This window comes from Protopterus annectens, chromosome 6.part0 (assembly GCF_019279795.1).
Source record: "Protopterus annectens isolate FY-2018-M chromosome 6.part0, PAN1.0, whole genome shotgun sequence".
Taxonomy (NCBI): Eukaryota; Metazoa; Chordata; order Ceratodontiformes; family Protopteridae; genus Protopterus; species Protopterus annectens.
This window is the reverse complement of record NC_056737.1, coordinates 359137380-359209468: the sequence shown is the minus strand read 5'-3', so window position 1 is coordinate 359209468 and position 72089 is coordinate 359137380.

Here is a 72089-nt window from a genome sequence, read left to right as displayed (position 1 = left end):
ATAGTTAGAAGGGATTCTTAGATGTTTCGACACTCTTGGTGATGCCTGCAGAGAAGACTCAGTGCCAAGCCAGTCAGTGGGATGTTGGCGACTTCACATTGCTGTGGGCATGTCATGCAGTAGTGGCACTGTGCTTCTGTGCATGGAACACAGATATGAAATACGGAATTGCATTCCTTTATTTTAAAGTACGTTGTAGGTCATTGTTGCTATTGTACACAAGATGTTGCTGCTCAACTGTGTTATTTTGGCAAGCGCATTTGTGCTACAGGGATAATGGGGGCATATGTTCAGGGTTTTGTATACCTGGTCTACAGTTGCTGTCTTATAAGTATCAGGCTGAAATACATACATACAATACATACATAGCATACATATTCAAACAAGTTTAACTCTTAGAGTTTGCCAGGATGGTTTATTTACACACCTACTGCATACATGCATAATTCTTGGTATAGAGTACAATGTGCTGCTACTCTATACTGCTGGAATACATTTATGAATTGCATAAATTGTCAATTAGTTCAGGAGGCTTTCCTTCTCACTTCAAGTGTTTAATCTTAATCTTTGTTCCTAAGAAACCTCATACCAAGTAGTGTATGGATTTCAGACCAATAGCCAACCTTTGCCCATTTACAAAAATGTTTGAAAAAAATTATCTATAACCAAGTCCTAGGCTAGATTAACAAATACACACTTCTATGTGATGCCCAGCATGGCTTGTATAATTCCTTTAGTGCTGTGACTAACCTATGCACAGCCACAAACCAAATCTTCAAAGATATGGATGAATCTAGTTTAACAGGTAGTTTATTCACATACATGAAAACAGCATTTGAAACTGTAAGCCGTAATCTTATCCTTAATAAGGTAAGCAGACTCAGCTGTGGAAACCAAACAATACTATGGTTCAAAACTTACCTTCAAGCCAAGAACATTCAAGGTGTACTCAAAAAATATTTTTTTCAAACCAAGGCTCCTACAGCACATCAATTCCCCAAATTTGGTTTTCTAACCATGCTTTTTTCACTTTTTGTCAATGATCTTACTACAGATGTTCCCAGCCAGAATATTATAATGTATGCTGATGACCTATTCATACTTGAAACTAGCAATAAACTTCCAAAGCTACAGCTGAAACTACAAGACAACTTCAGTAAGATTTGCATCTGGACCCAAAACAATAGGCTGCTTATAAACACTTTAAAATATGAGATATTGATATTACAAACACCTGAAATGTTGTAGAAAAAAACAGCACTGTTATCACAGACATAAATGGAAGCAACCTTCCAACTCTGACTGAGCCTTGGCTTCACCCTTGACATCCCACACCCCACTATCCTTTTTGTAATATAAATAAATAATTATATAAAAGCACTCTCTCAGCTAAAATTGTGTTTTTAAGTATCCTGCTTACTGATGACAGTCACCTACAAAGCTATAGCAAGGAACACATTCATTCCAAAAATTGAATATGATCTTCTTTTAGTAACTTTCCGCTAAAACAAAAATACATAAAAAATAAAACAGCAATGAACAGGCTGTAAATCTAAATTATTTGTCAACCAGAGAACCAATCATTGATAGAATGGCTACCAGTTAAAGTGCAGCTCTACTAATCTCCTCCCAGATCATTAAAATTATCAGTTTGGGTGATTGCCCCTCATTAAAACTAAAGTTGCAAATCAGACTCCACATTTATTCACTGAGAGATGTAAATGAGGATATCCTTTCACTACTTTGACACATATTTAAGATGGCTGTGAGAAAAAGAGCATTTGCAGAGCTTGCAACCTGACACCCAGGACCAACTCCCAAGAGAAATCAGACAAGAAGATATTATACACATGTTCAAAAGCAAGCTGAGAGAGTCCCTTCTTAATTAATGTGTTTGTGCTTGCTATACTGAAAAGTGTTAAGTATGCAAAGTAAATAAGTACAGGCACATTGCCACAATACTGATATTGTGTACAACATGTTATTTATTGATCTTGCTACTTTGATATCAAATTCTTTATTGTAAATATTGTGCTGTTTTTACCAGTTATGGTGTTCCTGAATATTTTTTTCTACTGGGAACTGTTATGTAAAGTATTTAACATTATACAACGTAAACCAGATTTTGAATGTCACTGCCAACTTCTGTACGTTTATGAATCCAGTACATTACATGTAAATATGCAGCTGTTTTTATCTGCATTGTAAACATTTGTCTCCTCAAGGTATTTGTTGTAAATCTGCACTGCAGTGCCATTTTTGTATCTGCATTTTAAATAGTTACTTTTTTAACAAGTGTGATATCTCTGAATATTTGATGTAGTAAATTGTTAGCCTTATGTGCCCAGATTGTGGCTGAAAAGGGTCTGGTGACTAGCCCACCTACTGAGCTATCAAACGACAATCAATCAATCAATCAATCAATCAATCAATCAATCAATCAATCAATCAATCCATAAAAAATAGACCTACAGATAGATAGGGCTCAGGTATGTACTTTGTTTCACATGTGCACTTTTGATGTTAAAGTTTATGAATCCTGATAATAGCTCTGTGTCTCAATTCAGTAGCACAGGCATCAAGAGAATCTCACTGCCCTTCATTTCTAGTGAAAAATGAATAACAAATATATAGCACTTTCCTTTTAAGTCACAGTATTGGTTAAATCTGATAATAACACAAAAGACAGATTTCTGCTCTTTAACAAGATTAAATGTATTTAATATCTTTATGGCATAATCCAGAGTGTATCTAAGCAATCCTGTCTTGGTTTGTAGTTTTTTGATCTTTACTGTTAAGGAATTTGAGCTTTTGTGTGACTTTCACAACTTGTACGGTTGACAACGTTACAGTACTTAATTTAATAATTAATTGTATATTGTATATGTGATTTTTTTCATAGAAGTTTATTTAAATTCTCTTTGAGTTCTGTGGAAACTGATTTGAATATTCTTTTCTCTTACAATTCTTTATTAATTTGCAGGTGAATTTGCATTCCCTACATGAGTATGCAATTAATGATTTGCTAAGCACGGGTATCTTGTACGGTATGCTAAATGCTATGCATATTTAAAGGTAACACCTGATAACACTGGTGAACTCTGTCCCCCATGTCAAAAGTTGGATGATTTGCTTACCATTATTAGTAGTAAATCTAGACTTACTGATGACGATTGCACTTGTGCAATTGGCACAGCTTAGAGAACTGTTGTCAACATATATTATTGACTGGACTGATGAGATGAATAGTATTAGGCAAAGAGCAAACAGAACACATTTAGGAAAGGAAGTGTCCATTGTCAGCGAAGATCACTCAAGCCCTCTTGAACAAGATAAAATCGCTGACAACTCTAGAATTCTGGATTCAAGTATTCGGCAATCTGAGGATAAAAAGCACATGGAAGAAAAAATGAAGAACGGAAGAAGTTCACAACAAATAACAAGGCAAAAAAAGAAACTGATAAATATCTGGAAAGCAGAGATACGAAAACAATCCTTTGTTATGTAAACCACACATTACAGTGAATGATAAAATTTTTCTACCAGAAAACTTTCAGTCTACAGAAAAGGCATCATTTTACAAAAGAGAGGGTAGAAAAAAGAGGCAGGGGTAGGTGAAAAGAAAGAAATCAAGACTGAATATGGAAGGATTGAATAAAATTACTGTAAGAAAAAAGACCAGAAAAAGGAAAGTTCGACAACATGGCTCAAGCTGTGGATGTACAAAACTAGCCAGATGATAATGCAAATGTAATAAGTAATGGAAAAAGTGGGGTTAATAAGACTAATGGTGATGGAGATCATTCCTTTGTAAAAAAATTTATAGAGCAAATGTTATTAATTTAAAAGTTGAAGATTATAACGTCAGAAAAGATATTCTTGTAATTTGAGTTTCAATTATTAGAGGAAGTGATGCATTTGCAGAGAAGATAGTGCACATCAAATAGTGTTATGCATATGTGGAGCAAATATAGAAGAAGTTTTAGTCATTGTACTGAGACGAAACCGCTAACTGCATTGGATTAAAAAGTGTGTTTTACGACCTCATTTGCCATTCCTTTTCATTTTATAGAGGATGTGTGAGACAGGCCTTGGAATGCCTTAATGTAATACAGTACAGATCTGTTTTTATTCATGTTGGGACAAATTATCTCATCTTCAAGGACTCTCTGACTGTTAGTAGGGAACTTATGGCACTCTTAGCATAGCTTATACAGATGTTAAGATCAGAGAAGAGAATTTTTGTCAGATATTTTATAATATTTGACAAACACAAGGCAGAATTTTTGCCTGGTTAAAAGTTTAAGTTTACAGACTGCAACATTTGATGCATCTCTGATGGTTGTTAATGCTAGGTGCATTATAATAAAGTTTGCTACTGAAAAATGTGCTATGTTCCCATGAGACTGATGTTGTTATTGTTTGTGAAACATTTAAAGAAAATGAATGGAAACCAGTTCATCAGGGTATACATGTTTTTACTGTAACAGTCGAACAAGAAATCATGGAATGAGTTATGATATGGATTAATGTAGTCATGAGATCTGTGATTATTACATGTTCATTGATAACACCAATACTATAGATTATGCAACTATGACAATAAAGACAACTCTAGAACATAAAACAATTGTTGATGTGTATAGGCTATCAAAGTCAAGTGCTGATGACCTACAGGAATTCATACACTTCTTGCATGAAACAGAGGGGGGAAGAATAATAGTGACTGGAGATTAACATTTACCAGAATCATTCAGGAATAATATTGATTCAGCAACATTGGCAAGGAAATTATTCACCCTATGTTCAGGAACACCAATTGCTTCAGATTGTAAAAAAGCCTACCAGGGAATGACGAGACACTGTGTTCCTACAGAAATTACTGTAACTTCATGTCATGTTTTACCACCATTGATGTGCAGTGATCATGGGGTTATAAAGGAAATATATATAATCCCAGTATTTAGCTTAGCCTTAACAACAGTTTTTAAAGTGATACTTATGCTTTAGAACAATTGACATGCTTCTCTCTCTTCCTTTTTGCTCTTTGAACCAAAAGGTTGCTTCAATTAGCTTTCTGCTTGTTGAGTCATCTAGGCCTTGTCTGCAGTGGTCTACCTAAATTTGAAAATATTTGCTCTCTCAAATTGTAAGCACAATATTTTATATATTTATGTAGAATATTTACTTTATCTGAGAAAGCAACCAGTGACTGCTTTTGTGACCATCAATTTCTCCTAAAAAGCTATTCGTTTCAAATGCCTTTCTTGTTTGGTGGAATAACGCAGACCATGTGAGAGAGAGCATCTGTGTGTGTGTGTGTGTGTGTGTGTGTGTGTGTGTGTGTGTGTGTGTGCGTGCACGTGTGTGTGTGTATACATTTCCTTTCTTATTCCACATCCTGCCCATTTAGGAAGCATTTCTTAAAGTCAGAAAAATCTAGATCTAAGCATGGGAACAGTCTACTGAAAAAAATAAATTAATAAATTAATAAAAATAAAATGTCACTTGGCAGGTCATTGGTTCTACTAAGCAAATTTGTTAAAACAGTGCAACTACCCTCACCAGATGGTGGAGTTAAAGTAACATTACCTCTTTCATTGAGGTATAATGCCTTTCTTAGTGTTCTCCTTTTTTTGCAAACTTCCCATATTTTCCATAATTTTAAAAGGAGAGGAGATGATGCAGTGGTGATATGTCTCAAATGGTCCAGAGACATTTCAGAAGGTTCATGCTTAAGAAAGAAAATCCCATATCCTGGATGTCTGTCTTTTGATACCATGTTGGACATTGGATCCACATTTTGTAGTCTGAAGTCTATCAGTGTTTCTCAGCCCCCACCCCACACACACACACACAGATGAACACATACTTTACAGGGGAATCCCATCGCCTATGGTAGTAAACTTCTTTGGTTGCTCTTTGGTTGCATATATAGTTAAACAATTACAGACTTTTTCTGTAAGTTATTAGAGATCTGATTTTTGGGTATCACACTCAGATGCCAGTTCACTAGTTGTCAGAAGATGTTATGTAAATAGATTAGATTTTTATTTTATTGAAAGATAACCAGCACTGCTTTGACCATGATAGGGGCAGTACACCTAGTTTCAGGCTTGTACTCAATCCATTAATCTCAAAGAAAGTTTACTGAGAAAGAAAAAAAGCATATTGTGATAGTGAGGAGGAAAATTATAAATCATGCTGCTCAGATGAGATGGCTTTTACAGATTATGATGATAGAGGTAAGGACTCATCATATTTAGCACCTCTCCATGGTAATATTATTTACTACAGGAGAACAGATGAAGATACTTGAGTTAAGTAGGTGACTTCCTATTTTGTCTATTCTTAATGCTAGCTGTGGGAGCACAGCTATTTGTATAGGAATCCTGCAGCTGACTTTGCCACAGTAGAATCAGACTCTAACAAGTGGTCACTGCTATACTAAGGGCTCTTCTATCAGTCAAAGAATTCAGGACACTTGACAAACATGCCAGACTAAAATGCAGGCAATTTCAGTGCCAGGGCTATTAATTAAAATGACACACAAACAGTCTGAGTTCCTAAAAAAAATGATGACATCTGTACAAAACTATGACGTGTGCCTTAGGAAAAAGCTGTCTAAGTTGACACAAACATCTGACAAGGTATGATTGTGCATGATAAAAAGTTTAAAAACATCTTTAAAAAACATTCCACTTTAAATAGAATGCAACGTTGCAGAAAGGCGATACATTTAAGCTGTCAAGTGCTGCAATGTACTCATTACCTGGGACTATAAATTTAACCAGGTATTTACCCTCTGTGTTACATATGGTTTGACAATGAATGCTTTAAATTTGGCAACTATTCCTTTAGGTAAAACAGTATTGAATGCTAACCCTAACCCTGTATCTTACCTTAGTAAAACCTTTCTGTAGCACTACCATGATTCAGACAAACTATGTCCTGTGGTACTGCTAGGAGTTTTTCTTTGTTTTATTTTAGTGTGTTTTTAGTGTGAAAAGAACAGAGAAATAGAGATTGTTTTGTAATTTATTTCCTGTCGGTTTGAATGCTTTTTATTGGTATTTTGACTGTTAGCATTTTGATGTTTCTACATTATGAATTGTTGGTAGTTCGGTGTCTACATTTTGATTGTCTGCATTTTTAACTGTAATAATTTCTGATATTTAATTGCATGGTATATTCATGAAGTCCAGTTTTGACCATTTTTGCAATAGCATATGCAAATTGAAACAGTGCAAATAGTTTTAATTGTTTTTTTTTTATTTTTTCATTAACTGAATATCAACAGACAGTTTGTTATAGATGTTTGCAATGTAGCTGGAGAACAAACAATTCACTTAATGCCTATGGCTTCTGACTGCATCAGATTTAAAAGTTCAATAACTAACCCACTGGCCCCTCTTGCTTCTCCTGCAACTATATGTTTTTAGTGATTCTGGACATGATGCATATCTTCATATCTTAACATGCTAGTACTGAAGTCCAGACGTCTAATGATCAGGCAGGAGAACTTCCATTTTCAGTTTGCTGCCTTACCCTTTGGCCTTTTTACTACATCCAATGTTTTTTATAAAATAGCCGAGGCCAGAAATTTCCCACTGACATTACATAGGTAAATACTAGGCTAGCTGCTCTTGCAGGCCATTTTATGCCTAGACAATTGCCCTTTTGCATTAACCTATATTGTTTGGTGTTAGATTGGCCTTACTCATCTCATGGTCAATAATTAGATGTTACCCCCAGTGAGAATAACCGGGATCATACCATAGATAATTTGATGGGACCCATGCTTGGGATAAAGCATTTAGGAGCTGCCTCTGTCCATTAGTATTACAAGGGGCAGTCCTGGGCTAAATTTTCAGTTTCCAAACCATAGATACAGGTTGAGCTTGAATTGGGTCAAGAATCAGCTTTGTTTTATGTCGATGAGAAGCTTAACTCTCATTCTCTTAACACAACAAATGTGGACAAAGCCTGAAAAAATAAAGGGACAAATGACCAAAAATAGGGGCAGATTTCAAATATTGTGCATATAAATTTAGGATGTTGATAGTATAACAAGATTTGTGTTAACATACATTTCCTGCAGAATATGCAGTTTGGAACTCAAATGTATGGCATTATGTAGTGACCTAAATCCTCAGTGAGTTGCAGAAAACTACAAAAAAATATGAAGAACAAACCAAATATATGAGGCAAAAATATGGGCATTCTGTGAAAACCTCGACAGTCGAGAGGTATGATTTAGACTCTTTTCATACAGAACTTATCCAAAGTGCAGGCTATTTAACATTAGTGCTCCTTTATTCTGAATTTTCTAGATAAATAATCATAAGGCTGACTGACTAATGTCTAAAAATAGCCATTACTTTCCTGATCTCTATAGTATTAAATAGGCCCATATCTGAACACTATGTTCCTGCCATTTGGAAACAATCCTATATTATTCCATTACTCAAAAGGGGTACATCAACTGACTTTAACAATTATAGTCCCATAATTATCCTCCCCACACATTCAAAAATTCTTGAAAAGTACACCCACACACGATTCATACAATATCGCAGCTTCAAAAACCTACTTTACGAAACACATTATGATTTCAGACCCCATCACAGTACAAACACTACCCTACTTCATTTTAGTAACATTATAAATTAACTTTGAAATAATGGCAAACTTGTGTCAATTTTAAACAGTATTACATCACCACTTACTCTCTGAATTTGCTTCCATTGGACTTTCATCACAATATTCCCTTACATGGATCCTTAGCTATCTGTCTAAAAGTAAGCAATCAAATGGCACCAGGATTATTTCCTATTTCATCCTGTCACCACTGGAGTCCAACAAGGCTCAATCCTTGGACAACTCCTCTTTAACATCTTTATACATAAACTCCATACTGTCTAATAACATACAAGCATGGTCCAAAATGGCAATGATTAATATGTGTAGCCCCACTTCTCTCCAAACTCTAGGAATTTACTGAAACTTCTTTTACTTCTCTAGAAACCTGGCTGAAAAACTTATGACTTCTGCTTAACCCTAAAAAAGATAATATTCTTCTCTTCAAAACCATATAAAAATAAAAGGCAATCTTTCCTAAGTACATTACCAAGCAAGCTTAAAACAGAAATAGTTGCATACATTAAACTCCTAGGATTTGTCATAGACGAAAGTCTCAAATTTGACTACCATATCGTATAAACCATAAAAAAGACCAGTCAGAAACTGGGCTCCCTCAATAGAACCAGGCAGTACCTTATAGACACAGCAGAGCAAACATTAGCTGCAATGTATTTACTCCCCCAACCCTCCTTTATACATCCTAACTAACCTAAATACCACTCTTCCAAATCTGATGTTTGCCTGAATGATGTTTCTTATTCTCAGCTTTGAGGGAATATTAAAGGATGCTGATGGCTGGTAGGCAGCTAGGAGGAATATGTATATTACACACACACACACACACATATATATATATATATATATATATATATATATATATATATATATATATATATGCGTGTTTGTGTGTGTGTGTGTGTGTGTGTGTGTGTGTGTGTGTGTGTGTGTGTGTGTGTGTGTGTGTGTGTGTGTGTGTATGTGTGTGTCTCCACTATGCTGGAGCTTTTCTTCTCTTCTTGAATCCAAATTATCCTCTTGTTATAATAAAATTGCTAAATTTGCCACTAACTCAACACATAGAACCCACCACTGTCAGACCCAGAGACAACTTAACTGTCTTGAAGTAAACAATGTTACCAACAAACTGGTCCTGAAGAATGCTGAACCAAATGATTGCAGACCTTATTGTATTATCTGACTGATCTTACACGCTTGTAAGATTCTTTTCAAGATTATTAAGTGAAGATTACAACCACACTTGGAACAATACTTTTCATAACAGAAATCGGCATTCCGGAAACAGCAAGGAAGAAGAAACATCATCTGGAAAATGACATGGATCCTTGAGAAAGCAGGAGAATATCAAGAGGAGATCTGCATCTGTTTCATTGAGCAGTCATGGTCGTTGCTGGATTCAGTGAGTAAAAATGTCATTTATACAAATAACAAGCAGTTGAAAAGCACTTTCAGTGAAAAAGAAAAATGTTTTGCCTGCAGTCCTCTGTACATCAGAGATCCATATAATCAAATAACTTATGTATATGTGATCTTTGAAAATGGTTTCTATCAATTTGGGTTCACACTGATGGCATTCCTTCTAACTGCATTAGAAATGTTGGCTGTAAAGGGTTATTTAAACCTCAGACCCTGTACAACCAGTGTTTATTCTTGGGTTTGACATGTTTACCATATTTGACTATTTACTTGTTGGTATGTGATCCACAGCACTATGTGAGCCTTGTGGTTTTGTTATTAGTTTTTTGACTGCACGTTCACATGCCATTTATCCTTGGTTAAGGTTGGCTGCTTCTCTACACAGATTATGGCAAGGCCTTTGATTGTATAAATCATGAAAACCTGTGGGCCTCACCATGAAAAACAGGTGTACCAGATCACATGATAGTTTTCATGCACAAACCTTACAACAAGCAAGAAACAACTGCTCACACTGAACAAGAAGAAAGAGAGTGCCTTAGAACTGGTAAAAAAAAAAAAAAATATATATATATATATATATATATATATATATATATATATAAGGGCTGTTGAATTTACGAGTAGTACAAATCTTCACAAAAACAGATTTGCATAAAGAAAATGAAGGTGTAAGAACCTGAGGAAAAATTATCAACAACCCTTGCTATGCTGATGGTACCACATTAATGGCCAGAAGTGAAAATGATCTGAAATATGCAGATATCAGGACTAAATAGCATAATCTTAAAATGTGTTTCTCCTCAAAATGAAGAACTGGAAAAGTCCGAGAGGGCATGTGTGCATCAGATCTTTTCAACTTACATGCATAGAACTAATTATATCAAAGTATATCTGTATTTTTCATCTGTCTGAGTTTACTGTGTGTGTGTGTGTGTGTGTGTGTGTGTGTGTGTGTGTGTGTGTGTGTGTGAGCATGTGCACATCATACACACATATATGCACACAAACACACTCACATATATCTATATATATATATATATATATATATATATATATATATATATATATATATATATATACATAGAGAGAGCTATATATAGATATATATGCATATATACACAGAGAGATATATAGAAATATATTGATCAATACTGAACTTATATTACAATTCTATAAATCATTCTTAAACCACTGAACTCTTCTAACTGACTAAAGCTAAAAGAAATGCAAAACTATTTTTGCAGGAGGTTCCTGCATCCCTATACCCCAGCATCTCTCAGCTCAAACTACAGTGGATATAAATGCAGTCCACCTATACTCATTGGCACGTACTGTTGTGGAACACTATGATCCTAATCATTAATGCAGTATGCTGCACCCCCACCCCACACAGATACATTTCTAAGTCCACTAACTCCAAGACCAGATGACATTCAGAGTAAGTCCTAATATTCTTATCACCAGTAGTACCTGTTCAGTGAAAGAATATATAAAAGTCATTTTCGCAATGAAATGTGCTCCATTAAATGGAGAAGCTATCAATTAAATTATTCCCTCTTTCCCTGCGTTTATCTGTATGGTTCCACTTCATATCATCGAATTATCATTTCATTGAATTGCAAACCATCGAGACCAAATCGTCGAAAACCCATTTCATCGAAAACTCATTTCATCGAATCTCAAATCATTGGAAACTATGAAGCAACTACAAATAACATCCCAGACACTTTGTACTATGTGTATGCAGGGGGCAAGCCCCCCTGCACCCCCCATGTGGGGGGCTCCGCCCCCCACACCCCCCGTAATTAAATATACCAACTCCAAGGTTGCACTACAGTGGGGAAAAACCCCACTGTAGTGCAACCTTGGAGTTGGTATATTTAATTATGGGGTGGCGAGCCCCACATGGGGTGCAGGGGCTTGCCTGCATACACATAGTACAAAGTGTCTGGGATGTGATTTGTAGTTGCTTCATAGTTTTCAATGATTTGAGATTCGATGAAATGAGTTTTCGATGAAATGGGTTTTCGACGATTTGGTCTCGATGGTTTGCAATTCGATGAAATGATAATTCGATGATATGAAGTGGAACCATATATATATATATATATGTATGTATATATATATATATATATATATATATATATATATATATATATATATATATGTAGGCGTTCGAAAGACATGCGTAAATGGGCGTGCTTTCGTTGAAGGTCGAGCTGGCACCTTGGCATTCGTAAAAATCTACTGCCAATCATTAGCGGACTGGAGTTCCGCTGTGGCGACCCCTAACTGGGAAAAGCCGAAAGACAAACAAACATACACACACACACACACACACACACACACACACACACACACACACACACACACACACACACACACATATATATATATATATATATATATATATATATATATATGCACATATGTGTGTGTGTGTGTGTGTGTGTGTGTGTGTGTGTGTGTGTGGGGGGGGGGCATATAATCTAATACTTAAAATGTTTACCAGCAAAGTAAGCAACACCACTTTCACTGATCAGTGCAGATTAACAATCTAGAAACTGAAAATTCAAACACAGAAGACACACACATACACAACACTAAAACTATCCCCTAAAAAAAAAAAAAAAAAATACAATTATCTTTATTTACCAATGAAAATAAACCTTTGATAAAGTGAGCTACTTCCATGCCCGCAAACATACACACGCACATATTGAATATATCTATCTATATATATATATATATATATATATATATATATATATATAAATATATATATATATATGCATGTATGAGTATATGCGAGAAGCAGGCAGTTGGAATGTTCAGAATATTGAGGATTTGTATTGCTGCACAATTGACTGAAGAGGGATTTGAGTAAAGAATGCTAGCATTACTTAGTGTGAGATCGTGGTGTAGTGGGTATAGGGGACTTTCCCTTTCTCCACTGTTTTTCTTTCTTGGAGATGGTATATAAATTTAGCAGGGTGTGTGGTAGATGTACGAGGGGGGTGGCCTCCTGCAAAAAAACATGTCTTAACTTTCTTTTGTTTCATTCTCAAACAACTGATGTTGAAACATTTCTGTTCAATCATTTGCCATTTGAAAAAGTTGTTTTCAGTTGTGTGTCATACATATATACATATGTAAAGTAAGAAGGGACTTTCATTAAGATGCCGGTTCTGTGAGCCACAACACAACTTGTGATGAAACTCAATGAAACTCAAGCTAGAGAATGAGAACTCTTGGAGGTGGCCATACCCTGCAGGAATCTGAACCATTTTTTTCTGAGGTTCTCTGGTTTACATTTCAGTGGATTCTCTTTACTGATTTACAGTACAATGAAGTTACATCCTTGCAAATAAATACATTCCATATAGGGTTAGATGGATAGGGGCTGACTAATGTTACACTGACAAATTTATTGACCCCCAGTCACTGCATGCAAGCTCAGTGATATTGCTAACTATATGCACAAATCTCTGTTAGACAGCAATTAAACAAAGGCATAATATGAGGACTGCACAGAGGCAACAACAAAAAGCCACAACCAAACCCTAGACTCAGATGCTGTTAGGCAGTAACACAAAGCAGTGAGTATCACATACATTTATTATTATATATTGTTGCACACAGATTCTTCCTCATGAGGTACACATACTAAAGTTGTAACCTAAGTGCTCAGGGATGCTTAGCACCTCATGCTCTCATGAAGGTATTACATTTCAATATTCACCGAGATGCAATAATGTATGCTACAGTTAGGCAGAAGAACAAATACTAGATGGTTCCTCTGGCCTTCTTGGCATTGCTGTAGATGAATTAGTGCTGTTCCAAAATAGCTTTGCTGTGAGGAGTTGTAGCTTCATATGTGACAATGCTGTAGTTAAGGGAGTTCTTTGAGATCACTTCCCATGTGATCATGATGATGCCATCATGGTGTCAGTGGGAAGGTATGCTGTACTTCTCTCCATTTGCAATAAAGAGCTCATACCTAATGTCACATGATGCCAACAAGGCAGTAGCATTAGTGCTGGACATGTTAGGTGCCTCTTTGGCATTATGTTACTATAGATAAGAATGGTCTGAGAACACTAACCACGATGGAGTTCCGTAGTTCAGCATTGGCATCAACCACACCTTTTTCCCCATTTTGTGAATCTGGTTAAGGTGTGACACTAACAGTACCCATCTCCTAGATTTAATGTTTATACCACGACCTTGTTACCCTGCCGTGGAGTTCTCAGCAGTCATATTGCTGTGGGCTAGAATGATGCCAAACTAATACATGTTTCTATCATGGAGCAGAGCAGTTATGGAACAGATTCCCTACCTCTGCATCAGCCTTACTGTATCATTCATTTATCAATGACACCAGACCTTGACATCGTGATATCAAAAGTTAAAACTGTCAGGATGATATGTTTTCCTGTGGCTGGTAATGGTGGCAAATGATGTTAGTTTAGTTTGATGTGTCACTTTTATTCAAGGTATAGTCTGAGAAATCCCATCTACAAGACCAAACTTCCATTTATGGCTATATTAACTTTCCCTAAGGTTTTGTGATCTCAGAGTTAGTTATATTTCTTTAGGGAAGCAGTATTACAGGGAACTTGAGCTAAACATAAATTGATGATGGAAGTCCATTTACTTAAGGGGCATTAAGATTCAGGGCTTGAGTAAAGATAACCTGGTTAGAAATGAGGGCAGGGACTTGTCAGACCTCGCTTGTAAATGAAACTACTGAAAACCAGAATGACTCCAGAGTGCCGCAGCTGTGAAAAGGTGTTCTCCTCTTTTGTCATTGTCACTGCCACTGGACAGAGCAGTACATAATGATTATGGCATAGTGTGACATAGTGAAGCTCTCAGAGAGATGTCCTGTCCATCACTGACATTGCTATGGGTACGAATGAAACCAAAAGTCTGATCAATCCCTGGACTCTGAAACTATTAGGCAGTAATACTCATGATGGCACCATTTAAAATCAGCTTTGTGAATCACTTCTTTTCCTTTAATCTGAGCAGTACGCTGTGCTAATCTGTGTACCCTCCCCATACCTACCATGTAATCTTTGGCATTGCTGAAGGCCAGAATGATGCCAAGCTGTACTGTGAATCTTACAGAATAGTTCAACTGACAGAGAAATATTTTGTCATTCATTGCTGATACTGGTAAAGATTAACTGGTGTTAGAACACTGTATGTTTCCATCACGGAGTAGCATGATTACTACACAAATGCACTATTGCTCTCCATCAGTGGGGCTGCCTATGTTGCAACAATAGAATTGTAATCTAAGAGTACCACGTTTGTATTAATGGTTTTGTATTTGCTATGCAAAATCATTGACCAATGCACTTATTTTTTTTTCACTTCTGAAAACATCACCATAAAACTTTTAACATGAAAGATTGAAAACACATTTGTTGAAAGCATCCGTGATTATTGCCATGTGTTTATTTACAGCAGATCAGTTTTAATTATTAAAACTATATTACAACTGCAGCTGTTTCTCTGTAACACTCAAGGCACACAACGCTTTCAATAAGAAACCCTGGCAAACATCTTAAGTATTTTAAAATGACTGCAACCCCACCCTACTGTAACTTTGCCTTAAAAATAGTTCAGACTGCAGTGACTTGCTGTTTTAATTTTCTTATTTTTACTACCTCCTACTTTGCCATTTTGCTGACCTCTAAAGTTTAACCACTGTCACTGAATGTCATCTACAATGCAAGTAAACAATCATCATTGATGGATGCTTATTTGTATTCACCTTAGACTATTAGCTTCATTCATAAAATTGGCATTGTAGCTTGATGAAGGCTACTGCAGCTCCTCCATGCACAGACTAAACAAAGAATAATGATTCACAAATGGTGCTTTCATGAGTATTTACTGAAGGGTGCTTTACTTAGCACATGCTTCACACACAGAGTAAGGTATTCCCCCAAGCAACCTGGCATACAATTGATATTAGTTTGGAAATATGGATTGTTTGAAAGATCAGCACATGGCCAGGGAAATAATTTTATTACAAAGCACATAAGAATGGATATGTCATCAGCCAAAGATCTGTAATGGCACAGAACAGATACAGCTCAGCAGTGTACTGTGCCATTCTCTGTATGCAGAAAAGTGCTGCTGTCATTCAGGAATTGTGCTCTGCAATGATTCCCTTTTAAGCAGCCAGACTAGTGGATTAAAACAGGCCCTGACTTTGGAGGGGCTTGCTTGAGAGAGTCATAAATTATATAACTGAGCCTGCAGCCTCTTTCAGAGAGTGGTCGAGGAGGAAACTGTGTCTCAGAATTCATGCTCTGCCTCTATTCTATATGTGTGTGTGTGTGTGTGTGTGTGTGTGTGTGTGTGTGTGTGTGTGTGTGTGTGCGTGCGTGTGTTTGTATGTATATATATATATATATATATATATATATATATATATATATATATATATGTATATTCCAACTACATATTTCATTCATGATGGAATAATTATTATTTTCATCCAGAAAGGAGCATGTTTTTTATCAGCCAGTGATTTTTTTTTAACCAGAAATTATTCAGATATCTTCCCCAGCCAATATTAAAAAAAGGCCTATAAAGCACAAAGTCTCTTTTCTAGGATGACCTTGGAGCAGTGATTTGCTTAAAATATTCTCCGTGTTACAATGTAAATAGGAAATGTGATAATCAAACTGAGGAATACAGAATGAAGACCATGAAGCCCATAAACAACACTTAGTCTTAACCTTCTTAAGTGACAAACACGCTAATATTACCAGAATGATGCAGCCTGGAAAATTTCAGGGGCAAGTTATTGTAACTTAAATAAAGACTGAGGAAATTATAAGTTTTAAGAAATAAATTATATTTTGGGCTGTGCAAGTTTTGACATAAGTATTGCTTAGATGAACATTCCATCACCTTGATATATTTTTTTCTGGCTTATTTTCCTTTTCTTAGTCAGTATACTCCTACCTACATAATTCTGACTGTGTTTGTCTATTTTAAAGCAGAGCTAATGATTTTGAAGTCTTTAATGACTGAATTTTAGCTTTGAATTATTCTGTCTGTGAATATTTCCTCTGTAATACTGACTTAAAGTAGACAAATGTAACTAGATGGTTTAAACAGTCCCTGAAAATGCGGCCGATGCACTCACCTCCATCCACAGTGTTTCAGTAATTTGGTTTCCCTAGAAAACAGAATCTTAGTGACCAAGTTCCCCTAAACCCGAAAACCTAAATCTAAAACTCTATAACAGTAATCTTAGACTTAAAATCATAACTCCAAGTGTAAAACATTAACCATATGCTTAAAACCTAACTCTAAAACTATATTCCTATCCCTAACACTAACGGTAAAACTACCATTGACAAGGACTGCATACAAGAATAAGAAGGCATGCACAGTTGAACTTGCCTACGTTGCATTTACTTAATTTACTAACAGAAAGGGCATGCTGATTTTAAGACAGTGTTACTTATTCCCTCATGGTGTATCATGTACATTAGGACAGAGTGAGTCTTGCATTTCTTTCATAAAACTAAAGCTGAATGATAAAAGAAGAAAGAGCAAATCTTGTTAACCAGTCAGTGAGGTAATTATATTTATGTATTTATCAAACACCCATTAAGGTTATAAAACTAAAGCTGAATGATAAAAGATAGAAGAAACAACTAATTGTGTTAGACAGTCAATGAGGTAATTATATTTATGTATTTATCAGACACCCATTAAGGTTATACATTTTTTGTTTTGTAACTCTTGTTCACTGCTAAGGAGTTGTCTCATTATCTTAGTTGGTAAAATATAAACAATGATATTTAAAATAAATCAGTAATTAATTACATATAAATACAATTTTTCCTGTTTTCTGTTTTGCCTCAGAACATTAACCTCCATAAAATATTTTATTTCTCATTATGAGTAAAATAATGTTTTCTGACTCTTGTTCCTTGAGCAAAACTGGCAAAGTTGTTTCTTTAAAATTATTGGTTTGGGATATCCCCGCAGAGAGCCCAGTCACATCTGTTGCTAGAGGGATATAATAAAGAAAATGTGTTTCTTTTATCTCAGTTTTGGAATGTACGTAGCACTGCCACAGGTAAGAAAACACACCCAATATGCAATAGATATACCACAGCATTGTTGGGGGAGAGGGGGTGGAACAGAAACCAGCAATAGGAGAATACAAAGCCTTGAGAACTGATTAAAATCTACATTTCAATACACCCTAAGTTATTCTTTGAAGCTCTGCAATAGTCAATGCTTGTATGTGTACTTTTGCTGCATAGATGCTTCAAGGCATTATTATGCATGCAATAAAAAAGTGTCAGATTAGCTTTCTGTAAATCTGTACTGATGTGACTAAACCTGGTATTTATCTGTCTCTGAAAACAGCACTGGTGAAATCTTATCATTGGTGTTCAGTGGTTCCACCTTGTGTATCTTTGTACTTGTGATGTGTGTTAAGCAAGACTTGAATTAATGATGTGTGGAAGTTGACTACTCAAAAGTGTTTAAATGGTTTCCTCTATCACAATGTCACCATTTTAAATGTATTTCTATCACAATCTTTTTCTCTTAAATATATTTTCTGTAGCCTGCTTTACAATGCTGAAAGACAACCAGCTGCTGATTCAAGTCAATTAGTTGCATTGGCTGATTGCTGCAGCCTGCCAAAATGCAAGCAACCAGACCAAAGTAAAGGGAAATGGATGAAACTATATATATATATATATATATATATATATATATATATATATATTAGAGAGATATAAACATCGTAAAACTCCACTGCCAATCATGAGCGGACAAGGTGATCCGCAGTGGCGACCCCTAACCGGGAAAAGCCGAAAGAAGTAGAAGAAGAAGAAGAAGAAGATAGATATAAACATCCACAGCCAGCTTTGTAGTACTGGTCCATGGCCTGACATTACAGCTAGCAAACATGTCAGCAGCAACAGAACATCCACAACAATGTATGCAGGCAAGCTCACACTGAAAAATATAGGGAATTCAGCAGATTGTGGAGGAAGTTGTCAGTCCAGCATTAAAAAAAAACAAACACCATGCTACTGTCATCTATGTTGTACAGTCCACTGTGTAGACTAGGTAATCAAAGTAGTAAGATGTGGGGTCACTTGCCAGTCCAGCAGTAATGCAAACAGAAATCTACAACCATATGTGGAGTACAGACACCAGTGCACAGAATACAAAGTAGCAGGAAGAAGGTAGACATGCAAGTCCAGTGGCAACAGCAAATGTAATCCATGGGCAGTATAGCAGCACAAGGTCCTGTCAGTAAACTGTTGATGATGAGAAGTGTAGCAGGGCTGGGAGTCAGTCTGATAAGTAAACAAAACATCCATCAAAAATACAGTACTACACACCCCCATTTTATATAGCGTAGTCAAGCATTTGGGTGCAATGCCTGTAGCACAAACAGTGTAATCCACAGACACCTCCACTAACTGGTTTCCACTCAAAGCCCTATACCTAGATGAAGCCATTAACATATTCATTAAAATATATTCATGAATACTTTAAATACTCTTGTCCCTACAAGAAATAAAAGAGTAAAACCTATTCAAACACAATGGCTGATGCATTTAATTGGAATTCTCGTGCAAAACATATCAAAGCATGGAAACAGTAGCACAAAGGTAAGACCTGTCAAACCTTACATCTATACAAAGAATTACAAACAATTGTGTAACCTCACCAAAAAGCAAATTTACCTGGACAAAAAATATTACACAGACCCACAACATAATCACACACACACACACACACACACACACACACACACACACACACACACACACACACACACACACACACACACACAAAAAAAAATCTCACGAAATTCTGGAGTTTAATTAAGGAAATTCTCCAACCTGGTTCTCGTTCCTTATCAAACCCATATCTGGACTTATCTCCTTCAGAAAAAGCGACTAAATTTAGGTCTTTCTTCATCAACATCATAGCCTCTCTCATGTCCAGCTTTCCCCAACCATTTAATCAACCACAAATCTCTACTAGCCCTGACATACCTGCCTTTAATCACCAACCTGTCTTCACATCATATGTTAGAAAACTACTAAAGAAACTAAAACCCTCTTCTCCTTCTGCTGACGATCTCCTGTGGAGTACTTTAAGCTTGTGCACACTCTATTGCATACCCAGCCTCAATTCTCATCAACTGATCTATTCAAGACTGCCATGTCTCTGCCCTTAGGGAAAAAAAATATTATTCCCTTTCATAAAGGAGGTAACTCTTATGAAATTCTTAACTTTAGGCCAATTGCCATCCTGTTCCCCTTTAAGATCCTGGAAAGGTGTATTCATAAGCAGCTCCTTCAGTAGCTCTTTCAAAAAGATCTCCTAACCCCAACACAACATGGTTTCTGTCTAGGCCGTAGCACTACTAAAGTGCTTCTCAACTTTTCTGGCACCATTAATAAAGTTACAGACAAAGGAAAGGTTTCTTTCTTCTGTTTTTCTAGAACTATAAAAAGACTTTGACACAGTGTCAAATGAGAAACATCTTACTCAGATGTCCTCGCTAGGCCTTTCCAGACCAGCACTTCTATGGTTTTCTAACTATAAGAAAGATATCAATCAGTCAAATGCCTCTCTTCTCTCTCTCTCTCTCCTTTTCTTCTTGTTAAAACATTTTCTTCAATAATGTATTTACCTCCTGTCAGCATGTTTGCCTTATTCAGTATGTAGATGACTCAACTCTTATCAGCTCATCTGACAACGCACTATGACTACAATCCATGGCATAAAATACCTTCAACTAATTGAAACTGTGGCTACATCAAAACCTACTTTTAGCCAGTTCCAGAAAGACTAAACTACTATTGTTTCTAAGTCCCATACTAATGTTAAAATAAACTTCTACATAATCTCTCTAAACAATACAGCTAATGGAGTAGTTACCCATACCAAATTACTTGAAGTCACCACAGATGGCAACTTAAAGTTTAATCTTCACATACAAAGCTGTATTAAAAAAAAAAAAAAAAAAACTCATGAAAAGCTAGGTCTCCTATACAGAGCAAAAAAATTGCTTACTTCTAGAAGAATCACCCCAGCTAACTCTTATCTTTTACCAACTTCTCTGTGGCTGACCTGTTTTTACAAACATCCAGATCTTTCTTAAATCACAACTGATTTAATCACTATTAATATGTGCAGCTAAGCTCCAAGACATTACCCCAAAATTGTTCTCCTCTGTAGAAACCTGGCTGAAAGAATCAAATTTCCTACTCAACCCAAAGAAAACTAAGTTAATGTTTTTCATCTCAAAATGTTGCCAAAATCAAAAGCAATCTTTAAGCATAAAGTCAGAAAATAATACTGCCATTGAAACTGTAACTCACAGTGAACTTCTAGGCATTATAAAAGACAGTCTCAAATATGACAATATACTGCACACCATTAAATCTATACACCAGAAACTAGGCTCCATTTATAGGATCAATGGATTCCTTACAGATACTGCAAGAAAAGTTCTAGCCACCACCTTCTTATTTTCATCTCTTATACACTGCTCCTACCCTAACAAACATAAACAATACTCAAAGAAAGAAACTTGCCTCCTGCTGCAATAAAATAGCTGAATTTGCCACCAGTCTCTGTCATAGGACTCACCATTGCCTTAGCCTAAAGCAATTAAGCTGGCTTGAACTGCACAACTCTCTAACATATTCATATCTGACTATAGCACACTGACTCATTCATCATCCAGAAAAATGCCCTGCACTATAAAATTTATTAATTTTCTACTGTCCAACAAGGCACCTCCGTTCTAGTAACAAATTCTTATTACTTACAAGTAAGTCAAATAATGTTGCAGGAGACTTGCTCTATTCACAATACATTGCTAAACTCTGGAGTACTATCCCCATACAAATAAAACTATCCAACAAACGGTTTACCTTTATATCGTCGATCACACTTTGTCGATCGGCAACTTAATTGGCTCATTTAAGTGAAACAAAACCATGAAAAATTTTAAATGTCAAAAATATGTCAAATTTTGACATTTCTGGCCGCGCCACACCTCTACACCAGTGCTACCATGGGTCAAAAAGGGTCAAGGTTTTGTCGTTCACTTATTCGGAATTCAACGTTGGAGACGTTCGCATTTCGGTATCCGTGGAAGCTGTTTCACCCATACTGGGATTGACGATGTAAAGGTAAACCCCAACAAACTCCGTAGTTTTAAACCACTGCTTAAACAACATCTTAACCAATCCTGGCCCTGCACATGCTCATTACAAGGTTAAAACCTTTTCAATGTACAATACTATCTAAATAATCTCCTTAAACATAATATTCTCATCCTCTTACAGAAATGAAAAAACAATTTTTATACATAACTGCTGCCTGTACAATCCATTAAGTTACACGTGCTTTCTCTTTAGTAACTTCCACCTCTGTAAAATCTTAGAATGCATATATATATATATATATATATATATATATATATATATATATATATATATATATATATATATATATATATATATATATATATATATATATATATATATATAGATATAGATATATAAATGTAACTACTGTTTGTGTATAGATATAAATAGAAATGTAACTACTCTGTGTTTGACTGGAACTTAGTGTTATACAATGTAAGCAAACTGAGCTTTTCTGCCTGGGCCTCCGATATTACCCAGTCGGACTTTCCTGGTAAACAAAGACAAATAAATAAATAAACTGATGCAATGCTGTAATAAGGTAGCTAGATTTATAGCTAATCTGCCACATAAAGCTCATCACTGGTGTGTAGTACAGGCTCTCAGCTGGTTAGAATTCCCACATTGAGTAGCCCATACATCACTTCTAACCTATAAAATACTATATAAGTTCAGTACCTGCGCGTCTGTCTCCTCAGTACTTCATCACTATCTCCCAAATCACCCTCTACAGTCTCAAGACAAAATCCTACTTGAAATCTATAAACCAAAAAAAAAAAAAAAAGAATGGGGCAATGTTTATGCTCACGCTGCATAGCCAAACTGTGGCTTCCCAAATTCAGTCAGAGCTATCCATAGCGTCCATGTATTTAAGTCCGATCTCAAAGAATTTCTCACTAACTCATAGCTATGCTCATGCACCTCACCTGTATGATCTACATTAACAAATACTTTGCATTCATACTAACCTCTCATCCTACCATCTATCTGTACGTTTCAATGCCAGCCCTCTTCCCATTGTCTGGGGGGACTTGTATCTTTTTTTTTTTTTTTTTTTTTTTTTTTTATTTTCTAGCATAATCAGCTACACTTGTAATACCTTTTTATATACTCATTGTCATAACCAATTGCCATTTTTTATTACATCACATTTGTCTCCTCATACATGATTGTTTCCAATGTATTCCACTGTCAAATTGTACGTATGTATGCTTTTTTTAATTTCATCTATACTGCTACTTTATTTGATGATATCTAACTCTGGTAGTTTTTCTCCCCTGACCTCTACTGAAAATGGGTATTTATTACCCGCTTGGACTTTCCCAGTAAATAAATATCAATAAATAAATAAAGTACCATCCAGTGGGCGCACACAGGCAAGCATCATGGCACAACAAGACAGAAAGAAAACAAGGCTTAGGGCAACAGCAGGGATGTAGGTATAGTACAGGCACTTACATCATTAGGAGGTGAGCAATGGCACGTACATAGATATGGGTACCCGTCTTATTTTTCTTGTCCTGCACCTTTCCCAAGGACTCCTGACAAATACCCCACATGTGGCACTTGAGAGAGGGGAAAGACCACAAATGACTGATTGCTTGAAGGCATCCTCTTTGCTCTATTTGTGACACACAACCCAGATGTGCTCACACAACCCCACTGTCAGCAACCTACTTACAGCCAGAGAGAATGGTGTCACCACTCTACACTATTCAGCATCTACAGTACTAATGCCATGGAGAGCTCAGTGCTGCATCAGAATGTAGGATCAAATGTGAGGGGCAGTTTCTGAGGACAGAGGATATGGGTGTCATACCACCATTACCTCCCATAAATGCAGTGTTCCTGAACCCAGGTGAAGAATGGCATGACCTCCTTGGAAAACTTTTCTTACAGGCAATGCTAATGCAGCTGCTATTTCAATAAACCACCACCAAGACACAGGACATATATTTAATCTATAACACCATTTTTTGGATGCAGTGGTTTAAGCTTTGTCCAGATGAAACAGACAGCTATGGACTCTGGATTCAGGGAATGCCAAGCCATGAAGTTAGCGGCCGCATTGTCATTGTTGAAAAATATGTAAATTGTGGAATAGGTGACATCATACTCCTCAACCTGCCTTACACCCAGCCATACCATAACTTTGTTTTACAGGTCATTAAAAAGTAGATGCAGACTTGTGCTTGGATAAGTCCACTGTACTAAAGCAACCATAAATGGTATGCAGTTGTTATCACAGGGTTGTGTATGTGTGAAACATATCATGCCTCATCCACATGGGTCCATGGGAGGCAGTGGATGTTTTCTTTTCTGGTCAGCAGACAGATCTTGTACCATCCCTCAGTGATTCCACTTTTCCAGAAGACGAAGTTTTCATTCCATAAGGTTACAACCACAGGGTGATGCCCAGTATGGTGGTAAAGGTGTTTGATGCATTTAGTGGCACCTTGTTGCTTCATCACCATGTGATTTACTGCAGTACTGCCTTTCTAGGGAGGTTCCTCTCTGTGCACCTCTTCATGAACGCTCCAGGGATATATGTGCTCCTATCACTGATGGCACCAGGGATGTCTATGCAACTCTTCATGATGGCACAGGGAATGTCTGTACATTTCTCCATGATGGCAACAGAGATACCTGTGCACCACGCCATGGTGACAATGGGGATGTCTATGCACATCTCCATGATGGTACCAAGAACATCTGTACACATCTACATGATGTCACCAGGATATCTGATCACCTCTCCATGATGGCAGCAGGAATGTATTTGCACCTCCTTGTGATGGCCCCAGGGCTGTCTATGAATGCTAAGGCTTCAGTTCTTATACTGTCCAGCAGCTTTGCCACTGCCACTTCATCTTGGGTAGGTGGGTGGTGATGGGGATTTCTTTTCACCAGCTCTTCCTCTTTTGATTTTTGTCAGTATAATGGCCTTCTCCTGCATTTGAACAATACATTTCTGCACACATTGTCCAGTATGTCTTCACATTGCTAACATGCTCCTTTATAACAGTATCCTTTTAATACCAGTGTCTACATTTCCTACTTTGTTGACACAGTCCTGGACACAGTTTCCTGGTGCATATGTCCTTGTATTCTGCTTCCATGAGGGATGTCCTGCTTCAGAATCGAACCTGTTGCCCAAACATGAGGTGATACAGCAGTGGAGAGCGTGGGCATACCAGTTCCCTGACAGCTATCTGCACAGTGGAGCAGAAATGCATTCCTCAAAACAGCCCAAATGTCATGGAAGTTTATCTTTGATGACAGCTAACCTCAGAAGCTCTGCAAAGTGTTTAATTATGTTTGATTGCTTTTATCCAGAGCAAAAAAAAAAAAATGCGCACAGACATTTATTTATTTAGTGTTGACTGGGAATGTCCAGCTGGGCAGAGTCACTTTCAGTAAAGTCCCAGAGAGAATACTCCCAAGTAATATTAAAACAAGGTTGGAATAAAAACACTTAATAATATTTTTTTACATACAATAATAATATGAGAGTTATACAGATATGGAACAAATACAGTAAGATATGCAGGTTTCAACTTTATTTAAAAAAGACATAAGTATTAATTAAAATATGGTTATTTATAACAGAGTAGTACAATTTTTTTATACATTTGGCTCATATATATGATATGTCAGTGTCAGTGTCACAGCAGATAGCATACTGACCTTTAATAGAGAAGTCTGTGTGTTCTATTCCTACACCAGATAGATTGCTTTTTGACACTGCAGTGCAACATAGGGGGATGCTATACTCTTGAGTGTGTGTCCTTCAGATGAGATGCTAAACTGAGGCCCCATCTGCCTGAATTGGTGGTAGATTAGGTGGATGTAAAAGACTCCGCAGCACCCACTGAAAAGAGTAGGCACATTCTCCAATGCCCTGGCTAAATTTACCCTAGTAGTATAAATACCACTGCAGGTCTCCACTGAAAAGAAATTACTAGCCTAGAGGGTCTAACCCGGTCAGCAAGAGAAAAACATAAAATGAGGATTTAATTTGATTTCTTCACATTAATCGTATGTAATAAATACAAACTAACCAGTACCCTCAACATTTTTATGTGTACTTTAAGCTGTATTTTACTGTATTAACTCACATTCAAATGCACAAATTGTTAATAAGCCTTATATAGACCAATATAGATTTATATATTTGTGAATGGACAACTAAGTTTATCTAATCCTTTTCTTACAGAGACAGGTGTGATTAATACGTGACAAATTAGTATATTGGTTTACAGATAGTTTTCTTGGTGCTGCTTTTATCTTTGTCACACTGTCTGTACTGAGCTGATAATCATGCCATGAAGTTATTCAGTTTCTAGAATTATTCATAACTATAGTTTCCATTATTTTCCCCATATTTATTTACATGTAGCCTATTTGTCTGAAGTCATATCAGTTTACCAGTAAATTAATTGCATTTGGTGACACACTGAACTTTTCATAAGAGACTCCTCATCATGCTATTATTTTTCATGAGAGTACAGTATTTTTAATAGGTTGTCACTAGAATCCCAGATACTTTATTTTATATCAAGTATTAAAGCAAGACCCTCTCTCTCTCTTTCTCTCTGTATATATATATATATATATATATATATATATATATATATATATATATATATATATATACACAAACACACACACATACTACCGAATGAATCTCAGATATTATTCTTGGAGGGGGTATCTGGGCTAGTATTTCTAATTGTCATGGACATCGTAATTTGTGTTCCTTCTGGTTTGTATATGCTATTATTTCTAATTATTACATTTTTGCACCATTTTCCATTCCATGGTCACAAACAGTGAATGACTATCTGGACAAGTAAAGGGCATAAGGCAGGAACCAACTATGGATGAGATGCCACTCCGGCCACTCCTCTCAGAAGAACATAACAACACATCCATAACTACAGGCATACCTACAATGCATTTAGTCTCTTCAGTCTACCTGCTGGAATGTCTTTGGAATGCAGAAGGAAATCCAGGTCCCTTGTAAGAATCTCTCCATGAAGAGAACATGCAATGTTTATACATAAAGCACCCTACAGCATTTCAGCCAGAGAACCACACACTGTGAAACAGTTATATTAATCATTGTACTATCATGCACCCATCAGTTTATAATTCTGTCTCATGCATTCTCTAAATATCTTGTGCTCCTTCATTAATACTACTGAAGAGCAGATGTTGGCATATTTACTTTGGAATAGCACTGTCCGATTTTCCTGTGCATGCTTTAAAACTGTAATGACTCTGTGAAGCATGCTGACTGTTTACTGGCACTGACAGTCTAATGTTATAACACTCTACTTCTATTACAAGCTTCTGACCCACATGCATATTTTCAACAGATAAAAGGTTAAATTCATGCACTTAAACTTAACATCATGCAACTTGAATGAAGAAATAATGCTGTATTGTTTATAACTATTATTATTGTTGTTTTTATTTACAAATGCTTCTTTATAAAAATGTCTTAGAAAATGGAAAAATTGTATGGTGTTTATATACAATACACATGTTAACACTTGCAGTTCATTATGCAGACACCTATCATAAACTATATTGCCTTTCTTGTTCCTATAGCCCTTAAAGGACAGACGCACAAAAAATGTTCTTTATTATATCTTGAATGCTTTTTCATGCATTGATCTATATAGTTATTATTATTTTCAGATTTTTTGCATAACCAAAATTGGCTCAGTAAGGTTTGCTGTACAGATTTGATTCTATTTTTTTTTCAAAGATGTCTCCTTATGGTAAATTATGGAGACGCAGAGTGCATTATTTTGATACCGTTTACTGTGGCAGCAATTTTTCTGCTCATTTAATGTGACAATATTGATTGACATTTTTGAATATCTCTGGCAAGATGTTAATTTGCCTTTTGCAATAATGTTATTTGATTTTTGTTAGTGGTCATCTGTTACATGGCATTTTAAGGTACAGTTGAGCATTGTGTTTAAAATAGTAGATTATAGTTCCAGTGTAACTCTAGCTGGAATCTGATTTTGATATCTGTATCTGATAATATACATAAGAGGTTTGACCTCAGTCACTACTTAGCTTTAAATCTTTTTTAATGACTGTCTTGTTTTCTTATGGTTGTAAGGTATGAGAAGCTAGCTGTTTTTGCTGTTCAATTGTTCTGTTTGTTTATGCTTTCTGATACCATCACAGGAGTAGGCCCCACTCCTAAATCAGGACCCGATTAAGTTCACAAAACCAGTGTTGCTTCAGTGTTTGACGTTTGTCAAATTTGGTCTTTGCACCTACAATATACCTAGAATTCACTCTTTCTGTAGTTCGTATGGAATCGTTTGTTTTGGTAACACAGTAAGTATGCTTGAAATGTATTTTTTTATTGTCTATATAATGCCATAAATGATGTTACAGGTACCAGAAGGTAAATAACACAATATTTAAAAAAAAAACAGTATGGTCTACTGTGAAACTACATCAATGCCATCAGACAAAAAAACAGTATGGGTCATTTTTAAATCATGTTTTCTTTGTCTTTAGCAGTTTTTTTAGATTAGATTACATTGAGAGAAAACACCTTGAGATAAGACAAACTTAATATCTGAATGGAGTTGTCTTTAAGGTGGTGTCAGTTGCCATGTTGGGATGGTAGCCATAACAGACACATTGCCATTTCTACTATGATCAATGCATGACTCAGTACAGCATGTCATTTCTTCTTCTCCTTTCGGCTTTTTCACGGTTAGGGGTCACCACAGCAGATCACCTGTCCACTCATATTTGGCAGTAGAGTTTTACAGTGTTGAGTTGCCAGCCCGGCACCCAACCTTCCGTGGAAGGCACACACATGAACTCATGCCTAGGGCCAATTTAGAGTGTCCAATCCACCTACAGCATGTCTTTGGGATGTGTGAGGAAACCGGAGCACCCAGAGGAAACCCACATGACCACAGGGAGGACATGCAGTCCCCACACAGAAGGCACTCCAGCCAAGGATTGAACCGGAAAACCTCTTGCTGTGAGGCAACAATGCTAACCACTGCACCACCATGGCCACCCCACATCATGCCATTTCTGCAATGATCACTGAATGACTCAGTGCATAATGCCATCTCTGCTATGATCAGTGCATGACCCAGTGCACATTATCATTTCTGCTATAACCAATGGATGACTTAGTACATAGTACCATCTGTGCTATGATCAATGGATAACTCAGTGCATAATATCATTCCCCATGATCCATGTATGACTAAGTGCATAATGCTATCTCTGCTAGTGACACATACATGAATCTGTGCATAATGTCATCTCTACTATGATCCAATTAGGACTCACTCTATAACATACCTCTCAATCTTTTGAAGTAAGAAATCTGGACAAAGCCATGAAAAAAGCGGTACAAATAGGGACAATTTTTAAATATTGCTCTTACAAGCTTAGAAAGTTGATAGAATAACAGGTTTTGCATTAGCATGAATTTTCTGAAGGGTATGAAGTCTAAAATTCAAATGTCTGTCATTATTTTCTAACTTCAATCTTTAATGATTTACCACTAATTTGCCCGAAAGCCGTGATTTTATGAAAAATGGACCAAAAATATAAGGCAAAAATCTGTATATTCTGCAAAAATCTGTACAATTGAGAGGTATGCTCTATAATGTCATCTCTGCTATGATCTGTGCATGACTCAGTGCATAATGCCATCTCCGCTAGTGATTTATGCACAGCTCAGTGTGTAATGTCATCTATGTTAATGACATGCATAACTCAGTCACACATCTCATTAGCAGAGATGACATTATGCAGCAAGTGCATAATGACATCTATGCTAGTGAACCATACATAACTCACTGCATAATGCCATCTCTGCTATGATCCATGCATGACTAATTGCATGATGCTATCTCTACTAATGAGCCATGCATGACTCTGTGCATAATGTCATCTCTACTATGAACCAATCACAACTCACTTTATAATGTCACCTCTGCTATGATCCATGCATGACTCAATACATAATGACATCTATGCTAGAGAACCATACATAACTTAGTGCATAACTCCATCTCTGCAATGATCTATGCATGACTCAGTGCATAATGCTATCTCTGCTAATAAGGCATGCATAACTCAGTGCACAATGTCATCTCTGCTAGTGAGACATCCTTGACTAAGTGCATAATGACATCTATGCTAGAGAACCATACATAACTTAGTGCATAACTCCATCTATGCCATACCTACTAGGGATCCATGCATAACTCAATGCATAATGGCATCTCTGCTAGTGATTCATTCATGACTCAGTGCATAACTGAGTGCATGCTTTCCCCTATATGTTTGTATTACATCAAACATATGTACTTAAATAAAATATTTTGGCAGGAAATCTTCTGTCCACTGACAATCTTTGCCTTATTAGTAGACTGAGAGTTTTAATGCACAATTAGAACCTTAATTTTTAGATATAGGCTAGGCATCAATCCATACGTTACCAGATGGGTAGCAGACTGGCTCACTGATAGAACTCACCTAGTCAAAATAGGGGAAGCCACCTCAAGTAGTAGACCTGTAACAAGCAGTGTACCCCAGGGATCGGTCTTGTGGCCTCTACTGTTTGGGCTATACTTCTCTGAGGTGCAGGCCAAATCTAGTGGGATATGGATGACCAAGTTTGCAAATGACTGCAAGGTGGGTGGTGTCATCAATTCCCCTAGTGATGTGGACATCCTCCAAAGAGGGTCTCACCCAAACAAATGACTGGTGCCAGAAACATGGCCTCAAACTGAATGCCAAAAAATGCATTATCATCCCTTTTGACACCCCCACAAATTATCACATTGATCATAAGGTACTAAGCACACAGTCAGTCATGAGAGACTTGGGCACCCAGGTTGATAGCAAACTGACTTTTGACCACCATATTGCCTCCTTTGTATGGAAAGATTTCTACATGGCCTACCTCATTAGTAAGGGTATTTCATCCAGGGACAAGGTGGTCATAACATCCCTGTATCCTTCCCTTATAAGACCCATTATTGAGTGCAATGCCCCCTTTTGGCATGTACCTCACAAAGCATATGTAGCAACTGGAGAGACCACAGAGGTTCCTCACCCTGGGAATACAGGGCCTCAAACATCTACCCTACACACATAGGCTAAAAGCCCTGTCAGTCTGCTCAGTATCCCACAGACTCCTCGTAGATGACCTCTGTCTGGCATACAAAGCAATCTCAGACCCCACCCTGATGGGACTGCTGCATATCCACAAGTCAAGCTCCACTCGAGTAACCCACACATGTGACCTCAACCTGGTCTGTGACATCAATAGGACTTGTTGGCGGGACAGATCTGTGTCCCAGAGACTCCCCCTTTTGTGGAATAGACTCCCTCTCCATGTAAAGCAGAGTACCTCATTAAACCTTTTTAAGCACAACCTGGATAACTGGATGGGGAACAGAAAATGCACCCCTGGGATTCCACCTGTGTCCCTGGTGGACAGTGGCATAGAGTGCTGACTTGTTGGAACATGGGCTAAATTCTTGGCTAGGCTTGCAAGGGCCTCAGAACCAAATAGCCTAGTAACTTCATATGATTCTATGATCCTATGATATGGAAAACAAATAAAAGAAGAAAATAATGAATGGATGAATAAATAAAGCATCATATTGCAGACTCTACAAGATATATAAAACAGTTCCATTAACTTATGTTGGTGGTCTGGTGTCTTCATTTCCACTGGCACCAGACAGTTTCCCCTGGTTTGAAGACATTCAAAGAGTACGTTCAAGGAATGGTATGACACATGAACTGAAAATCCATAAAGCACAATTATACAACAACCCCCCATTAATATTCAAAAACATGCATGCTGATTGGACAGCGTGCACGTTGTATATCAGAGTTATAGTAATAGAAAAAGGTCCGGTCTCCCGGACTTTTTCCATTACTATAACTCTTTTTTTACAGCAACGGAGAATGCAAGATCTCCGTTGCTTCACACTGTCTGGCTATGTTAAATGAGTTTAACATAGCGAGACAGTTTGTAAAAAGCAACAGAGATCTTGCTTTCTCCGTTGATTTTTTCAAAACTGTCTCGCTATGTTAAACCCATTTAGCATAGCAAAACAGTTTGCAAAAAGCAACGGAGATCTTGCTTTCTCCGTTTCTTTTGCCCACAGCTCTGATGTACTGTGTAGGCATAGGCATGCGCAGTACATCAGAACTGCCGCAGAATACCAGACAGCTGTGGAAGGGCAGCAAGGAGGCATTATACAATGCCATTATTTAAGAAAAGTAATTGTTTTTTTTCTTAAATAATGTCATTATATAATAGCAATAACCCACTTCTGGGTGTGTGTAATGCTGGATTTACCCATGGTTGTCTTTGTATGGCCACTCGGGCTTCGTCCTCGTGACCAAACCACACCGACCGTGGGTAAATCCAGCATTACCCACACCCAGGCATGGGTTATTGATATATTCAGTTACAGTTGCAGTGACCTGCAAGACTTACTCATACTTCATTTATTACTGCAGAATTATAGTCTTAATAGTATGCTCAGTACATCATATGCATCAGGTAATACAAAATATTCACAATGTGGTACATCAGTTTTAAACTCTGTCTCTCAAAGAAAAAGAAATCTCAGTTTCATAATGTGAATGTGAATGAGGGTATGGGTAATATAATACTGACATTATGAATATTTCAAAGGAGATAAAAGAACCAGAGGTAGGATCTTTTGAAAATTGAAGGAGCAAACTACATAGAAATAAATGGAATTTTTGACAATAATACATGGAGAATAATATTCAAGAGGAGGCGTGAGGTATAAGGGAAGGCAGGAACTGAGCATTTATGTAATGTCTGTGAGAATAATTCATAAGAGGAATATAAGTTAGCCATCATATGCCGGTAGGGGCTTGTCTTCTATGTTAGTGAGAGTAACAGGGCTGCCTGACCTTTTCTAACATGAGTGATTGGTTGAAAGTGCAGGGGCTAGCAGGATTGTGTAGTAATTTGAGCTTCTAGATTCTTCCATCTTTTCTGGTATTTAAACCTTGTGTCTTCAGGGGATGTGCTTGTTTTCACCAGGCTGAGGAGTGGTGATTCATCACTGTGACATAGCAGAAATTCCCTGAGGCTCTAAGAGCAGAATACATTTTTATTTTACATTTATTTCATTCAATTGCACTTTGTAACACTTATAGTTGTACTATACACCATCCCTAAGGAATATTATCACCCCTCATAACAATCAGAGACTGCTTAGATCCTCAAACAAATTACTAATTCAGACAATCAAAATTAACAATACAGCTGGGGATGCCCTCTTTGCAAACTCTGTAGGCAGAGTTTGGAATCTCCTTCCAGCCAACATTACTTCGCTCTCCTCCCTTTGCCATTTTAAAACTAAACTCAGATAACATCTGGCACTAAACTGGCTTTGCCACTGTAACAAGCCTGGTTAACCCTCCACATAAATGTATATAATATATTACTTTCTGCCTACGGTCAATGTATTCCCCTGACTTAAACCAGGGATAACTACCTGTGAACTTGCCTATGTCTTGTTTTTTCATGTATCCTCTGTAAATAACTTACCTGTAATTATGTCTACATTGTTATATTTTTGACTCTGACTACCTTGGAGCTTTTCTCCCTGGTCCTCCGCTGAAAATGGACATGTATCTAGCCGGACTATCCCGGTCAACAAATGATAAAATAAAATAAATAAATAAATGATACAGCTAATGTACTACATTTTGCACTGCTATAATGCTTTTTTTTTACTGTTTCACTACATTTTTGTACTGTTTTATACTGTTTTAACTGTATTTTTTGCTAGATAGTGTTTCATTACTGTAATTACATTTTTATTGAATTACTTAACTGTAAACTGCTTTTTCTTACTGAGAGCTGTATTTTCTGTTTGTTAGTGCTCTATCTGTGCATTTCTGTGAGGTTTCTGTATTCTAGTCAGGTAGCACAGTCTGGATAGAGGCCTGCTGTATCCAGGCCTGGTTGTTTTGCTTGTTGAGTTTCCTGTGTGTCTGGCAGCCATCTTATGCTGGTAGGGGGCTTGTTTTCTCTGTTAGTGAGAGTAACAGGGCTGCCTGAACTTTTGTATCATGAGTGATTGGTTGAAAGTGCTGGGGCTAACAGGAATGGGTAGTAATTTGAACTTCTAGATTCTTTCAACTTTTCTGGTATCTAAACCTTCTGTTTGCAGGGTGTTGTGCTAGTTTGATCATCACACACTGATGCTGGGCTGTTTTAACCCATTGAGAGGTATCTCAGTTGCATTATTCCCTTACCAGCACTCCTGTGTAACTGATGCCCACCCTTGCAACTACTGTGTTGATTTTATCCAGCCCTACTCACACCTATAGGTACTCTATACTGATGGTACCCACTCTGTCATCCTTGACCTCTCTTCCACACATTCTGACAATCATGGAGAGACAATTTTCTGCTAGTCTGGTTGTTATGGGCATCCTGAGACATCTTAGCAATTCTGGCTCCCACTTTCTCGGCACTAGACCACTGAGCCAGGACTGACGTGATCCCTTCCCTGGGCCTCCTTTGAATTTCATCTTCCATTAGTCCTCTTCCTGGAGCCCAGTCTGGCTTTCCGACTCTTGACATGTATGGGCACCCATTCCAGGAGTCTGGGGAGTCAGCCTCTCAGGAAGATCTCTGGGTCAGATGTTTTGTTCTTACATGGCAATGTTTTTTTTTATCTGGGGCAAGGTTTAGATCCCTGGATTGGGATTTCGATGTTTATGTGGATTATGATGTATGTCCAACAGCTCTGGGTTTGACATGGCCTGAGTAGTCTCTGAGAGAGATCTGATGTGACCTATTATAGACAGTATTGTATGAGTTTTTGTGGGCCAAATGTAGACGGGGGCTTCTTTGATTCTTTTCTTTCTAATTTCTGCATGAGGCATCAGTTGTTGCAGATTGATTGAGTCTTGAGAGGTATATACCAAATGGGGTGTTGTATTCTATAATGGGTCTAATGAGGGATGACAACAGTGGACAATTTTTTCTTTTTGAAAAGATGAACAGTGTTCAGCCACAACACCTCCTTTCCTGAGAATCCTGTTTGAACTATGTGTGTGTCAAGGTAAGGATCCACCTGTGTCTTGTCCTCCGTTATCAAGGTCATCACACTTCACACTCTTTGTGCCTAAGTCTCCTATCATGGTTTCATGTTTTTAGTGTTTTTTTCCCAATATAATTTTTGGCATTTTATTTTGAGCTTTGGAGCCAGGCATTTTGCAAGGCATCAAGGCATCTGTAAGGTAGGGGTAGAACATATCCACATCATCATTTGGGATTCCATATCGGCTCTCATTGGTCAGTCATAAAAAACTTTGTTAGCCAGTCCTGACTTTGTGTTGACCTGTAGGAAGAAGTAAACAGCAAACAAGAAGAGCGCCCCAGGACTGAACCCCAGGGTACCACTTGTCTCACTCTGTCTCTGGAGCTTTTTGAGTCGGCTACTTACAGTGTGGGTTCTAAGGTGTTAGTTTCATTTAGTTTTCCATAGGGATTAATACCAATACAACCCAACCAGTTTTATTCATCAGAGATTCCAGGGTGGGGATGGCCTTGGCCTTGGCAAGAAGGTTATAGGGCACCACCACCTCACCTTGTGACTTTGTTTGGAGACTGATTCAGCTTCATCAAAGTCAATCAGGGTTCAGGAGACATCACTCCCCTTCCCAAACCAAACCCAAACTGGTGTTTGAAGGTTGCCAAAGTCTGCCATTGTCTTTGTTTATAAGTTCCATGATAATGGCCTTGCAGATAAGGCTTGGATAAGGCTTGGGGATGGTAGATTCTGGGATCCAAGGGGATCCCCCTTGGATCCCTTGGAGGGATGCTGCCGCCACTCAGTGGGCGCCACTCAGTGGGCAGGTGAACCCGAGGTGAGGTACATGATTAGGTTACACACTTAGGTGGGTGCCAGTTCATATTGTAGTTCATGTAGTACTACAGCCCGGGATGTCATCTGGTCCCACGGATGCTGTATTCTGGCTTTGTGTTGATTTTGTACCTGTGTGGTGGTACTGAAATTGAATTTGGCAATCTCTCGGTGTGAGCCATTGGGGGTGGGGGGGGGTGGAGTTGTTGGCACTGAATCGATCTGCCAGGATATTGGCAATATCCTTTGGATTGATATATTTATTTGCCATTTGTTTTAGCAGAGCTCAGAGTAGCATTGAGCATTAGATTCTAGTGACTTTTTATAGAATGCTTTGTGGTTTGCTTTGGTTCTTAAGCAATTTTATTTTATTTTCACCTTTAGAGGATTTTTTTTTTTCATCATCTCAGGCTAGTAAGGGGAGTAAGGGAGTTTTTTTTTCCGATTTTCCTCTTTCTTCACAAGTTTCTTCCTTTTGTTGTGTTTGTTGTTTGGTGGGGACCAGGGGACCACCTTCCTTTTTTTTTTTTTGGATGATTTTTTCATTTTATTGGATGTGGTATATTCATGCATGAGTGGATGTGCTCGTACATTGCCTTAGTGTAGGATTCAGCAGTTGAACTTTCTAGCAACTGTTTCATGTACACAGACAACCCTCTTCTTCTATTACCTAGGAGTATAATAAGGGAGAGATGCAATTAGATTAAGAACCTAGAATTCTTGCTGTCTCAATCACAAGCCAGTACATCTGGCACTGAGAAGGTTGTCTGCACAAACACCACAAACAGCACACCTTTAACACCACCCACACCTGTACAGTACATTCCTACATATGTGGTGGTTCTTAACAAAAACATACCTAAACAAATGAGACCTCCGAGGCAAAAGCACACATTCACATCACAACCCACCACACCAAGCTCCACACATAGTACACATGCCTGTGTCTCACAGCTTCTGAGGCCCAGCCACAAATCCAACATACTAGTCATAGGAGACTCTATTGTGAGACACACAGATGTGCCCCTCACCAGGCTATTCAAGGGGAAAGTCGGAGTAAGTTGCTTGTCAGGTGCTAGAATCTGCCATATCACTCACGCACTCAAGTCTCTCAACAACAGGTACTGTTATGACTGTCATAGTCTGTGTTGGTGTGAATGACATGAGACATACCTCTCTGGACTATATGAAGAAAGACATGATTGAACTCACTGAATATGTGTCCCAGGCAGGTATGTCCTTAGCCTTAAGCAGCATCCTATCATCACCCAGAATGATGCTTAAATACAAACAGAAAACGATTGACTTTAACAATTGGCTTAGTTTCTGGTGTCATCCCAAGTGGATCCAGTACCTGACAGCCTGGGGGAACATGATTGACAGACCATGATGCTTTGCCAGAGATGGCCTTCATCTGTCTCCCCTGGGTTTCAGGCTTCTGCATAGTGCCTTTTTTAGGTAATGTCCTGAGGACAAAATTACCAACATGAAAAATTCTTCTAAATGAAATTTAAAGGTCATGCTGCTAAACGCTAGGTGTCTTAACATGAAACTGCACTCATTGCAAGCACTCCTCACCCTGGAAGATGCTGACATTTGTGCCATCACTGAAACCTGGTTGAAAGTGGTGAAGAGCACCCCTGCCTTACCAGGTTACTTGTCCTACTGTACTTTCAGACCCCAAACAGAGAGCTACAAAGCCAAAGGAGGTGGAGTTTCAATATTTATCAAAGACATACACACCTCCAGGCTGGTCAAACAGTATGACACACAGGAGACACTCCAGGTGCAGTTAACTTTTGACAAAACACCTATTCAAACTATAGCTAGCTACAGACCTCCAACCATGACTCAGGAGGCCCACTCCACCTACCTGGATTTACTAGAATCCATCAAGATTTAACCCTCTTCCCTGATCCTGGCCGATTTTAACTACCCAGTCATAGAGTGGAAGACCTATTCTAGCTGAAACATGAACGCCCAACGATTCCTCAGCTTCGTCAGTGCCAAAGCATTGGATCAGCTGGTTGACACCCCCACAAGAGGTGAAAATATCCTGGACCTGGTACTAACCAACATGAGTAGCCACTGTAGCCCCCCTACAGTGTCATCCTCCTTGGTAGGATCTGACCATAAAGCAATCACTTACAAAGTCACCATCTCCCCTGACCCCCCCCCCCTTGCCAGGGTCGAACAAAAAACCTTTTCCAAAGTTAACTACAACTTCCTGAGAGCAGGTATAAGCAGCTTCACAGCCACCATCCCTTCAGCTGGAGCAAGAACTAATATCCCAGCCTACACCAAAAGACTATATGAGCACCTATATAGTTGCATGGACTTAGCAATACCTGACAGGACCAAATCATTTTCCTCAAGGAAAAGTAAACCTGTCTGGTGGACAGCAGCAACAGACAGACTCTATAATAAAAGGAAAAAATTGCTGTCCAGGACAATGAAGGAGCAGGTGCCAAGTTGGGAGCAATCTGTCGTTTGTCTGAACAAGCAAATAAGGTCATTGATGAAATCCTCTAAGGTTAACTTCAAGTCCAAATTGGCCACATCCACTAAGGACAATCACAAGGCCTTCTTCGCATAGATCTGCAGTCTCAAAGGTAACTCCCAAATCTGCTCTGAATTGGTGGTCAAGAATACTAAATACACAAATACCATAGATATAGTCAACCTGCTGGCAGACAAGTTCAGTGAAAAGTTCACCCCCCTGTCCCCCATCAGTAAACCAGGACATCCCCAACACCTGCCCCCTCCCCTTGTCACCAGGGAGCAGGTCATTAATGCCCTCTCAAAGGCAAAAAAATACAGCCTTCATGAGACCCGACAACATCCCTGGCTGTGTCCTACATGAACTCAGGCAAGAGCTCTCAACACCACTAGACAGCCTATTCAACCAAAGCCTGTGCACTGGCTTCATGCCAGCAGAATGGAAGACAGCCACTGTTATTCCTCTACACAAAGGTTGAGCATCCACCGACCCAGGCAGTTATAGGCCCATCAGCCTAACTACCCTGATCTGCAAGGCCATGGAACATATTATCATTGGCAACCTCCAAACACTTGATCCCACACAGTTTGGGTTTGTCAAAGGAAGATCATGTCTGTTAAACTTGGTCATCTTCTTTGAAACAATCACCAAAGCCATAGATGGGGGAAGAAAGTGCACACCACCTACCTTGACCCAGCCAAAGCCTTCAACACTATTCCCCACTCAGGCATAATAGATAAACTATCCCAGATAGGCATCAACCCATATGTTACCAGATGGGTAGCTAATTGGCTCACTGATAGAACCCACTCAGTCAAAATTGGGGAAGCCACCTCTAGTAGTAGACCCGTAACAAGAGGTGTACCACAAGGATTGGTCTTGGGGCCTCTTCTGTTTGGGATATACTTTTCTGAGGTACAAGCCAAAACCAGTGGTCTGTGGCTGACCAAGTTTGCAGATGACTGCAAGCTGGGCACTGTCATAAATTCCCCTAGTGATGTGAACATCCTCCAAGAGGGCCTTACCCAGGCTAATGACTGTTGCCAGAAGCATGACCTCAAACTGAATGCCAAGAAATGCATCATTATTCCCTTTGGGGAAAATGGCATCTCCACTAATTATCACATTAATAATAATGTACTAAGCATGCAATCAGTTCTGAGGCACTTGGGCACCCAGGTTGATAGCAACCTGACTTTTGACCACCACATTGCCTCCATTGTATGGAAGGCTTTCTACATGGCCCACCTCATAAGTAAGGGTATTTCATCCAGGAACAAGGAGGTCATAACATCACTGTACTCCTCCCTTATCAGACCTATTATTGAGTACATTTCCCCCTTCGGCATGTACCTTGCCAAGCACATGCAGTAGTTGGAGAGACCACAGAGGTTCCTGACCAGGAAATTCCAGGGTCTCAAACACCTATCCTATACAGACAGGCTAAAAGCCCTGTCCCTCTACTCAGTCTCATACAGACTGCTCAGAGGTGACCTGTGTCTGGCATACAAGGCCATCTCAGACTCAGCCTTGATGGAGTTGCTGTATATTTGTAAGTCAAACTCTACTCATGCAACCTGTATGCAAGGCCTCAACCTGGTGTGTGACATTAATAGAACTTGTTGACAGGATAGATTTGTGTCCCAGTGACTCCCCCATCTGTGGAATAGACTCCCTCTCCATGTCAAGCAGAGTACCTCACTAGCCTTCTTTAAGATGAACCTGGACGACTGGATGGGAAACAGAATATATACCAATGGGATCCCACCTGTGTCCCTGCTGGACAGGGAAAACAGATGCTGACTTTGTGGGAACATGGGTGAAATTCTTGTCTAAGCTTATAAAGGCTTCCAGGCCAATAGCTTAGTATCGTCCTATGAACATATTTATATGTGTGTGTGTGGGTAAAATATAATGCATGCATGAAAATGACAAATGTTAATATGGTTTATTTTCTTTTCTGTAAGTGTCTGTGTGCCAATATCTTAAATGAAAATTTAATAAAGATGTTTAAAACTATATTTCATATGGAAAGAAAGAAAGAAAAATAACACTGCTGTTAACCAGTGATCATTTACTTACACACCAGGGAAGCCTGACTAAAGAATCCATAACAGAAGAACATATCTTCTTAAAACTTGAAATCTTGATAGCTAGCAGTGCAGTCATGTAGTGTTTAGTATTGTTGGCTCATAACAAGAGGTTTTCAGGTTCAGTTCTCATCTGGGGTGCCCTCTGTGCAGAGACTGCATGTTCTTCTTGTGTTTCCATGAATTTTGTCTGGCTGCTCCAGTTTCCCCCCACATTCCAAAGACATGTATCTGGAGTGTTTCTTCCCAGGCCTCTGCTGAAAATGGATTCTGTCCCAGTAAAAAATGCAAAATAAATTGATATTCCACAGTGTTTTTGAAACCAGGTATCAGAATCCTTATAATTTTGTCATATATATATATATATATATATATATATATATATATATATATATATATATATATTCAAATGAACAAGTATGAGGGAAAACTGGATTACAAACAAACAAAGAAATATATTATGAATGCAGTAAGTAGATAAAAAAGTGAATTTCAGAATATGTGCAACATTTTGTGCAGTATGGGATGTCACCCTGGGAAAAACAATGTCAGGCAGAGCTGGATCCAGTACTAGGCAAACTAGGCAACCATCTAGGGTATGTGTTGTCTGCAGCTGGTCCTGTCTTAGCTAAAAAAGTCTCCTGCAAATAAAAAAGCAAAACCCAACTTGCCGCCATTAGTAACTTACAGGTGACACAGCACACCAACCTTCATCACCACACATAACTCATCTGGAACATGAACTTAGGTTGTCTGGTGTCCCGTTCCATTCTGGTTTGTCTATTTATACTAAGTTAACATTTGGATGCCAATGAACCATGTTCTGAGAAAGAGAATAGGGTATAGGGAATGTCTAGGGCTACATATGCTTCAGTGGCATAGCTGATTGTGGAACTGAATTTTCTGAGGGTCTGGGTTAATATCCCAATTGAACCACTTAATTAGATTTCACATTATCCACCTGGTTACCTCTCATTTCCCAAGGATGTGCAAGATTGGAGTTAGGACAGAATAGTTCTGATAGTGTGAGTGGAGATTTGCAAAAGCATGCAATAGTAGTTTTCTGTATATCGCTTATGTTTGCTAACTTACCTCTGAGTAATATGGTGTTGCTTCATACAGAGATTTACATATTAGCTGTCAATAAATGGATCTTTATTATACAATAAAGCAGTACATTCTTTTCTATAATTTGATTTTTCACATGGACTTTGCCTTTAATCTCTGTGAATTTAGCAGTGTACTTTGGAGCAGTGTGTATAATTTGCTATCTAGCAAGGTACTTCATTTAGAATACCAGACTCTGTGGTTAGAATAAGCAATGCAAAGGCATATGGAACTTTACAGAAATGTTGCAAAGTAAGTGATTATGTTTGGCATGATGTTTAAAATACCAATTTTTTAACAAATGTGTATTTTCAGTGTTGCTAGACTTTCAGGGTAGTGTTTGTTTAGTCTTTCATGCTGTCAGGCTCTAACTTTGAAACTTTATAATTTTTGGGATGTGCAGCATTGCAAATAAGACACCTGAAATGTGTTATACAGCAGCCTGTTTTATAGATTACTATCCATTGTGTAAAATGGCAATTACAAAAATCCTATCCATTGCTGTCCACAATTAAATATTATCATTGTACTTTCAAAACCTGCCTGACCTTAATCACATGTGTGCTGAAATATCCTTAGTACTGCAAACAAATACTGATGCTTTATGCCGCTCGATCGTTTCTATCACAAATAATAAGAAGGCGTGGGGTTTCGTTCAGATGCGTTAATATATACAGACACATCAGAATGGATTGCAGCATCTTTAAATATGAACAAACTAACTAACAAACAGAGCTTACATACATACATACATGTTCACATCTCAACAGCTAACTACAAAATGGCAGTCAGGCTCGCACATGCTCAGTATTTATACTCTAGTGCAAGCCCTTGAATAGCTTCTTAAAGATATATACATACATATTGATCTACATCTTCCCTCATAAAAATATTGCCCTTCAAGAAAGGTAATGTCAGAGCTAGGCATGCATTGCTAAGTACACTAGAACAAAACACAATGTTCATGTCCAAGTTGCTTGATATCTCCTACAGGGTTTAGAGATTTGACCATATCTCATGACATAACACTTGGCACTAGATTTAGCAACAGGGACAGTCTGTGGTACACAACTCATATCAGGAACTTCTGGATTTGTCATAAGAACAGGAATGTCCTCTGAAACTTCCTCTGGAATTGGAACACTGGACAACTCACTCTGAGATAAAGAGTCTCTCTCACAGGCTATTTGCTGTGGTATAGTCTTGGACAACAGTCTCAAGTGCTTCTGATTCCACCTACAAGTTGCTTCTTCTGATTCTATAATGTACAATCTCAGCTCTGGACCATTACTCTTCACAACACCAATCCGATAATAACCTCTGGACATCAGCATCCTTACCACATTTCCCTCTTGTAATAGATTGAGGGGGCCACTGGTCTTATCATAGTAGGACAGATTTGGTTTCATTGATCTGACGCATGAAACCAATTGACTACTAAGTGGTAATGTTTTTCTGGTTTGTCTCAACAGAAGTCTCTAAGCAGATGAACCAAGATGTTTATCTTGAGGAACATTTCTGAGATTCAAGAGATTCTTGTGTCATAGGCAACATGGGATATATGCAAAGTACCCATTAAGGATATCAGGTGTTTCAGCTAAATGACAATTCTGACTGTCCATGACTTTTTCTTTTACTTTCACTTTTAAGTCTATTTATGGACAGTTTCAGGCCAATAAAGCCAAACCCCTCTAGCTGAGAACATGCATGTTTCTGCCTTCTTATGGCATCATCAGCACAGCATAAGAGGAATGTCTGACTTTTGGAAACACCGGGTTGTCGTACCCAACTGATATCCATAAACATTAGGGTGTCAAAAAAATATCCCAACTAACAAACTAAATTTGGGTATGACAACCCTGTGTTTCCAAAAGTCAAACAATCCTCTTATGCTCTGCTGATGATGACATAAGAAGGCAGAAACATGCATGTCCACAGCTATAGGGGTTTGGCTCTATTAGCCTGAGATTGTCCATAAATAGACTTAGAAGTTAAAGTAAAAGAAAAAGTCATGGACCTTCAGAATTGCCATTTAGCTGAAACACCTGATACCCTTAATGGATAATTTGCATATATCCCATGTTGCCTCTGACACAAGAGGTTTAAGGTACCACACAGTCAAAAATCTAGCTTTGCTAGATTTTTTCTTTTGTGTTTTTAACCAATTGTTTTTTCTGTGCGGTCTTTTTACTCATTGTTTTAGTTTGTTAGTAAGGATATTTTGTAGATACTCTAATGTTTTTGGATATCAGTTGGGTACAACAACCATGTATTTTCAAAAGTCAAACATTCCTCTTATGCTGTACTGATGATGCTATAAGAAGGCAGAAACATGCATGTCCACAGCTAGAGGGGGTTGGCTTTATTAGCCTGAACTTGTTGATAAATAGACTTAAAACTTAAAGTAAAAGAAAAAGTCATGGACATTCAGAATTGCCATTTAGCTAAAACACCTAATATCCTTAATGGGTAATTTGAATATATCCCATGTTGCCTCTGACACAAGAGGTTTAAGGTATCACACAGTTAAAACGGGTCTATATCAGCTTATCGAAAGCTGATAAGACAGAACATTCTTTGATCAAACCCAAAATGTCAAACAACCAAAATAACGAAGACAAGGAACAGCAATTTTTTTTCCCATGGAAAAAAATCGCTGTTCTGCAAAAAAACAAAAAAAATGAAAACACACCACCACCCCCTACTTAAATATACCAACTCTGAGATCACACCACAGTGGAGGAAATGGGAAACCCCCAAAAATGGGCCAGTGATTTTTTTTTGCCCTGGGAAAAAAAATCGCTGTTCATGTGCTTCGCTATTTAGGTTGTTCGATGTTTAGGGTTTGATCAAAGAGCATTCTCTCTTATCAGCCTTCGATAAGCTGATATAGGCCCAGTCGAACGTCTAGCTTTGCTCGATTTTTCTTTTTGTGTTTTTAACCAATTGTTTTTTCTGTGTGACCTTTTTACTCATTGCTTTAGTTTGTTAGTTGGGATATTTTGTAGACACCCTAATGTTTATGGATATCAGTTGGGTACAACAATGTGTTTCCAAAAGTCAAACATTTCTCTTATGCTGTGCTGATGATGCCATAAGAAGGCAGAAACATGCATGTCTACAGCTGGAGGGCTCTGGATTTATTTGCCTGAAATTGTCCATATGTAGACTTAAAAGTAAATGAAAAAGGCATGGACATTCAGAATTGCTATTTAGCTGAAACACCTGATATCTTTAATGGGTAATTTGCATATATCCCATGTTGCCTCTGACACAAGAGGTTTAAGGTATCACACAGTTGAAAGTCAAGCTTTGCCAGATTTTTCTTTTTGAGTTTTTAACCAATTGTTTTTTCTGTGTGACCTTTTTACTCGTTGTTTTAGATTCAAGAGAGTCAGGAAAACATCAGTATTATCTCATTTTGACTTCTCAGGTAATGGTTTTGCACTTTGAACTGCGTGTTCTGCCACACCATTTGACTGGGGGTATCCTTGACTACTTGTGACATGAGTAAAGTCCCATTTTCCTGCAAATTTTTTGAACTGTTAGCTTGCAAACTGCATGCCATTGTCAGAAATAACTTTGTACGGACATACATGTACAGCAAAATGATGTTTCATTTTATTAATGACAGTACTGGATGCTAGGTTAGGAAGTAAGTCAATCTCGAACCAACTGGAGTAAGAGTCTACTAACATCAAATAATGTTGACCATTCCACTTGAAAATATCAGTGGCTGCTGTCAACTGAGGTAGTTCCAGAATCTGGTTAAGCTGAAGTGGTTCTTTCTGTTGATGAGGCTTTGTGCTATTACATACTAAACAACAAAAAAAAGTACTGTCTCAATGTCTTGTGACACAGAAGGCCAAAATACTATCTTTGTCTCCCTTCTTTTGGTAGATTCTGTTCCTGGGTGACCATGATGCAATATAATAATGTACTAAGGTTGCAAGGATTTTAGAACAATTACTTTTGGACCTTTCATTATGATATATTTGTTAGACAAAATCTCATCTCTGTATGGAAATAAGATTGCAGTTCTTGAGTTAAACTAGATTGCTTTGATGGCCATCCGTGATTGATAAAGTGGTTGAGCCTTCATATAATTGGATCTGTGGCTGTGTGTTTTCTCAGCTCATAGAGATGTGTGGAAGAAAAATTTCTCACTTCCATGACTTCAAAATCATCAAGCAATTGAGAACCTTGATTGTCATTCTGGTCAGTGGTATTTCTGGGTGATCTGGATAATGTATCATGAAGATAAATAAGTTTGCCTTTCTTGTAGACAAGATTGAAATTGTACTTTTGCAGTCTCAGTATCATATGTTGCAGTCAGACTGGAGTTGAATGCATTGCCTTACTCAGGATTTTGACTAATTGTTGGTGGTCTGTTTTAATCTGGATAGGTCTACCGTAAATATAATCATGAAACTTCGAACATGAAGAACACAATTGCCAAAAGCTCTTTCTGAATCTGGGTGTACTGCTGTTCTTTTTGGGTAAATGTTCTTGATGCATAGGCAAAAGGTTGATCCTCTTGTGGAATCTGCACCAAGTCCAAATTTCGAAGCATCATAGGAAAGTGTAACTGGCTTGTAAACATCAAAGTATCTGAGTGTTGGTGGACTGGCAATTCTTAATTTCAGGACATCAAATGCTCTTCGATGTTGCACTGACCAAGACCAGGATATATCTTTATGTATCAGCTCTCTGAGTGGTGCTGATAGTTGGTTCATGTCTGGAATGAACTTGTCTAGGTAGTTGACCATGCTAAGAAAACATTGCAGGGCTTGAAGTTTGTCTGGAGCTGTCATCTCAAGAATAGCTATTTGCTTTGAAGGGTCTGGTCGTAAGCCTGTACGTGTAAATAAATGACCAACATAAGGAACTTCATGTAGCCTGAATTTGCATTTGTGTGGGTTGTGCTTAAGATTCACATGACATGCCCTTTCTAGAACTTTTCTGAGGTTTCTGTCATGTTCAGCTTCATCACAACCTCCTACTGGTATGTTGTCTACTATGATACAAGGATACCCAGAAAATATTTGCTCCATTCGACATTGAAAGACTTCACTTGCAGAATTAATCCCAAATGGCATTCTCAAAAATCTGTACCTGCCAAGTGGAGTACTAAGTGTAGTGAGCAATGACGATTTCTTGTCAAGCTGAATTTGCCAAAATGAAATCTTTGTATCTAAGACAGAAAAAATAGTGGCATTTGGTGTCAAGGCTGCGATTTCTTTGACTGTATGCATTGGATGATGATGTCTTTTTAGCACTTTGTTCAAGTCTCATGGATCAATACATATTCTGATGTCATCTGAGCTTTTCTTATGAGCTACCACTATGGATGATACCCATTTTGTTGGAGTTTCCACTGGACAAATCACATCTTGTCACACCAGTCTACCTAACTCAACATTGACGCTGTCCTGCATGGCTATTAGAACTTTATGAGCTGGCCTGATAACTGGACTGACCTATTGGTTTAACTTCATGGAGTACATGACTGGAAGCTTGCCTAGTTTGTCTTGGAAAAGATCAGCATAGGTAGAAAAAATGTGCTGGGCAAAATTATAGTAGTGATCTTTTAAGCTAACATGATGGACTTCTTTACTAAATGAAATCAATCCCATTTTCAAGCAGTCTCTGAGCCCTAATAATGACTGAACGTGTCTCTTGACCACATAAAATAGTAAGTCATAGCTCCTTCCTGCAGAGTAACATGAAAGCATAACTGAGCCTTCGGTTTGAATTTCTTCACCTCCATAAGCAACTAGCTTCACACAGCTTGCCATATCAAGACTTTCACCTTTACATACTCTAGCAAGCATTTCTGCAGACATGATATTGCAATTAGAACCTGTATCAACTTTGAGCACTGTGGGTTTGACATTTATCCGAACAGTACAAAATACTTCATTCTAGTCCCTTAAATCTACTGTACTGGCTGTTTCATGAAGCACTGACACACCATCAACATAAAGAGTAGGCTTACCACAGTCTAACTGATCAACTTGTTTCTTAAAATGTTCCCTTTTAATAAAATAGTGTGAGCCTTTTGATTTACAAAATATTTTGACGTGATTCCAATTATTACATTTGTGGCATTGTTGACCAAAAGCTAAACACTTTTCAGTTTTAGATTTATGGTTACTACCACAATTACAACACTTGGCAATGAAACTAGATTGGGGCCCATGCATTGAGTGTGCTGACTCACTCTTATGCTTCACTGAGGCTGTGAGAAGTCTGGAATTTGCTAGAAAGCTCTGGGTTTTACCAGTAATTGTGGTGGGGCTGCCATGTACTTGTGCCTGTTCTTTTTTTAACCACGTGCTACATACTATCAACATGAGCTTTAGCACTGTGCCTTCCAGAGGTCCTCTCATTTTTAAACATATTTGTGTGCTTTTCTGTGAGCTCGTATATCTGACAAATCTCAATGACCTTATTCAAAGTTAAATCACTGTCAGGAAGCAAATTTTTTTCTCACAGCATTGCCTTTTATACCACACACAATTCTTTCCTTTATCAACTCATCCCTTAAATCACCAAATCTGCACGTTTTTACTTTATTTCTGAGGTCAGTTATATATGCTGCAAAAGTTTCACCAGACTTTTGATCCCTTGCGTAAAATAAGTGTTTTTCCATTGTAACATTTAACAGTTACACATTTCTCTAAATTTGCATTTTAAGCACTGTGGGTCCTGCCTTGACTCAGCCTGTACAACAATATGACGGTTTTTCCCCTTTCCAGCATAAATAGCAGGGGCATGCACAAATGAATGTTCCCTTTATATGGCTTCTGATCTAGCTAAATTAAGCAGAATGAATGCCTTTGTATGGTGATCTTTATCAGAAAATGCAGCCTGTATGAAAATGTCATACACTTGCTCAAACACTCTCCAGTTTTCAGCAATATTACTGTCAAACACAAGTGCACTAGGCTTTTGAAATCCTTCTGCCATGCCCACAAAGTATGCACCAACACACTGAAAATATGGCCCTTGTAACTGTGTACAAACAAACTGTTCTGTGAGCTTGTAACAACATCCAAATGCACAATAAACTCTTAAAAATACTTCACTTTGCAAAATATGCTCTGTAATGGCTGTACTTTGCAAAATATGCTTTGTAGTGGCTGTAGTCTGTGAAATAGCTTTACTGTAACACTACACAAACATGCAAACACTTTATTCACTTCTGAAAACTCAAATAACTTTGCTTAATATGAAAATACATATGCTTTGCGAAAAATATGGTAATTTCCCTTTATTTTATTTGTTTTATGTACGCAGACTTTATTTCAAACATTTTCCATAGTAATTTGAATATTGTATCAATATCGTACATATTTGTTTATGCAAAAATTATTTAGAGTGTTATGTATGCCTTGTTTCATATGATGTGAATAAGGAATAGGGCTACAAGTTTTATACTTGAAATTTCATTTCTGACCTCTTTTACGAAGTATGCACAGTTTTGGGATGATCCAATGCTGTATATTCCACCAATGTCTTGATAAGTGCCTTAAATCGTTTCTGCCAAGCTGTTTTAAACTGCATGCCCCTTTAGTATGCCAGTATGCCAGTTCTGACTGCAGGACTGCAGGCCCTTTGGATAAGTCATTTCTGATACCATGGCCTTTTGGCTATGACAATTCTGTCACCATTGGCTTGTTCTTCTCTATCACAAATAATAAGAAGACTTGCGGTTTCATTCAGATGATTTAATATATACAGACACATCAGGATGGATAGCAGCATCTTTAAATGACTACGAATTTATTAACAAACAGAGCTTACTTACATACATGTTACATTTCAACAGCTAACTACAAAATGGCAGTCAGGCTCGCACATGCTCAGTATTTATACTCTAGTGCAAGCCCTTGAATAGCTTCTTAAAGGTATATACAAACATATTGATCTACAGTTTAGAAGTGATGAACTTTCCTCTGTCACTGTATGATTATGGTGTTATGTCATGACCAGCGTTTGCAGAAATGGTGTTCTAAAAATTGTACAAGTTACAAATGGCTAGAGTTGCCAGTGGTAAATTATTAACTGGGCATGAAGGAACTTTGAAATGTGTCGACGTATTTACAATGCTGAAATTGCTGACAATTGAAATAAACCTTGGTGGGTCCAGAGTAATTAGCATCATTAATCAATAAATGATGAATACACTTACTTACGTTAATACAGATGAATCAAAATCCTTTTGATTTACCCACAACAATTAGTTGCATATGTGACATAGCAGCTCAAAATTCAGTTATTACCTAACTTATGTTGTATGACTCTAAGGAAGTTGTTTAATTTCAGTGTCTTCATGGCTTCCCCCAATTTACAGATCTTTAATCTCAGAATCTCAGAGGATATAGCAAATTTACAATTAGGACAATTCATTTAACTAACCTATAGAATAGTTAAATTGGTGTATATTCCAAAACTGAAGACACCTCCAAACTGGTTAAACAGTATGATTCCCTGGAGATACTTCAGGGGCAATTAACTGTTGATAGGACACCATTCAAGTCATTGCCAGCTATAGGACTCCCCTCCATGAATCAGGTCACCCACTCTGCCTGTTTGGATCTACTTGAGTCTATCAAGATACATCCGAACACCCTGGTTTTGGGTGACTTTACCTACCCATCCATTGACTGGGGAAATTATTCATTCTCTAACTCACTTGCCCAAAGGTTACTCAACTTTGTTAACTCCAATGCCCTGGACCAGCTAGTTGACACCCCCACAAGGGATGCCAACATCCTGGATCTGGTGCTTACCAATATAGGAGGGACCCCTGTTGCATCCCCACTGTGAGGTTTTCCATAGTGAGATCTGACCACAAATCAGTCTCATTCGAAGTAACTATCACACCTGACAACCTAAAAGGAAAGGCCCAGATTTGTGCCGAACTGGTAGTTAATGATACCACATACATTGAGCTTGTGGACATAGCTAACCTGTTAGCCAAGAGGTTCTGTGAAAATTCTGTGAAAACTTCACCCTCCTCTACCCACCACAGGTACCCCATGACATCCATACCACCTATCCTCTACCTTGTATCTCTAAAGAGTAAGTCATAAATGCCCTCTCTAATGCAAAAAACACAGCATCTATGGGACCTGGTAACATCCCAGGTTGCATCCTACATTGGCTCAAACAAGAATTTGCAATACCACTGGGTACTCCTTTCAATCATAGTCTAAGATCTGGCTTCATCCCAGTTGAATGGAAAATGGTCACCGGTATCCACTTGCACAAAGGTGGTGCTTTCACTCACCCTGGGAACTACAGACCTATTAGCCTGACTAGCCTTATCTGCAAGGCCATGGAATGAATCAACATGAACCTTTTCAAAAAAGATATAGGTAATCTTCAAACACTTGACCGTTCTCAGTTTGGACTTTCCAAAGGGAGGCCATGCCTGTTAAACCTGGTGGACTTCTTTGAGACAGTCACCTAGGCCTTGGATGAAGGAAATTTCTGCATACAGCCTACCTAGACTTAGCCAAGGCTTTTGACACTATCTCCCACTCAGGCATCATTGACAAACTCACTCAGCTAGGTATCAACCCTTATATCATTAGATGGATCGCTAACTGGCTCACTGATAGAACCCATATAGTCAAAACAGGATAATCCACCTCCAACAGCAGACCTGTAACCAGTGATGTTCCACAGGGATCAGTCTTGGGACCTCTATTGTTTGGAATCTATTTGTCATGGTCCTTATAAATACACAAACACCCAAAGATGTTTGACGACCTTTATTGTGATAAATTGCATAACATAACTTTACTGAGCATAAAAGACAAATATAAGGCAGCGTTTCCACTCACCCCTTGAATACAGTTAGCTAAGGAACACCAAAACTGTTATCAAACATAAAATCAACATACAGGCAGTGTCCCTGCTCACCCATATATACAATAGCCAAAGACAATGCAGCGTACCAGCTCACCTTGAATAAACAACAAAGGCAGCACCCCCGCTCACCTTAATTCCTCACAAATACCAAATTTTCATCCACCAGGCCTGACCCTCTTCTCTGCCCACCAGCCCTTAAAGGGCTGTTCCCTCTCAAACAATACCTTTCTTCACAAGATCCTCCACCATCAAAACCAAATTAATGTTAAATAAATCCAAACTGAAATCATTGAGGTGAACACCATCTGGTCTATACCACACTGGATCCTTACTGTCAAACTCTACATGCCGGACTGTATGTACCCCAATTTCTCTAAAATATTTTGCCAACTTAAAGTTGACATATCTGTGAGCCTTCTCCATGGTGGCAAAATTCCGCGCAACTTTCCATACCAACTGAGGAATAATCTCAGAACAAACAACAACTATCCCCATCCACCGCAATGCTAAAATGTCCTCATGAACTTGGCAAACCAACTGCTTCTTCAGTACCCTGCCTAAATCATTGCCACCTGAATGAATTACTAACACCTTAGGCAACCCTCACTTAACCTGCAACCCATTAAATTCTTGCAATATTTGACTCCAACTTAGCCCTCTAACACCATGCCAAATGATTTCTAAGCCAGAATGATTCAAACCCAGATTTATGCCATTGGGTCTAACCTCTGCATGCCTGGCAGCCCAGAATATGAAGGAATGGCCCAAAAATGATGATCCATCTCCGATCTAAGAGAAGAAAGAGAAGAAAGACAATTTTTTTTTAAAAACAAAGCCTCCGCAAACCATTTAATATAATTCAAAAAAGGCATTGGATATCCACTGACCCACCCATTTGATTACTTCTACTGACCTACCTTCCTTAGCCAGATCAGATGCCCTACTCATCTGAAAGGAATGTGAAGAAAACTTATCCTCTAGAAAACCCACACTTCAAAGTGCCCTTCTCATAACCACATTCAATTGCTCGCCTGTCAATGCTTTACCACTCACTGCTGAACATACCAACCCTTGAATTCTACCCTTCCGTACCCCACACAACTTTCTTCCACAAACTACTGGATATCTCCAAGCTACCCTCACCTCCTCCAAAAGAATGGGTGGCTCAAGCCCCTCCTGATCTGTCTTTGAAGAATGGAATCTAATATGCACCGCCCTAAGTAATATCAATACATCCTCCCATACCAATGAACCCAATAACTCCGACACACGAAACGCACCACAATACATCCAAACACTAACTGTACACCACAACATATACTCATCCAAACAACCACACACTTTACCCAAACCCTTTAACAACATTCTTAAAATACTTTTCATAACCGGCCATCTCCTATTTGAGCTGCTCCCTTCAACTCTAGCCCACCCTTTTAACACTCTACTCCCCACCCATGACTAAGTGAAATCCTCTAATCCAATCAAATGAATATACGCAGCAATGGCTGCTAAGGCCACCCTCACCATTTGCACTGCCCTTCCCTGCCCCTTCAACATGGCTAGATAATGTAATAGTAAATTCTCAGACCACATGCAGTCCTCATCAGATAACTGATGCAAATATTTGTCAAATTCAAGCAATGCCCTACCGTAGACTCATCTCATGGATTCTGCCCATGATTGTTGCACCAACCTGCCAATCACTGTTGCCCAATCTGCCAAATGTTAGGTGGGACAACTGACAGATGCAAAGCTGCTTCCGGAGCCACCTGATGGAACCTGCAGAACTGAAAACGAGACAAACTATCAGCTATCTCATTTGAAACTCCTGGTACATGCAACCCTGTAAAAGAAAAGTTAATCAGCAAGCTATGCAACACCAATTTCCTAAGAATAAATAACAAGTGAGGTGCTTTAGCCATTTTTATCTGTAGCACTCTCACCACCGTAGAATTATCTGAATGGAATACCACCCTCCACCCCTTCAAACGATCCTGCCATACCACCAAAGCCACCCAGATTGGCATCAACTCATAAAATGCAACATCCCGTTTCCACTCCTCTGACCAATGCTCGAGCCATGGAACAGCAAACCACTGACCCACAAAGTAAGCACCCATTCCGGACCCCCCAGCTGCATCAGTAAAAAATTGCAGTTCTATTTGTGTAACCCAATCTAACTGCCAAAATGAAATCCCATTAAACTGTTGTAAAAATTCCATCCACAAATCTAAGTCCTCTCACACCAACTTACTGACCCGTACTCTGTGGTGCTTACTCTGTTTCAACAAAAATATCACAGACCAACAAAACGTTCACCCAGGATGCACCGCCTTGCATGCAAAGTTCAACAAACCCAACAATTCCATAACATCCTTCACCCAAAATTTAGGCCTAGACTTCAAATGATCTTGTCCCACAGCCTAACCATCTTACCTGGAGGCAAACAAAACAAACTCTGCTCTGCATTTACCATCATCCCCAAAATTTCCAAGGCTCTCGCAGGTCCCTCCAACTTATGCTTAGCCAAAGGTATCCCACAAGGCCTCACACATCCCCACAAACTATTGCATAGCTACCTGCACCCCTTGCTTACCTTCCCCCACCAATAAAAAATCATCTAAATAGTGTACGGCTTGCTGATCCTCCACCCTCTGCTGCCATATCCAGTGTAGTGCTGAGCTAAACTTCTCGAAAGTAGCACATGCCACTGCACATCCCATAGGCATGGCAGTGTCAAAATAAAAGTTGTCCCCTACCACCATGCCTAATAACAGCCAATCCTCCTCCCTCACAAGTTGCAAATGAAATGCTGACTCAATATCTACTTTAACTAGCCAGGGGTCCTTAAAACTCCTAATGACCTGAACTGCATCTTCCAAAGATGAATACGTTACTTTAGGTTCTTCACTGGGAATTAAATCATTCACTGACTCACCCTCAGGGTACGATAAATGATGAATTAAGTGAAATTCAGCCTGCTTTTTCTTTGGAACCAAACCTAATGATGACACCTTAAAGTTAGGGAAAGGAAGGACCTAACACCCTCCCAGCCTGACACGCTTTGTCAATCAACTCTTGCAAAATCATCTTGACAGACCTCAAATTTTTCCCCACCCTCCCTCCCCACACCAATGCAGACTTAATTGAAAACCCTTTGGAAAAACCTTCTATCAACTCCAGCACTACCACCGGCAGCGGATAATGCATCAATATGTCCTTCAATATCTTCACCTTAATAGGTCAATGATTCCCCAAAACTCCCTCTACCTCCCCAAAAGGACCCCCTCTTTGGTCCTGAAAACTAGCCCAACCACGCCCACCTAGCAATGCTGAACAGGAACTATTCCAACCTCTTATACCTCCAAAATGCAGTGCCTGACCCCCAACCTGACCCCACCCCCCACACATTGTGTAAATGTATGCACCCCCATAAACTTCGAGCAAATATGAGCAAACCTACAGCCCACCCAGGAGCACCTACAGGCATTAAAAGCCCAATATAGCCTTGCACCTCTCTCAGATGGCTGAGATAATCTGCTACCCCCTCCACTGGTATCCATCATGGTGGACAGCCAAATGTCTAGATGTCTGACCTCCCAAAGCGTAGACTTATCTACTGCTTTACGCTTGTGAAATTTTTGGTCATACCATAACCATGCATAACCATGCTTCAACCTTTGCACTTCCCTAATAGTTAAAAATTAAGCCAAAAGAGGAAGAGCCAGTGAAGTATCCCTTTCCAAACACATCGCCATATAGTAAATGAAACCTAGGACCCAATTATCCCATGTCTTAGCCCGAAACCTTCCTACCCTTTTGCGACCTATTTCAACCAATGCAGCCAAGAGGTCCTTCCCATTAGCCGTCTCTATTTCCGTCAACCTCCGATTCCCATCTGCATCAATCAATTCAAAAATATCGACAAACTCCCCTTTCTATATCTTCTCCTTTACTAACAGAGATATGTGCGGGGTCCTTTCTAAACCCTTCAAGCCACACCCCTAGAACTACTTTACTTCCCTTCAAATCCCAACTCACGTAACCCTTTCCTAACCCTTCCCAGCCACCCAAATAACCTAATACAGCTATCACCCCCCATCCCACATTAAACAGTCCCGTGACAAATTCATCTGTGCCAAACTTCACTTCTCAGAAGTACAAGCTAAAACTAAAGGTCTGTGGTGGACAAATATGCTGATGACTGCAAACTGGGAGTGGTCATAGAATCTCCAAATGATGTCAACATCCTAGAAGAGGGTCTTACACAAACAAATGATTGATGCCAAAGTCATGGCCTTAAACTTAATGCAAAAAATGTAGTATCATGCTTTTTGCTAAGAGCAATATTCCTGCTAATTAGCACATCAATAGCAACACCCTAAGTATGCACTCAGTGGTGAGAGACCTGGGCACACAGGTTGACAGCAACCTCCCCTTTGGTCACCATGTCTCCACAGTGGTAAGAAGGGCATTCTATATGCTCATTTCATAAGTAAGGGAATAGCATCCATTAAAAAAGAAGTTATAAACTCTCTTTGCTCTTCCCTTATCAGGCCAATAATGGAGTACAACACCTCTTTTGGTATGTACATTTCCAAGTACATGCAGCAATTGGAGAGACCACAGAGGTTCCTCACAAGAAAAAAATCAAGGTCTTCAGCATCGGTCCTATGTGGATCATCTGAAATCACTGTCACTTTATTCAGTTTTATACTCGCTACTCAGAGGCAATCTATGACTTACTTATAAACCAATCTATGACCCTGCTTTGTTGGAAATGCTGCATATCCACAAGTCTAATGGTACATAGGTTACTGGCTCTAAAGACCTTACTGCTCAACAGGGACACAGGAAAATAATTTTCTTGGACAACAAAAGCCAGGGAACCTTTTTAGCTAGGCTTATATAAACCCCAGGGCTGATAGCCTAGTACCTACCTATGAACCTATGGACCTTGTATGTGCCATTAATAGAACCTGCTGGAGGGACAGATTTGTCTCTCAGAGGTTACCACACCTTTGGAATGGACTCCCACTTCATGTCAAACAGAGCACATCATTGGTCCTCTTCAAATGCAGTCTGGACGAGTGGATGGGTAACTGTAAATTCACCCCAGGTATTTCACTTGTGTCTCTCTTGGACAGGGGTCATTTGTGCTGATTACTGAAATAAGGGTAGAACTTGGCTAGGCTTGTAAGGGTCTTAGGGCCATTAGCCTAGTAACATCCTATCATCCCATGAAGACTGTGCAAAAACTGGCATATAAGAGAGGGTTGAAGCTAACTTTTCCTGTACTAGAAAACAGCTGTTTAATAAAAGTGTCATGCAATATGGATTAGGAAAGTCTTTATTCAGGCTGTAACACATGCTGTTGTTCTACCCCCCCCCCCCTGCAACATAATGAATGTATATAGGAATTGTGTAGGGCAACTGATCCAGGAAAAAAATACTTCATGAAAATTGAATTGCAAACCCATGGTCTTATAGAACATTTTTAATCAAAACTTTTCAACTATTTTTTTTCTTAAGTGGTGGTGTTGGCCAGTTATTATATTCTGGTTGACATAGAACTATAATACAAAATATTCTTTCAAAAGGAATCCAGAGCTAAACAATTATTTATAAATAACATGAGCTAGTCCACATAAACATCTTCCTCCCATTGTCAAACCAGTAGTATACATAGAATTCTACATCAAGACCTGACACACCAAGCAGGAATAGCATTCCCTGAGTTAATTTACAATTAAGTTAATCTCAGTGATGTAATCTATACAGCACAAAAGCACTAAAACTGACATATTCCATCATCTGCATTTCTTTTGTACATTAACAGAGCCTAAACTCATCAAAGCAGAATGCAAACAGAGATAGGTATCACTTTTGGAGGCTGCATCACATAATCTGGCAATCACATTTCTTAACTAGTCCTTTGGCAATTCAACATTTCTTTTTAAATGGTGCTTGTATGCTACTGCTGCATGTAGCTACTGGCTAATTTATATAGAGTCTAGACTCCAGGCTGCCATTTTATTGTGCATATTGATATAAATTCCCCTACTTTTTCTCAGATTAACACTTAATTATCAAAATTCTCAAAAAGACAGAATCTTCTCACACAGGAAATGATGATCCTGTGATGCAACATAAGTTTACGGGTCGCCAAGTAATCTACGCAATAAATGTTAGGATAATACAAAAAAAAGCAGTTGGAGAAAACCAAAGCAGGCCAAATGCAAACTCCATTGAAAAAGCATCCAGAGGCTGGAACCGAATGCTAGTCCTGATAGGGATTTGCAGTAATCAACGTACCATTATGGTTTAGTTTTTTCTTTTGCCATTAAGATTTAATGTAACCATGGATGTATATAGCATTCTCTCAAGACTAAATATCAGTCATACATTCATGGCATCCCTACTTATTCTGCCTTAAGACTATCTCTTGTATGCAGTCATTTATTATGAAAGCCAAAATGTCCTTCACAAGACAGGATGGTTGTCTTCATTCTTTGTTACCTTTCCCTAACTGACATCCCAGAAGCTCAAGTATATGCTTGCTACTATGGCAAGAAAAAGCAAACTGGACAGTTACATTGATTAATTAAAAAAAAAAAAAAACAGGGTTTGTGATTTCAAAACAGGCCATAATTATGATATGAACATGCATTCTAAACTGAAAATAAAAGTAAAATGTATGCTTCTTTTGGATGGGTTAACTTCAGAAATAAAAGAAAAGAAAAATTTCTTTCATGTTGTCTTAAAATGTTTGGGAATCCAATCATTACTTTTATACTTCCTTTCTCTTTACAATGTATATCCATAATGCAGATTTGCCTACTGTAATATTTAAGTATTTTTAGTACAGTATTTTAAATGTAGTCTTGGTAGTTTTGGGTTAAGTAAGCAATACAACCAAAGGGGTGTGCATTGTGCAGACATAATCAAACACCCAGAGAATCTGTAAGCCATGTGACTAAAGGACAAGTGCTTTAAAATTCCTGGGAAAGTGATAATATCTGTACAATGCATACCAAAGTATTTTTTTGTAGGAACGAAATGGACATCTGTATTTTTTACACACACACATCGGTTACAGTTTATGTTAAAAAATTATTCAGTATTGTATTTAATATTGCATTTGGATACAACACAGTCTTTCCTTTATGTTTACACATGTCTTTTAGGTAGTAAAAACAAAAAAATCAGTCTGGATTTTAAATAATAAAACTGCTGCTCTTTCAGCTGTATTCATGGTTTTGTCTAAAGAAATGGGTATTGTGAAAGCTAAGTACTAGAAAGTGCTATAGCTATGAGATTCATATTCATGAAATGAAATGTATCTGGAAATTAACAGTTGTAAACCTATATATGAATGTTATGATTTACCTGATAAAGTGTCATTATATCACCCTATCAGCAAAAAAAAAAAAAAAAAGCAGTTTTGCAATTGCCACCTTTGATAATAGAATAATGCAATGACAGTACAGCAGTTTGTAACTTGGCAGCACGTTGTTGGTTATGTTATTCGCTAAATATTTGAAATTAGGAAACTTACAGAAAAATGTTTGACAGATTTCTGGAAAGACTAGAAGTGCAGTATAGAGGATTAACATTATGAGCTTCTAGCAAACTCTGTGTTACAGTCCTGAGTTTGATCCTCACAGTTTTCCATTGTATACCTTGTGACTGAGAAAGTAATTTAACCAGACACTGCACCTTGGTTGCCCCTGAATAGATGAGCCTTGTGGCTCTTTTGTAGTTAAAACTGTATAGCAATTTAATGTAGGCTCATCACTTTGGAAATAATATATAGGATTATGGTTGGGACACTGATTGTTGTTTGTCTTTTCGGCTTTTACCCCCGGTTAGGGGTCACCACAGCGGAACTCTGGACCGCTAATAATTGGCATTAGATTTCTATGGTGCCAAGTTGCCAACCCGAAGCCCAACCTTCAGTGAAGGCACGCCCATTCACACATGTCTTTCGAACACCACTCGACCATGGGGAGGACATGCAGACTCCACACAGAAGGCACTCCAGCTGAGAATCGAACAGGAGAACCTCTTTCTGTGAGGCAACAATGCTACCACTGCATCACCATGGATGTTGGCTGGGACATTGATTGTAATGAGCATATTATGTGTTTGAGACATGGATGGCAATAAATTTATCTCAAGAATTAAGACTGAGAGGTGAATCTTGGAATCCATGTCAAAAAGACATCATTTTTCATTACGACTGGAGATCCAATTATAATTCTTTGTAGAGCATGGAAATTTGTTTTCTCTATGTACTACTTGCTAGTGAAAAAAAATTAGATTAAAGGAAAAGTGATGTATTGTATCAGCTTCTTTCAAAAAAACATTTTACATAATTTTTCTAGTTGTATTCATGGTTGAAAATTATGACAAAACCTTAACTTGTCTAGGGATCTGTAATTGTGCTACTAGGATGGTTGTGTTTGAGACATGGATGGCAAGAAGTTTACCTCAAGAGTGAAGACTGAGAGGTGAATCTTGGAATCCATGTCAAAATACGTCATTTTTCATAAAGACTGGAGATCCAATTATAATTCTTTGTAAAGCATGGAAATTAGTTTTCTCTATGTACTACTAGTTAGTGAAAAAAAATTAAATTAAAAGAAAAGTGATGTATTGTATCAGCTGCTTTCAAAAACATTTTACATAATTTTTCTAGTTGTATTCATGGTTGAAAATTATGACAAATACTTAACTTGTCTAGGGATCTGTAATTGTACTACTAGGATGTTTGTGTACTTAGCTGCATGCACCTCCTGTCATGGATTCTATATAGGAAAATCTACCAGGACATTTAAGAAGCGAATATATGAAGACAACTACGAGATTAAGAAAGGTAAACTTTCCAATGCATTATATTAACATACCCTGTAATGTTCAAATTACAAAAGATTTATATTTTTTATTACTGCAAGTGTTTTTACAACAAATAGAGGTGGAAACAGTGAGTTACTGCTTGAGCAAAAAGAACTTTCTTGGGAAATTTGTTTAGATGCTATGAGAAAACCAGGGCTTAATGACAAATTGTCTTTGAACTGTATTCTTAGAAGGAGAGCTGAAAGATTATAGTAATCAAACTTGTTTTTCTTTGAAGTGTTTTTTCAAGTGTTTTAATTATTTAAGTATCTGACACTGTTTAATGAACAATAAATTTTTACTAGTTCTGCTTGCTGGCAACTAACAGTGTAACTCAAGTGTAACTCAAGACAATCAGCTTCAACAAATGTATCTGAATTCTGACTGGTCATGTATCAGTTAGAAGGTGTATTTTATCTTGAACACAACTGGCTGTTTTTTTTTTTTTTTTGTGATGATGTCTTCAGGCGGAACATGAAAGTGCTAAGATACTGTGTATTTAATAAACTCTCTTGTTTTTATCAGTGAGTTGGCCCTCATTACAGCTATTTTTTATGTATTTCTGAACTGCTTGCCTATTCTGGAGAGATGTTTTGCTGGAGGAGTTTAGGTGAATGACTGGTTTTACAACTATTTTCAGCAACCACAGTGAGGTTACTGTGTGTACTTTAGGAGACAGCAGACAGAAAGTTGAAATGAACCTGTTTCAAGCCATGCTGCTGCTGTTTTCTTGGTAGCGCTGTCTACTTTTAGAGCAGGCTCAATGGTAGCAGCATCTATTGGGTGCTTAACTGTCTTTTGGATATAATCATGATGCACCATGCACTACAGTAATTTTATACTAAATTTTTTAGCTCAGCTGTAGGGAGCCCAAAGTAACATTTTTCCAAAGGAATAAAAATAATTTTTAAAACAGCAGAAACACTTTTAAAGCAACTGTATCATTATCAAAGTTAGTTTACCTTTCAGGGCATGCAGAGACTACTACTTAATGGAAGCATGATCAGAGAAGTGAAATTTTCCTGAGTTGTTTTTTATATTGGTAACAAACTTTAACTCAAATACACACTCATGGTTGAAATATATACTACCTGAAAGCATTTGAAAAATTTATAAACAGGTCTTGGTCTTTTCTCCCTTAAGAATTTTTTTTCTTTGATTTCCCTTTGTTTTTTTCATTCTGAAAACATGGAATGTATATCATTGAATGTTTGCTACTGAGCACAACTTTTAATTATAATCCAATGGCCAAAGACCAGATATTAACAACTATCAGCTTTGTACAAATAGCCCATTAGTCAAACATTTTTTTACCTGCCAAAATTCGTATTATAAAAAATTAAACCAGTTGTGGTAGGTATCATGTTACAGAAATTTAGACCAAGCTGATTAAGATATGAAAAAGCATCTTGAAGTATAAAAAAAATATGTTTTATTTTATAGTATAATACTTTATCTCCTTTTGGACTAAATGAAGAAATAAAGTGCAATCATTAAATAACATTTGCGGATTTAGATTTACATTTTTTACTTTATTTTATTTTAGCTTACTTTATTTTATTTGGTATCACTTTTTAAGTCACAAACATTTGTGTATTGCTTTTTCACGATGAAATAGTTTGATTGGTGTGTGATGACTGGGATTGAGTTTTCTATGATATATCCAGGTGTTTCATTTTAAACTACTTTCACTGAACACAGTTACATGATGAGATGCTAGAAGGTGTAATTTTTTTTTTTAGTTTAGCAATTTTCAGTAATTCCTGTGAGAAATCCATTGTAGTGCTAGCCATACTGTGATTGGACTGAGTTTTGGAAAAAAAGACAACTTATTAAGCACATTTTTACAAAGTTTTGCTAAGTACTGTTCAGCATTGCTAGTCTTGTGCATCAGAAGCATTTTTGTGGCTTTAGAAGATTGGTAGAGTGAAGTATTCAACAGCTTTTAAAGCTCTTCATTATGCAAATGGGCTGTCTGCCTCTGCTTGCTGTTTTTTGTTAATTTCTCCAAGTCTTTTTGGTGTCTAATACCATGATGGGAATGGACCCCATTCCTAAGTCAAAGTAAACTTTATTGTCATTTAGAACTACACACATGTAGCCTAAATTAACTTTTGTGCATCAGCTTAATTCTTGAGATTACAAAGGAAAAAGAAACAATGCATACACATAGAGGAATAAACATAACTAAGAAATAGAATACTACTCCCGATGCATGCAAGAAAGAGGAGATACATTTACCAACACTCATATATGAAAACAATACCCTCCCCTGAGTTAAATTAACTACCCTATTTAAAGTAATACAAAACACACTACAGATTGAACAATGCCTAGGTTATTTGTCTAATATTGCACTTGAGTGGGTTAAATAATACTGACTATAGATATAATAAATAAATATTGCACTTGGAACATATGTAAGTATATATTGCACAAATAAATAAAAAATGACTTATGTGTCAAAGTATGATTAAAGTTAATGAAATTAGTATAATTTCAATCTTTCAATCTTTGACGTTAGCCAGAAGTGCACTTCTCAGCACCCACAATGTGCCCAGTATTGACTCATTCTGCAATTCATATGGTTTTACATGTATTGGTAACATATCTAAGTATGGTTGTAAATTCTTTTTTATAAGACCTGCTGCTCCTACTACTATTGAAACTGTCTGGGGAGCCTTCTTCCACATTGCCCTCATTTCTGCTTGCATATTCTGGTATTTTATGACTTTGCATGCAAGACACTGTAATTAGTGGGTGTAGCAATTTCAATGATCAATGCTACTTTTGTCTTTTCATAGACTACTGTATCTAGATTTCTCACATCTATTTTTGAACTGTTGGTGATGGTCTGTATGGCAACTGTGAAGATTGGGGAAAGAGGGGCGGAGGCTGCCAGCCTAGTCAAATAGAATTTGATACATAATTCTATCATTTGTATAAATAAATGTAAAATACAGGCTTGTGTTGTTAAATGAAAGAAAACACTGTGAAATGTGAACTTCAAGATTGTTGCAACATTGCCATCTGCTGTAAGAAAAACTAAGCCAAGCATTTCAAATGTTCTTTGAAGTTACAATTATCTAAAAAGTGGTGCCGAAGCATCTGGCTGAACACATTCTTTCTATTGCCTTAATTTAAGGAATAATTGTTAGAGTATACATGTGAAATGTCTTTTATTGTTGTAGTTTCCTGAGCAGGTGTTATATTGCTAAATAATGCAGTTTGTTTGCCTGGGAATTCCAGACTGTGTCAAAATGATGTAATTTGGGAGGGTCTTAGCAGAGCTGTTTGTTAGTGTTTTAAAAAACTATTGTTCAGTGAGAGACTGAAAGCATTTGTCTTGGAACATCAACCCCAGCACTGCTTATTATGTACTTTATGTCTGTAAGTAGGATTATAGCACTGTGTTTTCTCTTAAGAATAGTTAAAGATTAGAAAGTTAGATTAAGTGTTTTTCTTTGATATCAGACCTGTCCTACTGTATTGTTTTAAGTTTCTGTGCAATCTCTGAACTCTTAGATATCTCTGTGGTGTAGTAGTATTGTCTTGTGTTTTAATTATTTATTTTTAAATATTTTAAAAACCTTTACCTGTGGCTGGCTTGTGTAGAAGTAGGCTCTAGTGTACATTGCATATTTATAGAGGTTATCATAATAGGCCACAGTAATAAGCCTTAGACTGAATAGTCACATTACCAATTGGATAATAATATTGCACAGTAATAATTGGACACCCTTTCAAGGGCCTTTGGGTAGCTGATAAATTGTAAGCTGGTGGTGGCAGTAATTACTACTGTATAGTCTGGGTAAAGGGGCACAGCTGGAGAATTTGTGTCAGCCTTTCCTAGGAGTGTCTGTGAAGTTGTATAAATACTTATCTCAAAGTGTGGGCGTGTGTCAGCGACCTGTGCAGGGACACAAAGCACTGGTTGGACAGAGAGGGTATTGGAGGTTAGCTTGCCAGCTAGGCTGAGATCTGGACCCTATAGCTGTGCCAGTGGGGAGTCTTATTGAGGACCTGGAGAGCAAAGGAGCAACCAGGCCCAGACTGACTGTGATCTCTGTGTGCACTTAAGGGAAATTGTACTTTACTGTGTATATTAGTTATCTTTTTTCTTCTAGGAGATGACCTCCCTGGTGTTAGTGGTGAGGATTGAGGCTCCTTGATTGCAGGGCCAGGGCACAGTCATCACAGCAACACTAAATGCTTTACAGTTACTGAAGCACACTAAGCTCCTACACTTTTTTCTTTAAATAGTATGACATTGAGCAGATAAAGATCTATGCACTACACAGGATTATGATCAGGTCTGTCTGATCAAAATTACTTACTATGTGTTCTTGAGGTTAAGTTCGTGACATGTTGCTTTCAAACTCATAACAAGTTGGTTATGACTGGACACCCAGTCATAATCGTCTATATTATAATTTGAGATTCTTTTGCCTAACTGGCAGGGAAAACAAAAGACCTGTTATTAAAGAGGATGTAAAGTTAGTGGGAGGCTTTCTCCCTGACAACAAGCAGCTGTAATCAAAGCTGTAAAGAATGTCTAATTTTAATAATTTGCTTTTAATTATAAGGATAACATGATAATCAGAAAACAGATTTAATTTAGATGATAATGATCTGTTTTGCAATCATAACCAAGTTATTAGATGTCTGAAAAATTAATTGAAAATTTCACCCAGAAAAAGAAGTTCAAGATGCGAATTTCTGAAATCCATTTGGAGAACATGTAATAAGTATCACAGCTGAGAGGACCAAACATAATTAGTTCTAATACATTGGCAGTTTCAGCTGCCCTAGCATACTGCTGGTTTAATAATGTGTGAGAGCGGATTCACTTTATAACCTCGAAATGCTGAAATATCGAATTTCAGTATCTCGAGACTATAAAACTGAATCCACAAAACACCGACAAACAAAAACCGCAAAACCACATAACCGAAAACACCACACACACTACACTAAACATACAACAAAACACCCACATCACAACATAAACAAAAAAACAACACACATACAGAACTCACACACACATAAGCAGGGGGGCAAGCCCCCCACACCCCCCTACTTATATATACTAACTCCGAGATTGCACAAACACAACACAAAAGCTCACTCACACACACACATTCTTCAATCCCTCACACACACTCTAACTCCCACTCAAAACCCTTACAAAACACTCACTTACCTGACACAACACCTACATCCAAACACGGCACCACGCACCAACAAAACCCAAACCCGGACATTACATAGCGCAACTTCATAACCGCGAATTCGACATATATTCGACATACGTCAAATTTGCGATTATGAACGTTCGTTATTTTGAACATTCGACTTTATAGCTTCGAGATACTGAAATTCAACATTTCAGTATTTCGATGTTATAAAGTGAACACGTGAGAGCACAATGTGTCTAACAGCATTTAAAACAGTTGCTTGTTTAGAAGTGCATTTCACTTCTAGCTACAATTTGTATAGTAGTACAATGTGTGTTTTGGATTAAAGCTATTTGGTTTTCAGTTTAGTTCATTATTGACTGCAATACATGGCAGAATGGTGATCAGCAAATTATAACTGCAAGGTTCACAAGATGCTTGCTATACAAAGCTAGTAGTACAGGGAGCATGATGACTACGGTCTGAAATCGGCAGAAAGATAAGACGGTTATATGGTGTTAGTGAGTGAGACCCAGTTTTACAGCTTTCAAATGTGCACTTTTGTTAAGCACCTTTGAATATGGTTATGATCAGGTCTTAAGCTACAGCACATATGGCATCTACAACAGAACAGCACTCAAAGTGCTTTTACAGATCTGAAATGTATATACTTTGTGCTTACACACAGAAAAAAAGTGCATGAGAGTAAAGTGCTCGACAGCTTTTAAAAATGTTATCTGTCAGTCGAGAAGTACTAAGTGTTTAACAGTTTGTTTGTCTGTAAATCTCTTAGCAGTCCTGCACTTTTTTCTGCAACTAGTGCTACATAGTAGCAGCACTAAATCTCTATATAATATAAAGAATGAACATTTGCTATCCCCATTTATAACTACTTGATATCAATTCCTGACACACTGGGTTCATCTCTCAAGCCTCAGTTTGTCCATTCTCAAGATGAATTTCTTGTCATCCTTTCCTCAAACACATAAAAGACCCGATCATAATCCCTTTTTTTAATAGTTAGGTTCTTACCTGTGAATCTCGCTATAACAATGTTTTCATTCTCTGAGTGTCGGAGTATAATGGAAGTGCTCTGTGTAGTACAGTGTTGTTTCATATATCATTTTTAGTTTTAGGGAATAATTCTAGCTTTCAGTAAAATAAAGGCAAAAGCCTTATTTATGATGACGAAGCTGTTTTTGAATCAGCCTGTTAATATTTGTGATGCATTCAGCTTTTGGAAGGGACTTTGTTTTTACTGGAGAGTGGAACAGATTTTATACCTGTGTAATCTGCAAAATGACTGACCAGTTTTCTCATTTATTTTATATTTTCTGATATAAAACTCCTGTTCTGATTTTGGCATGGGGTATCTGCTATAACCATTTGTTGCCAGTGTGCTCTGAGAGATATATTTCACTTTTTGTCTCAGCTATGGACATTTCTGCAGTTTCAGTTTCACTTGTACATTTAATAAAGTGCTTTATCTGTTGCTGGACCATGACATATTACACCTTTTAGTTTTAAAGTGTATTGTTTACAATTGTGTATGCATTGTGGCACATGGTAAGTTATACATCATGATGCATTTTACACCCTATATCTCATAATATATTTGCACAACTGTTTAATAAACAAGTTTCAAAAACTTTTTAATAAACCATAATCTAAAGAAAGCTACAAAATCATGGTGACATCAGGGCATGGTTAATCACTGAGTGTCTGTAGATTTTAATGCACACATCTTTTGCTTGTATGAAGTTGTGTACATTAAAATTTATGGATGCATCTCAGAACTATCCCTACATTGATATGAACTGAGGTATGTAGTAAATTTATGTGAGCATACCCTTAATACAAGGTTTACATTGTTATTTATTAAGAAACAAGCCTCACACATTAGGAATGCTGAGGGAAGAAATGCATGGTGGAACTTAAGCAATTACATTCTACATTGTGTATAATAACTGAAAAATGTAAACAATACACTTTAAACAATAAGAGATGTATACTGCCATGAATTAGTTCATTACCATACCTTTTACAGAGACTTAAAAAATATACAGAATTTGTGTCACTCTTTAAACTAGAAAGGATATTCTCTCTCTCTCTCTCTCTTTAACTATGTACGTTTTCATATAGATATAGATAGATATATATAGCTAGATATATATGTGTTTGTGTTTGTGTGAATATAATATATATAATATACACACATATCTATAAACACACACACACACACACACACACACACATATATATATATATATACACACACATATATATATATATATATATATATATATATATATATATATATATATACATACACACACACACACACACACACACACATATATATATATATATATATACATATATATATATATATATATATATATATATATATATATATATATATATATATATATATATATATATAAAACTACTCTTAAATGCAGAATTAGATATTATGGAAGTCTTTACAAAAGCACTGCTAGAATTTAGCAAAAGAAGCATTGTGCTAGAAATTGATATCTCTCCCTTTATATCTCCCAAAAGTCAACAATGACTGACAACTCTAACCACAGAACTTACTGTCTGCTAAGCCAGTAATTATCAGTGCTGGCCGAAGTTCTTGTCTAAACTGCCAGTGCAGACATATTTTCAGTATAAGTCTGGACTGTGTTTTCAGGACCAATGCCAAAACACAGACAGAATGCACAGCTACAGTGTTATTTTCATGTCTGAAACCTGAGAAAATAACCTTTATTTCAGCCTTTGCCTGCTCTCACTATTTAAACATTTCTCAGAAAAGACCAAGGAACACTATCTGGAGGTGAGAAATGGTACTATGGTGATGTTTTTCTACAGTACTTTGCTATTTTACTGCATTGTCTTAAGGACTGAAGCCAGAATAAATTGAAAGAATTACAAAATTTAAAGGATTACAAATTGGACATCCCTCTTTTTTTACAATACTCTTCACTTAAAACTGAAACTGCTGCCATGTAGACATCCTTCCTAAAAAGACACACGACAGCTAGGCTAACAAAACTCATCTGTTGAGTTAGGTCCTTGCAGAGAGTGCCATTTTATATATCCCTTCACGTGTCTTTATTAAGTATTACTATCTTACATGTGCTTATTGTCCCGTTGGTAACAGCCACCACTGTGCTGTATTACATTCTGAAGTTTGACACTGGCAGGCCAGGCAATGACTGGTGCAGAGGAAGGACCAAGTGACTTGGCTTAGAAAAAAGGCTTTAGGTTGTCCATGGACAAAATATGAGTGACCAAAGCAGTGTTCTCTTTTCGTACAGACTGGATGGGAACATAGTACCACTATGAGCTGGTGTACTCTGCCTAGGTAGCTGTGATGTATTCTATATGCTGCTGGAAGTGGTTTGGCTCAAAGCTAACTGTGGGAATTATTATTTTACATGGGGAGTGGTAGAGTGCTTTAATGTATCCCCACAGAAAATGATGCAGTGTAGTTTAAAGGAAGGATTCAAGGCTGTGTAAGTTGATGTGAGGAAAAAAAAAAACAGGATGAGACGGGGATAAACAGCTGCAAAAATATTTATTTTTTTATTTTATTCTTATTTCCATTTGTTTCCCCAGAAAGTCAGACTAGGTAAACAAGCCCCTTTTCAGCAGACACCCAAGGAGAAAAGCTTCTCAAGTATTAATAATAGTAGTAACATATATAATATACAGAATACTTGGGTAACTTTTAGCAGCATTATATATAAACTCCTACGAGAACTATTTACAGTACTATACAATATACAGAGTTCCCAAGTAATAATTAACAACATTATGTACAAAGTAAAGATAAATAAAGCAGATAATTATGAAATAAACAAGTATGTTTGTTACAACATAGTTAGTATTGGGTACGGTACATTAGGCCAGATATAATTATATGATTATATGCATTTTGTCAAAAGAAGAGCAGAAGACAGAAAAGTAAGAGAGAAAAGAGAGAAGGGATAGTCACTGATATGCATGTGTACATCAGAGAAGTAGTTTTGGAATAATTTACCCTGGTATGATTTAAAAGTGCTAAGCTGTGGCACTGGAATAGGCTCAGCAAATCTCTAGGCATCTTCTAGTGGCAACTTCATATGCTAATGTGGGTTTGATTGAATATAAAACATTTCAGGGACATTATAAAGGTATGCATGTGATAATGTGCAAAGACCACTGTGGCGTCACAACACACGCAATTACAAGAAATGTTAAAAGAGGAAGACCTGGACCAGAATAAAGGCCTACCATTGTGGAGTTTGTTCCAGGTACAACACAGCTGAAGAAACCATTATTTTATGACTGAAGCTACATGGAAATTGGAAGACTACAAACTGGCCAAAGCTCTCTTCTGATCTTAACCTGGGAAAGGGGTATCTCACCTACTATGACAGGATCTGATATGTATAGGTGAGCTGGGATGCTGCAGACATTTACTGGAGGAGGAGCTACCTTCATATGAGGGCCTGGATCATAGGAAGTATAGATCATGCAAGACCACAAAATTAAATATAAGGTGCTATGGCTACATCCTTCAAGCAGGTGTGTTGAAGAAAGGAGAAGAAACTGCCAGGTTTCTGGACTACATCTTGACATCTGGAGGAGGAGCTACCTTCATATGAGGGCCTGGATCATAGGAAGTACAGATCATGCAAGACCACAAAATTAAATATAAGGTGCTATGGCTACATCCCTTCTAGCAGGTGTGTTAAAGAAAGGAGAAGAAACTGCCAGGTTTCTGGACTACATCTTGACTGTGGCACAGATTATTCAGGTCTGATTAGTGAACCAGGTAATGGAGAAACTGGCTAGGGAGTGATAGGAATGAATGACATATGCCGACTAACCTTTTCCAGATGAAGGGGGACACCTATTGGTTAAAAGAAAGGTCTGTGTTGTGTGAAAAACTAGAGAGTTTTTATGATGAGTTAGAAATTTTGTTAAACATGTTTCTTAAGAGGGGTTACCCCATGGAAATTTTGATTGAAATCAAGGAAGAAGTGGTTAGAAAGAGGGAAACAGATACATATGTACCTGTCCTACCTAGCCAACATTCTGTTTCTGATACAAATAATAAGTTGTTTATTACTACTTATACCTTGGATAGTAAGGACATTTTGGAGGTAATTCATAAAAAATGGACTCTCATTTCATCAGATAATTCTTGTGTCAGTAAAATAGGTGATAAACCTAACTTTATTTACAGACATGATAAAACTTTTAAGAATTATTTGGAAGGTAATAAAATAAGTAATAAGTTTACCTCTATGCGCAGAAGTGGAACTTCTAAATGTGGTGCATGTTCACAATGTTCCTATATTTTACAAATGGATAGTTTTAATATAAGAGGGCTTAGTTATATAATCAATGGACATTTTACTTGTACAACAAAGAATATATATTTTATTGAGCTCAGTGTTTATGTTGTTCTGTTTTTTTTATGTAAGAAAAACCTCTAGGAAATTTTTGGCCGAATATATGAACATGTACTTGATATTAAGAAAAATAATATGTGTGATGCTTTGTGTAAACATATTCTTGATTTTAGTACACACAAGTTTTGTTTTATGACTAATCAGTGAGTTGACACAGATCGGCAGGGTTGGATCATTGAAGAACATTTACATTCATGCGAACTCAAATGGCAACTAAAACTTAATGCAATAAATTGCTCTGACCTGATGATGCTTGCTCTTTAAATTCTGTTCGTAAGTTAAAGAATTATGAGGTGCTATCTGCTAATTAATTAATAGTTCAATTTATTGTAATGTTTTATTGGATATGCTGATCATGTGATTTTTATCAAGGTGTACTTAAACCTTTTTGGGGTGTTTTTTATTTAGTTTTGATGACGTTCCATAATTTTTAGGAACAAAAGTGCTTAACTCATACATTTCAATAAATGTGTTTATTTATTTTGGTGTTGTTTCTACAGGCACTACAACAGGTGGTTTTGTTATAAGTTTGTTTTTTCACCTTTTTGAGTTTATCTAGTTTGGGCTGAAAAAGGTAAGTTATAGGAAAGTGAGCCTACCAAGGGAAAAAGACTACTATCCAGCTCTGTATAGTGAGAGTGCAGAATCATGCATTCATGTAGTAGGCAATGAACCTTGTCTGCTACA